The sequence below is a fragment of the Phyllobates terribilis genome, unplaced genomic scaffold (assembly GCF_046119375.1).
Source record: "Phyllobates terribilis strain yellow unplaced genomic scaffold, ASM4611937v1 Scaffold_280__1_contigs__length_2496652, whole genome shotgun sequence".
Taxonomy (NCBI): domain Eukaryota; kingdom Metazoa; phylum Chordata; class Amphibia; order Anura; family Dendrobatidae; genus Phyllobates; species Phyllobates terribilis.
The window spans coordinates 152,140-211,476 of NW_027363040.1; the positions used below are offsets into that span (position 1 = coordinate 152,140).

At 43.5% G+C, this 59,337-nt stretch overlaps 1 protein-coding gene and 1 pseudogene across 1 annotated transcript; one reads left to right on the top strand and one right to left on the bottom strand.

Annotated features, from left to right (window-relative positions):
• Positions 1-10,842: 10,842 nt before the first annotated feature.
• On the bottom strand, positions 10,843-32,237 carry LOC141220314 (uncharacterized; annotated as a pseudogene).
• A 12,146-nt stretch (positions 32,238-44,383) lies between these two features.
• LOC141220300 (uncharacterized) lies at positions 44,384-49,106 on the top strand. Its single transcript, XM_073666254.1, has 4 exons — positions 44,384-44,389; positions 44,594-44,713; positions 44,910-45,000; positions 47,363-49,106. Exons 1-4 carry the CDS (start codon positions 44,384-44,386, stop codon positions 48,385-48,387), a joined length of 1,242 nt encoding a protein of 413 aa, XP_073522355.1. The 3' UTR covers positions 48,388-49,106.
• The last annotated feature ends 10,231 nt before the right edge of the window (positions 49,107-59,337 follow it).

The following is a 59,337-nucleotide window of genomic DNA, read 5'->3' on the forward strand; positions in this document are numbered from 1 at the left end:
CAAGTGGACTCCTTCCCTTCTGAGCCCTGCCGTACATCCAAACAGTAGTTTCTCTACCACAAATGGGATATTGGCTTACTCAGGAAAAATTGCACAACATATTGTATTATGCACTTTCTCCTGTTACCCTTTTGAAAATGCAAAATTTTGGGGTAAAGTAACATTTTTGTGGGAAAAAGTAACATTTTAATTTTTTCCCTTTGCCATTGCTTTAATTCTTCACACACTGGTCAGAATTGAAAAAAGTGACCTGTAAGGAAGGTGAAACAGTCTCTGGGGTGAAAGGGTTAATAAGACTTACAAGTGGAACCGGTCCAGAAAGCAGAAGATCCAGCAAGTATCTGCCACATATTGCTGCAAATCCCCCGAATGTCATCACCAGTATCTACATTACTGTGCTGGAGCTAGGAGATGGATAATGGCGTTGCGTGAGGACTTCTCTGGGCTTCGGTCCTTCATCCTGCAGTCGTCTGAATGGATCTAATGTGGACGGGAACCAGCGAAGCCGCATTCTGTCCACAGCTGTTACCTCACTGTTCACACCACACAGAGACCCCAAAAGAGTCTCCGTGCTGAAGGGGTTAATGCCCCCTGCGCCTGGTAATGGGGGATCTCCACATACCTCCACCTGCAGAGCCGCCACAACATATATGGCTGCTCTGTGCGCACAGGACCTGTGATGAGGTCACAGGAGGGAGGAGTCAGGGGTCACATGATCAGGGGCCTCAGTGGATGCTCAGTGTGAACTGTGCAGCTCCTGTACAGTGATATCCGGAGTGAAGACGCTACATGGAGACGTCTCCGCAGTCAGTGACATTTCCGGCATTATTTGCCCCTCACTACGGGCACAATTACCCCGCGCCACCTTTTCTACAGTTTTATGTGCGGAATGTAACGTGGGATTTTCCTGCTTGGAGACAAATAGACGACACATGAGGTGATTATCACCAGTTACCCGACGTCTACTATATGGCGGCATATGATTGTGCTATCCACTTCATACCAGGAGCTAAAAGGCCGAAATATTGTATGTTTAACCCCTTCCAGGGAGGGAGGCCTTGAAAGACTATATTCAGAAGAGTCCGGCTGAGGGCAGAGACAGACGGCCGTACTTCTCCTGCGAGGATCACATCATAAATCTCGTACTGGCCGACACCTCTCCTGACCTGAGCTTGACAGCTACATAGAAATACATCACGCTGTCATGTTCAGGTCAGGAGAGGTGCGGGCCAGTCCATTCAGTGCGATGCGATCCTCGCACAAGTTATATGGCCTTGTGTGTCTCTGCCCTAAGTGTCATATACGTCCATCCACCTCGCCGTGAGGGTTTGTCTTGTTAAAAAAAGGATGGAGAGTTGCATCCGTACTTGGATTTTAGAGAGATTAATAAAATCACGGCTCACAATTCCTATCATTTACCCCTTATACCGGACCTGTTTAAGCAATTATCTGGAGCTAAATGGTTTTCCAAACTTGACTTGAGAGGGGCATATAACCTTATACACATACATCAGGGTGACGAATGGAAGACCGCATTCATTACGCCTCAGTGCCATTTTGAAAATTTGGTGATGCCATTTGGGTTAACCAATGCACCTTCAGTCTTTTAAAATATCATAATATTTTTTGCTCACTAGTGGGTAGACTTGTGGTGATTTACCTGTATGACATATTGATTTATTCACATACTCTGGAGGAGCATCACGAGCATGTCAGAGAGTTTCTTCAGGCTCTACGTGACAACCATTTATTTGCAAAACTGGAGAAATGTCAATTTGAGGTCCAGCAGATAAGGTGACTGTCTTGACCGATCATAAGAACCTGTTGTATGTTGACGATGCTAAGTGCTTAACCCCTTAACCCCCAAGGGTGGTTTGCACGTTAATGACCAGGCCAATTTTTACAATTCTGACCACTGTCACTTTATGAGGTAATTACTCTGGAACGCTTCAACGGATCCCCCTGATTCTAAGAATGTTTTTTCGTGACATATTGTACTTCATGATTGTGGTAAAATTTCTTCGATATCATTTGCGTTTATTTGTGAAAAAAACAGAAATTTGGCAAAAATTTTGAAGATTTTGCAATTTTCAAAATTGGAATTTTTATGCCCTTAAATCAGAGAGATATGTCACACAAAAGAGTTAATAAATAACATTTCCCACATGTCTATTTTACATCAGCACAATTTTGGAACCAAAATTTTCTTTTGTTAGGGAGCTATAAGGGTTAAAAGTTGACCAGCGATTTCTCATTTTTCCAACAAAATTTACAAAACCATTTTTTTAGGGACCACATCATATTTGAAGTCACTTTGAGAGGTCTTTATGACAGAAAATACCAAAAAGTGACACCATTCTAAAAACTGCACCCCTCAAGGTGCTCAAAACCACATTCAAGAACTTTATTAACCCTTTAGGTGCTTCACAGGAATTTTTGGAATGTGGAAGAAAAAAATGAACATTTAACTTTTTTCACAAAAATGTTACTTTAGACCCAATTTTTTTTATTTTCACTGGGGTAACAAGAAAAAATAGACCCCAAAATTTGTTGTGCAATTTCCCCTGGGCACGCAGATACCCCATATGTGGGGAAAAAACACTGTTTGGGCGCACGGCAGGGCTCGGAAGGAGCGCCATTTGACTTTTTGATTGTAAAATTTGCTTGAATAATTAGCGGACGCCATGTTGCGTTTGGAGAGACCCTGTGTGCCCAAACATTGGAGCTCCCCCACAAGTGACCCCATTTTGGAAACTAGACCCCCCAAGGCACCTATCTAGATGCATAGTGCGCACTTGGAACCCCCAGGTGCTTCACAAATTGATTTGTAAAAATGAAAAAGTGAAAAAAAAAACACTTTTTCATTTTTATGAATCAATTTGTGAAGCACCTGGGGGTTCCAAGTGCTCACTATGCATCTAGATAGGTGACTTGGGGGGTCTAGTTTCCAAAATGGGGTCACTTGTGGGGGAGCTCCAATGTTTGGGCACACAGGGACTCTCCAAATGCAACATGGTATCCGCTAACAAATTGTCGGCTCAATTTGTTAGCGGACACCATGTCGCGTTTGGAGAGCCCCTGTGCGCCTAAACATTGGAGCTCCCCCACAAGTGACCCCATTTTGGAAACTAGACCCCACAAGGCACCTATCTAGATGCACAGTGAGCACTTGGAGCCCCCAGGTGCTTCACAAATTAATCCGTAAAAATAAAAAAGTGTTTTTTTTTCCACTTTTTCATTTTTACGGATTAATTTGTGAAGCACCTGGGGGTTCCAAGTGCTCACTATGCATCTAGATAGGTGCCTTGGGGGGTCTAGTTTCCAAAATGTGGTCACTTGTGGGGGAGCTCCAATGTTTAGGCACACAGGGGCTCTCCAAACGCGACATGGTGTCCACTAACAAATTGAATGGAAAATCGGCTCAAATTGTTAGCGGACACCATGTTGCGTTTGGAGAGCCCCTGTATGCCCAAACATTGGAGCTCCCCCACAAGTGACCCCATTTTGGAAACTAGACCCCCCAATGCACCTATCTAGATGCATAGTGAGCACTTGGAACCCCCTGGTGCTTCACAAATTGATTTGTAAAAATGAAAAAGTGAAAAAAAAAAAAACACTTTTTCATTTTTATGAATCAATTTGTGAAGCACCTGGGGGTTCCACGTGCTCACTATGCATCTAAATAGGTGACTTGGGGGGTCTAGTTTCCAAAATGGGGTCACTTGTGGGGGAGCTCCAATGTTTGGGCACACAGGGACTCTTCAAATGCAACATGGTATCCGCTAACAAATTGTCAGCTCAAATTGTTAGCGGACACCATGTTGCGTTTGGAGAGCCCCTGTGTGCCCAAACATTGGAGCTCCACCACAAGTGACCCCATTTTGAAAACTAGACCCCACAAGGCACCTATCTAGATGCATAGTGAGCACTTGGAACCCTCAGGTGCTTCACAAATTGATTCATAAAAATGAAAAATGTTTTTTTTTTCACTTTTTCATTTTTACTAATCAATTTGTGAAGTACCTGGGGGTTCCAAGTGCTCACTATGCATCTAGATAGGTGCCTTGGGGGGTATAGTTTCCAAAATGGGGTCACTTGTGGGGGAGCTCCAATGTTTGGGCACACAGGGACTCTCCAAATGCAACATGGTATCCGCTAACAAATTGTCAGCTCAAATTGTTAGCGGACACCATGTCGCGTTTGGAGAGCCCCTGATGTGCCTAAACAGTGGAACTCCCCCACAAGTGACCCCATTTTGGAAACTATACCCCTCAAGGATTTTATTAAGGTGTATAGTGAACATTTTGAACCCAGAGGTACGACACAGAATTTTCTAACATTTGGTCATCATATTGAATAAGTTGTCATTAGTCTTGAGCGCAAGTGCTCGCTACTTGAGTTTCCATTGGGTACTCAGGTATGCACCATGTACAGCGTGTGCTCGATTGACATGCTCGAGTCCCTGCTCCGCATGTTTCATGGTTATTAGACACCCAAAAAAAAACATGCGGGGATCGCTCGTGCATGGCAGGCAATCCCCGCAAAGTTTTTTTGGCCGCGAAGCATATGGGGCGGAGACTCGTGCATGTCACTCAAATACCCACGATACTCAATGCATACCAGAGCACCCGATTCAAACTCAAGTAGCGAGCACTTGCGCTCAACACTAGTCGCCATATCGTCATCTTTTTTTCTTACTTTTGAAAAAAATCCCACCCCCATCACAACCCTAACCCCAAACCCAGCCCTAACTCTAGGCCAACCCTAGCACAACCCTAACCTGAGAGTTTATTTTTTACGCCGTTCCTCATGCGGTATAAGTGATTAGACGACTTTATTCTTCTGGTCGGTGTGATTACAGCAATACCAGAATCATATGGGGTTTTTATGACTGACAGCTGTCACACACTAAAAGACGCATTTTTTGTAAAATCTAGTTTTTGCATAGCCATATTTTGAGAGCTATAATTTTTCCAGATTTTGGCAGACAGTCATGTGACGGCTTGTTTTTTGCGGGATGAGTTGACGTTGTTATTGGTGCCATTTTCAGGCACGTGACATTTTTTGATCGCTTTCTATTCTGATTTCTGGAAGGCAGAATAAACAAAAAACAACAATTCAGGAATTGTTTTTTTTGTTTTTTTTTATTCTGTTCCGCGTATGGTAAAATTGATAAGGCAGGTTTATTCTTCGGGTCAGTACGTTTACAGCGGTACCACATTTATATAGTTTTTCTATGTTTTGCACTTTTACATAATAAAAGCAATTTTATAGAAAAAATTATTTTTTAGCATAGCTTTATTCTGAGAGCTATAACTTTTTTATTTTTCGGCTGATGGAGCTGTATGGCGGCTTGTTTTTTGTGGGACGAGATGACGTTTTCAGCGGTACCATTTTTATTTATATTTGTCTTTTTGATTGCGTGTTATTCCATTTTTTGTTTGGCAGTATGGTGATAAAGCATTGCTTTTTGCTTCATTTTTTATTTTTATTTTTACCGTGTTCACTGAAGGGGTTAACTAGAGGGACAGTTTTATAGGTCAGGTTGTTCCGGATGTGGCAACACCAAATATGTGTACTTTTATTGTTTTTTTTTTTTTTTAATAATAATATATATTGATGGGTACATTATATTTTTATTTTTGGTGGATTATTTTTTTTATATTTTTGCAATATTTTTTTATATTTTTTTTCTCACTTTCTGATAGTTTTTATACTTTATTACTTTGTCCCACTCTGGGACTTTTTTTTCTCTGATCGCCTGCATGGCACAGGAATGCAGCACCATCCCTGTGCCATGCAGGCTTTCAGCGCTGGACAGGGAGAAGATTGTTTGGAGGTTCACTGCGCATGTCCAAAAAATCTTCCTGCTGTCTGGTGACCCGGATGTTGTCATGACGACATCGGGTCGTCATGGCAACATCCTGGAAGCCACGGCAGACAGCGCTGGAAGCCGGAAGAGGAGGTGAGTATCTGCGATCACCTCCCCTGGCCTCCGCAATGCTGCGATCGACTTCGATCGCAGCATCGCGGGGGTTAATGTGCTGGGAGCGGTGCGTGACCGCTCCCTGCACATAGTACCGGGTGTCAGCTGTGACAATCAGCTGACACCCGGCGGCGATCGCGCCCGCACAGCCTGTGTGCGCGTGCGATCGCCATGACGTACTAATACGGGTCTGGCTCTTAAGTCCCAGGGCACAGACGCGTATTAGTATGTCAATTGTTGTTAAGGGCTTAAACACCAGACGGGCTTGGTGGGCCTTGTATTTTTTGCCCGGTTTGATTTTGCCATTACTTATCTTCCCGGCTCTACGAATGTCAACACGAAATTCAAGTCAAGATTCTTAGTGAAGGGGTGGGGAAGATCTCAGGCAGCACATTCAGGATGCTCAGGACAGTGCGCAGGAAGGTTTACCTATAAATAAGCTTTATGTACTGCCCTCTTTAGTCATAGATCTTCTTAATGAAGTACATGATTCCTTTTTCGCTGGCCATGTGGGTTCTTCTGCCTCTTCAAGATCACTTTCTGGGTCTTTTTAGTGGCAGAATGCTCTTAAGGATATTGAAGAGTATGTCTGAAAATGCAAAGTCTGAAAGTCTGTGCCAGGGCTAAAGCCTCTAGTTGTCTCTTCCCTAACGATGTTCCATTACAAACCTGGACCCACTTGTCTATGGACTTTGTCACTGATTCGCTTAACTGGTGGTATTACTGTCATGTGGGTGGTGGTAGACCGTTTTAGCAAAATTGTTCTTTTGGTCCCACTTCAAAACATGTCAACTGCTAGGATCTTAGCAACTTTGTTAATTTCTCAAATCGTTAAATTTCATGGTGTTCCCAAAAACATAATTTTCGTTTGAGGAGTTAAATTTCTGGCTAGTTTTTGGCTTAGTTTTTGCTCCAGATTGGGTATCAATCTGTTTTTTCTCTTAGTGTATCATCCCGAGACTAACAGTCAAACAGAAAAGGATGAACCAGGAAATAGAGCAGTATTAGGGATGTTTTGTCTCCTCTAATCAGGAAGACCGGGTGGAATTTCTGTCCCATACCAAGTGTGCTCTAAATAACCATTCCTCTAAGACTACCGGGACCTTGCTTTTTTTAGCTGCTGTAGTTTGTAGTGTTTGGGAATTTTTCAGAATTACAATCCTCCATGTCAGAGGAAGAGAGATTTTGTCCCCAATTAATTAAGGTCTGGAGGGAGGTCAAAAGGGATCTTTTGGTAGCTAGTGACCAGGCCAAAAGTGGTGCTAACCACAGAGGTAGGAAGGCTTCTATCTTTAGGGAGGGAGATTTTGTGTGGTTGTCTTCAAAATATCTGCACTTAAAGATCACATCTAGAAAGTTTGTGCCTAAATTTGTAGGTCCTTATAAAATTATAAAAATTTTAAATCCTGCAAGTTAAGTTGCAACTTCCTATTGCCTGGAAAATCATAATTCTTTCTATTCTTCTCTTTTAAAAAAAAAATTGATGGGGCCTCAAGACATAATTGAGGTGGATTTGGAAGGGTGTAAGTAGTATGAGGTAGGGCGAGTGCTTTGTTCCATGTGGGTCAGGTGCCGTCCACATTGTCTCGTTAAGTGGAAAGATTATGGTCCTTAAGATAGCTCTTAAGTTAATTTGGGGATCTTCATGTGATCAGATAGACAGATTATTGGGTGGGGCTGGGGAAAATCCAGCAGTCATGGTACGCATGGGTACCAATGACAAAGTTAGAGGGAGGTGGAGGGTCTTTGAAAATGATTACAGGGAATTAGGAGAGAAGCTGAAGTACAGGGCCTCCAAGGAAGTATCTTCAGAAATACTTCAGATTCCACTATCATCACTAGAAAGTTAACTGGATCTTAAAGAGTTAAATAAGTGTCAGGAAGAAAGGGTTTGGATTCATGGAAAACTGGGCCAGCTTCTCTGTCAGCTACAGGCGCTACGATAGGGACAGGCTGCACCTTAACGGGGAGGGTGCAGCTGTGCTGCGGGAAAAAATGGTCAGATGGATGAAGGAGCTTTTAAACTAGGATCTGGGGGGAGGGAGGGTGCTTGTGCAAATAAGGGGATACAGTAGACAGAGAGACAGTAGGGGTCAATGAGGATTTTTGGGGGCTAGGACATTCAAGTAAATTAAGTAGGCGAGTAGGAGTAATAAATGTCTGCTGGCAAATGCAAGAGGTCTTGCAAACAAAATGAATGAATTAGAGGCTCTTGTGTCAGTCACAGATTACAATGTGGTGGGCATTAGGGAAACCTGGCTAGAAAGCCATGACTGGGTGACAAACAGAGGGTTACACTACACTTAAAAAGTTAGGAAAGAAACAAAAGATAGAGGGATGGGTATTTTCGTTAAATCCAATTTATAACCTGTGCTCAATGACGACAATGTAGAGCCAGTATGGGTAAATCTACATGGAAATGGCAATAATGGAAAGCTGCTAATTTGCGATTGCTACAAGCCTCCTAATATAGCTGAACATGAAAAGGATGATATGCTGCAACACATTTAAAAGGCAACAAAAACAAGTCATGGCCATAGTGTTGGCTCCCTTGAAATTGTTCCAGAAAATTATTACAATTACACATGTTTTGTTATACCCGTATATTTCCTTTGTGTGTATTGGAACAACACAATAAAAAAGAGAAAAAAAGGCAAATTGAACATAATTTCACATAAAACCACCAAAAATGCGCCGGACAAAATTGTTGTCACCTTGTCAAAATTGTGGGGTGTGGGTAAACAACTTTATTTCAAGCACGTGAAGCTCGTTCAAACTCAATTGTGGCAACATGAAAATCACACCTGAAATCAGATAAAAAAGGGAGAAGTTCATTCAATCTTTGCATTGTGTGCATGTGTGTGCCACACTAAGTATGGAGAACGAAAGAGAAGAAGAGAACTGTTTGAGGACTTGAGAACCAAAATTGTTGTAACCTTGAAATTGTTGATATTTTTCAAGTCCATCTCCAGAGATCTGGATGTTCCTTTGTCCATGGTGCGCAACATAATCAACACATTTACAACCCATGGAACTGTAGCTAATCTCTCTGGATGTGGACAGAAGAGAGAAACTGACGAAAGGTTGCAACGCAGGATAGTCCAGATGGTGGATAAGCAGCCCCACTAAAGTTCCAAATAAATTCAAGCCATCTTGCATGCTCAGGGTGCATCAGTGCCAGTGTGAACTATCAGTCAACATTTGAATTAAATGAAACGCTATGGCAGGAGACCCAGGAGGACCTCACTGCTGACACAGAGGCATAAAGAAGCTACACTGCAGTTGGCCAAAATGTACATGAATAAGCCAAAATCCTTCTGGGGAAGCGTCTTGTGGACAGATGAGACCAATATAGAGTTTTTGGTAAAGCACATCATTCTACTGTTTAAACAAAATGAAGCCTACAAAGAAAAGAACAGAACACAGTAACTACAGTCAAATATGGTGGAGGTTCAAATATGTTTTTGAGTTCTTTTGCTGCCTCTGGCACTGGGTGCCTTGACTGTGTGCAAGGCATCCTGAAATCTGAAGATTAAGAAAGGATTTTGTGTGGCAATGTAGTGCCTAGTGTCAAAAAGCTGGGTTTATGTTCTAGGTAATGAGTCTTCCAGAATGACAATGACCCCAAGCATACATCAAGAAGCACCCAGAAATGGATGGAAACAAAGTGCTGTAGAGTTGTGAAGTGACCAGCAATGAGTCCGGATCTAAATCCCATTGAACACCTGTGTATAGATCTTAAAATTGCTGTTTGGAAAAAAATATTAAAATTTGAGAGTCTTCAGTGGTTGATACCTTTGTTTAACTGAAAAGATGGTAACAAATTACAAGCTTTCGAGACTACTCAGATCTCTTCAGTAGACATAGTATAACACAAAATCTGAAGAGTCACATATTTATACACAACAGGGCACAGGAATAATGCAATAGATAAGACAAGTGACGTGAAACAGAACTATCAGTATGGGAGAGGGAGAAGCAGTTGTGGCTGTGAATATTGGAACAGTTCATTGAGAAGGAGTATAAAAGTTTTATTGCCCTGTGATTGAGGTCTGGTCCATGATTGTGATGCCCCCAAACAGTCTGAGGAGCACATTCCTTAGTTGATGTAGAAAGACATATATCCATGCGACACATTCATTCCTGCTCTGTGAGTGTGTCAAAGATTGTCATAAGTTTGTAATTCCACATTTTTCCGTCTGAGATTTGAAGTTACCTTTTAAAACAAGTAATTTCATGTCCATGATGCTGTGATCAGGGATAAAAAAATGTCTGGCCACAGGTAGATCTAATCTTTTTTCTTTTATTGTGTGGCGATAAGAATTCATCCTTGTTCTAAGTTTTTGCCCTGTCTCCCCTACATACAGACCCCTATCTGGACATTTGGTACATATAATTAAGCACGCTACATTAGATGTGATGCAGCTGAAAGTACTTGGGATCTTGTGGTTGTCTCCTGATTTGAGTTGGGAATCTTTATCTTGTCTGTGTTCATTATAAATACACAGATTTTACATTTGTTTCTGGTTGCAGGGAAAAGTTCCTGTAGCTGTTGGTGAGGACATGGAGCTTCTGAAATGATGCTTTTTAGTTTTGGGGGCTGCCTAAAACACAGAAGTGGGGGATCTGGAAATATAGATTGTAAGCGGGCATCTTTTTGTAATAATGGTTGTAATTTCCATGTAGCTCTACTTAGCACCCCCAGAATTGGATTTTAGGGGACTATTAGAGGCACCAGATTGCTTTCTTGTTTAGTTTTGTAATGTAGGAGATGATTCCTTGATATTCTGGTGGCTCTTGCAATCTGGTTTTCAATTCTTCTTGTATGGTATCCCTCGTTCAAAAAAGTCCTTCTGAGGCCACCAAGGTGTTGTCTCTGTCCATAGGGTTGGAACATATCTGATTGTATCTTGTCACGGGGTCCTTCTCCAACATCACACAATCAACAGAGCAAGAGAAGATTGAACAATTCCAAGACCTTTATTATAGGCAATACTGAAAGATCCATATACAATCCACCACACAGAGGATAAAAATAGTCCAGAAACATGAATGCAGTCCGGTAATGGTACTAACGCCCTGGGAGATGAGAGTCCAACAATCCAGCAGACAGAGGATAAAATAGTCCATATGTTTCTCCATATATATTCCTTCAAGAAATATTTCCAAAGTCATCCAGGCTTCTCCCATTCTCTCTGGCATGCTGTCCTCACATCCTCGTCCCATACAGAATCCCACCAGTGTCTCTCCTGGCTGTGATATTTAAAAGTCCCTTCTCCTCATTCACAGGTCAGGGGGGGAGGTCCCATTGCTGGTATTTCCATTACATTGCAAAATCAACAAGCTAGCCTGGTTCAATATGTCATTAGCATTTTAGCAAACAGCATTATTCACTGACCCTGGGCAAAGATAACAGTATAATAAACTGTGGGAGCTGATATCAGATGATAAATACCAGCTATTCATCAATTAACAAATATCAACTCATCCTACAAGAGAAGTCAACATTAGAGGGACACAGAGCAACAAGAGAACACTATGAAAATCAGTAAAATATAACTATACACAAAAAGATACCCACATATCATATCACACCATCACATATCTAATGGGTTGGTTGTAGACAATAGAGTTTTATTATGTGTTTTGGATGGAGACTGACCCATGTAGAGGGACAGGGCCATCTCTATTTCATTGTTCAATAGCTTGAAGGTGTCTAAAAAGTTAAATTCAGTACAGGAGTGAATAGTTGCGTGATGAGTTGATGGTGGGATGAAATATATTAAAGTGTTGTGAGGAGTCTGCTCTGTGGTAGGCGCTGGTTCATACAGGGATGCAGTGCGCAGGTTCAAACAAACTGGTGGTTTATTAAATGTCCATAAACCAGGCAGGAAACAAAACATAACAGCCTATTTCAGGTTCCAAAAAGGTATAACAGAACAAAACACAAAATATCTAGTCCATACAGCGCGGCCTCAGTCGTTTAAATGCAGATGCCTTTCTCTGCCTTCAGCAAGGTCTGAGCAGCACATGCAAGGTCTGCTCACTTTGCACAACACACACACACAGACTGAGACAAGCTCAGCTGTCTTAAATCAGGCCTTCCAAGACCTGGACTGGAGGTAAGTGAGCAGCTGATCACCCCAGCTCTTTTAGATGCCCGTAAAACACGGCCCTATAATCCGAGCCCATTAAATACCTCTCAGCACTATGTGTGCTGCAGCCTACTTTTCCGAGTCCTACATTATTATTATTATTTATTATTATAGCTCTATTTATTCCATGGCGCTTTACATGTGAAAAAGGGGTATACATACATGAACTATTACAAAGATCTTTAACAAAACGTGACAACAACTGGTACAGGAGGAACGAGGACCCTGCCCGCGAGGGCTCACAATCTACAAGGGATATCAACAAAAAGCAAGGATCCAACAACAAACATCCAAATAGGAATCTGAATGTGTGTTAAAACTTCATGTTTATTAGAATTCCTTTAAAATCATGCTGTTAAAATTATAAATCCAGGGGATATCTACAAAGGATAGTTCAGCATACAGTAAGTGAGGGTAGAGCTAGTCGTGCACCAGTATGGTGGAGCAATGGTTACTGCAGATTGTAGGCTTGTCGGAAGAGGTGAGTCTTCAGGTTCCTTTTGAAGGTTTCCATGGTAGGTGAGAGTCTGATATGTTGGGGTAGAGAATTCCAGAGTAGGGGGGATGCACGGGAGAAATCTTGTACGCGATTGTGGGAAGAGGAGATAAGAGGGGAGTAGAGAAGGAGATCTTGTGAGGATCGGAGGTTGCGTGCGGGTATGTACCAGGAGACTAGGTCAGAGATATAAGGAGACAGGTTGTGGATGGCTTTGTAGGCCAGGGTTAGGGTTTTGAACTGGATTCTCTGGGCAACGGGGAGCCAGTGAAGGGATTGACAGAGGGGAGAGGCCGGGGAATAGCGTGGGGACAGGTGGATTAATCGGGCAGTGAGCTTGAGGGACTGGGTAGAGTGGGCAGCCATTGACGTTGATAGATAGGTCAGGCGGGGGGATGAATGAGATGGCGGAAAGACCATGAATTCTGTTTTATCCATGTTAAGTTTTAGAAATCTGTCAGAGAAGAAGGATGAGATGGCGGACAGACATTGTGGGATTTTGGTTAGTAGGGAGGAGATATCGGGTCCAGAGAGGTAGATCTGTGTGCCGTCAGCATAGAGGTGGTACTGAAAGCCATGAGACTCTATGAGTTGTCCTAGCCAATGGTGTAGATGGAGAAGAGCAGGGGTCTTAGGACTGAACCTTGGGGGACATCGACAGATAGGGGGTGAGATGAGGAGGTGGTGTGTTAGTGGGAGACACTGAATGTCCTGTCTGTTAAGTATGAGGAGATCCAAGATACGGCCAAGTCTTTGATGCCAAGAGATGAGAGAATTTGTAGTAAGAGGGTATGGTTCACTGTGTCGAAGGCAGATGACAGGTCTAGGAGGAGGAAGACAGAGTAGTGTCGCTTGGATTTGGTGGTTAGTTGGTTGTTGGTGACTTTAGTCAGGGCAGTCTCAGTAGAATGGTGCGGTCGAAAGCCAGATTGGAGGCGGTCAAAGAGAGAGCAGGAGAAGAGGTGGGAAGACAGTTCAGAATGGATGTGTTGTTCCAGTAGTTTTGAGACGTAAGGGAGAAGTGATATGGGGCAATAGCTAGTCAGAGAGGATGGGTCAAGGGAGGGCTTTTTGAGGATGGGTGTGATCGAGGCATGTTTGAAGTATGAGGGGAAAATACCAGTTGTTATTGACAGGTTGAAAAGGTGGGTAAGGGTTGGGATGAAGACTGTGGTAAGGTTGGGGATGAGATGGGACGGGATTGGGTCAAGTTCACAGGTGGTGAGGTGTGATTTGGAGAGTAAAGAGGAAAATTGGTCTTCCGTACATCACCAAGGCTTGGCACCTTGAGGACACTTACCTCCCGTCCACGACATGTCCAGCTGCAACCTTACAATCCCTCCCCCATCTGCCCACCTTTGGCACCTTCTGCCACCATACAAAGACCCTTGATAAGGTATCATCATTCCCATGTTTTTTCCCAGGCCTATGCTCCACCTGGAAACTAAAAATAAATAAAAAGGGAGCGCAAATTGCGCTGTTACCAGATTAAGTTGTGAGAAAACAGAAATTTCTCACCTTTCTGGGTTGTGAAATGCATAACACATGTGGTATGTATAATGGAGGGCTGCAGGCAGCACTGAATCCACAGAGGGATAAACAACAGAAAGCCAGAAAAAGATTTGCGCACTGTGGAGCCATTTTACTTCCCATTGCTGTACCAGTCTCCTGTAGATAAATGTTGTTATGAAATTCAAATAATTGTGAGTGAGGATGAATTTTGTAAGTTTCACCACAAAGGTGAAACAATCCTCCTTCTCTGTTTGCTTTCCCTCCCAGTACCTTTTCTTTCTACCAAGGTTAGGTTTCTGGAAAGTTATACTTATTCCTTTTATTTTTGGTTCTCATTAGCTTGTCTTCTTTGCCCTATATGAATGGGTTTCTCACTCAGGGTTTTTCATATCTTACTTCACACTTTTCTTTCCCTTTATTGACAGTGTGTTGCGGCCTCCTCTCTGGTATGAGAAACTCCTCAAATGCCTATTTAAGGGTTAGGTCCTAGGTTGTGTTTTTAGTTGTGCAGCTATGGCCTTTCTAATCTGTACAGAGACCAGTAGGGTGCAGTCGCGGCATTCTCCTCTGTGTGGGTTCTCCCGTGGCTATCAAGATGCACTTTCTAGTTAAAACATTTCCCACATTTTGAACATGAAAAAAGCTTCTCCTCTGTGTGACTTTTCTGATGTTTCTTAAGAGATGATTCCCATGTAAAATATTTCCCACACTCTGAACATGAAAAAGTTTCACCCCTGTGTGACTTTTCTGATGTGTATTAAGAGTTGATTTCCGTGTAAAATAATGTGAGTCACAACACTGCTGGAACAGCACCAACACGGGACCCGAGTATGAGTTTTTTTATTTTATCAAGGCCAAACATGAAAAAAGGGTTGTCCTAGTAGTGAACAACCCCTTTAAGAAGATCCAATTTTCGGTTAAAACGTTTTCAACATTCTGAACATGAAAAAGGCTTCTCCTCTGTGTGATTTCTTTGAAGTTTATTAAGAATTGATTTCCAAGTAAAACATTTCCCACATTAAGAACAGGAAAAAAGCTTCTCACCTGTGTGACTGCTCAGTCTGGTGCTTAACAAAATTTGATTTCTGTATGAAATATTTCCTACATTCTGAACAATAACGGACGGACGGGCTTCAGCACATAACATTGATTCAGGTAATGCCATTCATTAGCTTTTATCCCTTTGTCCACGTGACATAGTGATTGCGCTTCATACTTTTTGACAGCTGTTTCTGTTCCCTATGGCCACCTTTCTACACTATTAACAATATTGGTTGTAGTTTTAAGTTCTCCATAAGGTGGCAGCATGGTCATTACACAGCACCATACAAATTAATAGTGACAATTGCTTCACAGACATAGGTATTTTTCAATGCTATTATTATTCATTTTTACTTTTACATGTCATGAGATAGCAATATAGTCACATTTGTGAATAACATATTGTAAACTAGTGATTCATGATTTTTGGTGACATTGGGATATAAAAAGTTTACACATATACTGTTTAGATTGCATATTTATTAGCCCGTCCATATTTGTGAAGCACTGTGATTAGTTTTATCATGTTTTAAATAATGATTTTTTTCCAATAAAATTTGATTTTATGGTTCAAATACTCGTTTAAAGACTTTTCTTAAGGGGCTTACGTCCCGTCTGAGAAGAGGAAATGTATTCTGAACAATAAGAATATAATTTAAGAAAATAAAAAAGGCTTTTACCCTGTGTGACTTCTCTGGTGACTAAGAAGAGATGATTTATCTACAAAACATTTCCCACATTCTGAACATGAAAAAGACTTCTCCCCTGTGTGACGTCTCTGATGTTTCTTAAGAGATGATTTCCGTGTAAAATATATCCCACATTCTGAACATGAAAAAGGCTTCTCCCCTGTGTGAGTTCTCTGATGTATATTAAGATGTGATTTCTGTACAAAACTTTTCCCACAATCTGAACATGAAAAAGGCTTCTCCCCTGTGTGGGTTCTCTGGTGCTTAACAAAATCTGATTTCTGGCGAAAACATTTCCCACATTCTGAACATGAAAAAGGCTTCTCCCCTGTGTGGATTCTCTGGTGCTTAACAAAATCTGATTTCTGGTTAAAACATTTCCCACATTCTGAACATGAAAAAGGCTTCTCCCCTGTGTGAGTTCTTTGATGTGTAAAAAGAGTTGATTTATCTAGAAAACATTTTCCACATTCTGAACATGAAAAAGGCATCTTCCCCTGTGTGAGTTATCTGATGTCTGATAAGCTTTGATTTCTCTATAAAACATTTTCCACATTCTGAACATGAAAATGGCTTCTCCCCTGTGTGAGTTCTCTGATGTGTATTAAGAGTTGATTTCTTTGCAAAACATTTCCCACATTCTGAACATGAAAAAGGCTTCTCCCCTGTGTGAGTTCTCTGATGTGTGATGAGATGTGTTTTCTCTGTAAAAGATTTCTCACATTCTGAACATGAAAATGGTTTCTCGCTTCTGTGGATTCTCTGGTGGCTATCAAGATTTGTTTTCCATTTAAAACATTTCCCACATTCTGAACATGAAAAAGGCTTTTCCCCTGTGTGGACTCTCTGGTGATTGAGAAGAGATATATTCTTCACAAAACATTTCCCACATTCTGAACATGAAAATGGCTTCTCCCCTGTGTGAACTCTCTGGTGACTAACAAGATCTGATTTCTGGTTAAAACAACTCCCACACGAAAATCTATTATCTGCTGTGTGAATTTTTTGATGTTTAAGAAAAGACGTTTCAAGCGGAAAATGATTTCCATATTCTGAATGTGAAAATGGCTTTTTTGCTTTAGAAGCAATTCGTTTTTTAATGCTTATTTTGTGACTTTGATTTTCCTTAGTAGTCGGTAATGAATCAGAAGATAGAACCTGTTTCAAAGGATCAGATGACAGATCTTTGCTGTGAAGGGATGATGGTATATCTGGAATAATGGCATTCACTTCAATTGTATCCTGTGAGATCTCAAAATTATTTGATTTGAAAATTGAAGACGTCAGCTGTTCCTCTGATCTCCTGGTACAGACATCTGCCAAGAAGAAAGCAAATTATTATTTTTTTTAATAAAGTATCCTTGAATTTTATATTTTTGAACATTTCTACTTAAACTGTCAGTAAAAATGGCAAGTTATGCAAAAAAATTGAATTATTCACCAAGACACTGATAGTTCACAGTCTAATAGAAAACCTCATAGCATGAAGCAGTAGACCGTGGTGTTCAACTGATTGTTCATTCTGCCTCCCAAATATGGAATAAAAAGCCACAAAAGAATATTATGCAGTCAAAAATAATACCAATAAAAACTTCTATTCATCCCACAAAAAACAAGTCCCCACTCAGGTCCATCATATGTCAATGGAAAACCAGAGGTTTCCACATTATTAGTGGCTCAAAGGCTTTTGAAAAGCAACATGGCTTCCATAAACCAATCCAGCAATATCCACTCCCCCAAAGTCAGATCTCCCCCTCACTTCTGAGCCTTGCAGTGCCCCCAAGCCACATTTAGCCTCCATGTATTTGACATTACTATAGTGAGAAGAACCCACTTAATTGATGTTGTGTGTCTCCTTTAGCACAATATGGGCACTATGTGTTGGGTAATGAAATAATATATTTGCAATTTTCAATCTACAACATCCAGTGTGTGTTAATTTCAGGAAAGTGCTGTGGAGTCAAAATACTCACTACTCCTATAGATTATTTCACTGAGAATTATAATTTCCAAAATTGAGTCACTTTATGGGGATTTCTACTGCTCTGGTTTTCTGCCATTTTGTTATATTAGGGCTTCTGTAATTGTGTCCCATCTCCTCCGGGATCTGCTCCTGTGACGTCACTAGGAGCCGCCTTATTCATCCTGCAGGTGGCGCTGGTGATGGAGGAGACGTCAGAACCAGAAGTTCTGGGTGGTGCAGGCTCTGTCCAGCCAGTAAGATTAGGGTGCCTGGGACCAGTAGTACCATCCAGTCTAGCAGTATGGGGGTGTGTGCTGTCCAGCTGGAGTAATCTGCTCCCTGCTTCAGCCAACTGGAAAGCACCACACCCTACTAAAGCTGGAAGCATATTGCTGGAAGCTGCCAGATACAGCCTTGTTCTCCTCTGGTTCAGTCCTCTGTGCTCAGCTAACGGCTTGTGTATTTGTTTCTGTTGTGACCTCGGCCCGTTTACTGACTACTGGTGTCTTCTGATTTTGTATTTTCTCGGCCCTGCTGGTTCTGACCCGGCAACCTGACTATTCTTCTTGCCGTCTCACTCCACAGAACTGCAGGTAAGGCCACAGCCCCACTATCAGTATTTGTTCAGGATTCGGTCAGTATTTTCTCTCCGGAGTGGGAGCCAAAACCAGGTGAGGAACAATCAGAGAAAAGGTATAATAGAAACAAGTCACCAATTCTGCATTTATCACCCACTCCTGGTTTTGGCTACCATTCCTGAGAAAATACTGACCAAATACTGATAGTGGGGCCGTGGCCTTACACCGTGGCCCAAGCCTTGAGGTCTCTGTGTAAGTCCAGATATATGTGTAGGGGTTAACTCCTTTACCCCCCCAAAGCCTGTTTTCACCTTCATGACCAGTCCAAATTTTACAATTCTGACAAGTATCATTTTATGAGGTAATAACTGTGGAACTGACAAATAAAAACTGGAAAATGCCACTGCTCCTTCACACGCGGCAAGTTCAGCCGCAGGCAAGCCACCGGCCGGGGCTCCCTGCGTGCTCATGCCGCCAGCTCCACATCCAAGTAATCAGCACTGACAGCTTCAAGCATCGGACATCAAAACGCCGACGCAACGAGTTATTGCGGACCTTCTCACATAGGTCCCGCTGCTCGTCTCTCGTGGACTGTCAGTCAGGAATGTTAATGGACAGTAATTAACTTCTAACTTGCATACAAGCATCGGGCAATAAAACGCTGACACAGTGAGTTATTGCGGACCTTCTTACATAGGTCCCGCTGCTCGTCTCTCGTGGACTGTCAGTCAGGAATGTTAATGGACGGTAAGTAACTTCTAACTTGCATACAAGCTCTAAACACATGGTGTGTATGGTGTATATGCAAAATCGTGCAGGTCCATGTAAACCTCATTGGTTGTATATATATATATATATATATATATATATATATATATATATATTTTTATCGGTTTATATGCAAATTTTTCTTCATTTGTGCGGTCATTGGATTGATTATATATGATATAGCATAACCAGTGAGGTATTGTTTTTTGATATACAGATTGCTATTATATGGCTATTAAACTGCATTGATGTCATTTATACAGTCTAGATTGACCAATAAGGATCAGACTGCAGGATCCTCCACAACATATACAGTACAGACCAAAAGTTTGGACACACCTTCTCATTTAAAGATTTTTCTGTATTTTCATGATTATGAAAATTGTACATTCACACTGAAGGCATCAAAACTATGAATTAACACATGTGGAATTATATACTTAACAAAAAAGTGTGAAACAACTGAAAATATGTCTTATATTCTAGGTTCTTCTAAGTAGCCACCTTTTGCTTTGATGACTGCTTTGCACACTCTTGGCATTCTCTTGATGAGCTTCAAGAGGTAGTCACCGGAAATGGTCTTCCAACAATCTTGGAGGAGTTCCCAGAGCTGCTTAGCACTTGTTGGCCCTTTTGCCTTCACTCTGCGGTCCAGCTCACACCAAACCATTCAGGTCTGGTGACTGTGGAGGCCAGGTCATCTGGCGTAGCACCCCATCACTCTCCTCCTTGGTCAAATAGCCCTTACACAGCCTGGAGGTGTGTTTGGGGTCATTGTCCTGTTGAAAAATAAATGATGGTCCAACTAAACGCAAACCGGATGGAATAGCATGTTGCTGCAAGATGCTGTGGTAGCCATGCTGGTTCAGTATGCCTTCAATTTTGAATAAATTCCCAACAGTGTCACCAGCAAAGCACCCCCACACCATCACACCTCCTCCTCCATGCTTCACGGTGGGAACCAGGCATGTAGAGTCCATCCGTTCACCTTTTCTGCGTCGCACAAAGACACGGTGGTTGGAACTAAAGATCTCAAATTTGGACTCATCAGACCAAAGCACAGATTTCCACTGGTCTAATGTCCATTCCTTGTGTTCTTTAGCCCAAACAAATCTCTTCTGCTTGTTGCCTGTCCTTAGCAGTGGTTTCCTAGCAGCTATTTTACCATGAAGGCCTGCTGCACAAAGTCTCCTCTTAACAGTTGTTGTAGAGATGTGTCTGCTGCTAGAACTCTGTGTGGCATTGACCTGGTCTCTAATCTGAGCTGCTGTTGACCTGCGATTTCTGAGGCTGGTGACTCGGATAAACTTATCCTCAGAAGCAGAGGTGACTCTTGGTCTTCCTTTCCTGGGGTGGTCCTCATGTGAGCCAGTTTCTTTGTAGCGCTTGATGATTTTTGCAACTGCACTTGGGGACACATTCAAAGTTTTCCCAATTTTTCGCACTGACTGACCTTCATTTCTTAAAGTAATGATGGCCACTCGTTTTTCTTTACTTAGAATTTGTATTATGGCAAGAAAAAAGCAGCTAACAGTCTATTCAGTAGGACTATCAGCTGTGTATCCACCTGACTTCTGCACAACACAACTGATGGTCCCAACCCCATTTATAAGGCAAGAAATCCCACTTATTAAACCTGACAGGGCACACCTGTGAAGTGAAAACCATTTCCGGTGACTACCTATTGAAGCTCATCAAGAGAATGCCAAGAGCGTGCAAAGCAGTCATCAAAGCAAAAGGTGGCTACTTTGAAGAACCTAGAATATAAGACATATTTTCAGTTGTTTCACACTTTTTTGTTAAGTATATAATTCCACATGTGTTAATTCATAGTTTTGATGCCTTCAGTGTGAATGTACAATTTTCATAGTCATGAAAATACAGAAAAATCTTTAAATGAGGTGTGTCCAAACTTTTGGTTTGTACAAACTTTTGGTCTGTACTGTATATAGTGCCTACAAGTAGTATTCAACCCCCTGCAGATTTAGCTGGTTGACACATGCAGAATTAACTTGGCATTGTGACATTTGTACTGTAGATCAGCCTGGAAGTGGGAAATGCACTGCAGCAACTTTTTTTTTTTTTTTTTTAAATGTTAAAAGTTAATTCAGAGTGTCATTTATTATTCAACCCCTCAAACCACAAGAATTCTGTTTGGTCCCCCTAAAGTATTAAGAAGTAGTTCAGGCACCAAGAATAATGAGCTTCACATGTGTGGATTAAAGATATCTTTTGCCAGCCTTTTCTGACTATTTAAGACCCTCCCCAAACTTGTGAACAGCACTCAGACATGGTCAACATGGGAAAGACAAAGGAGCATTCCAAGGCCATCAGAGACAAGATCGTGGAGGGTCACAAGGCAGGCAAGGGGTACAAAACCCTTTCCAAGGAGTTGGGCCTACCTGTCTCCACTGTTGGGAGCATCAGCCGTAAGTGGAAGGCTTATGAAACTACTGTTAGCCTTCCACGGCCTGGACAGCCTTTGAAAGTGTTCTCCCGTGCCGAGGCCAGGCTTGTCCGAAGAGTCAAGGCTAACCCAAGGACAACAAGGAAGGAGCTCCGGGAAGATCTCATGGCAGTGGGGACAATGGTTTCAGTCAATACCATAAGTAACGTACTCCACCGCAATGGTCTCCGTTCCAGACGAGCCCGTAAGGTACCTTTACTTTCAAAACGTCATGTCAAGGCTCGTTTACAGTTTGCTCATGATCACTTGGAGGACTCTGAGACAGACTGGTTCAAGGTTCTATGGTCTGCATACGACCCCAAGAATACCATCCCTACAGTCAAGCATGGTGGTGGCAGCATCATGCTGTGGGGCTGTTTCTCTGCCAAGGGGCCTGGCCATCTGGTCCGCATCCATGGGAAGATGGATAGCACGGCCTACCTGGAGATTTTGGCCAAGAACCTCCGCTCCTCCATCAAGGATCTTAAGATGGGTCGTAATTTCATCTTCCAACAAGACAACGACCCAAAGCACACAGCCAAGAAAACCAAGGCCTGGTTCAAGAGGGAAAAAGTCAAGGTGTTGGAGTGGCCTAGTCAGTCTCCTGACCTTAACCCAATTGAAAACTTGTGGAAGGAGCTCAAGAATAAAGTCCACATGAGACACCCAAAGAACCTAGATAACTTGGAGAAGATCTGCTTGGAGGAGTGGGCCAAGATAACTCCACAGACCTGTGCCGGCCTGATCAGGTCTTATAAAAGACGATTATTAGCTGTAATTGCAAACAAGGGTTATTCCACAAAATATTAAACATAGGGGTTGTATAATAATTGACCCACACTTTTATGTTTAAAATTTAATAAAATTCAACTGAGCAACATAACTTTTTGGTTTGTAAGATTTATGCTTCTGTTCATAAAACCTACTCTCGTTTGCAGTTTGAAGGCTCTAACTTATTTGCATCTTATCAAACCAGCTAAATCTGCAGGGGGTTGAATACTACTTGTAGGCACTGTATATAGTGCATGTGGTTTACTTTGTTTTTTCATAACAATATTTACGGGTACATATATATATATATATATATATATATATATATATATATATATACACACACACACACACACACACACACACACACACACACACACAATGGGTGCAGAAAGTGTTCAGACCCTTTGCTCAGTATTGAGTAGAAGCCCCCTTTTGATGTAGTACAGCAATGAGTCTTCTCAGGAATGACGCAACAAGTTTTTCACACTTGGATTTGGGGATCCTCTGCCATTCTTCCTTGCAGATCTTCTCCAGTTCCGTCAGGTTGGATGGTGTACATTGGTGGACAGCCATTTTCAGGTCTCTCCAGGGATGCTCAATTGGATTTAGGTCAGGGCTCTGGCTGAGCCAGTCAAGAATGGTCACAGAGTTGTTCTGAAGCCACTCCTTTGTTATTTTAGCTGTGTACTTAGGGTAATTGTCTTGTTGGAAGGGGAACCTTCGGCCAAGTCTGGAAGAGGTTTTCATCCAGGATATCTCTGTACTTGGCCGCATTCATGTTTCCTTCAATTGCAACCAGTCGTCCTGTCCCTGCAGCTGGAAAAACACCCCCATAACATGATGCTGCGACCACCATGTTTCACTGTTGGGATTGTATTGGGCAGGTGATGAGCAGTGCCTGGTTTTCTCCACACATACCGCTTAGAATTATCACCAAAAAGTTCTACCTTCGCCTCATCAGACCATAGAATCTTATTTCTCATAGTCTGGGATTCCTTCATGTGTTTTTGAGCAAACTCTATGCAGGATTTCATGTCTTGCACTGAGGAGAGACTTACAGTGCCTACAAGTAGTATTCAACCCCCTGCAGATTTAGCTGGTTGACACATGCAGAATTAACTTGGCATTGTGACATTTGTACTGTAGATCAGCCTGGAAGTGGGAAATGCACTGCAGCAAATATTGCTTTTTTTTTTTAACGTTAAAAGTTAATTCAGAGTGTCATTTATTATTCAACCCCTCAAACCACAAGAATTCTGTTTGGTCCCCCTAAAGTATTAAGAAGTAGTTCAGGCACCAAGAATAATGAGCTTCACATGTGTGGATTAAAGATCTCTTTTGCCAGCCTTTTGTGACTATTTAAGACCCTCCCCAAACTTGTGAACAGCACTCAGACATGGTCAACATGGGAAAGACAAAGGAGCATTCCAAGGCCATCAGAGACAAGATCGTGGAGGGTCACAAGGCTGGCAAGGGGTACAAAACCCTTTCCAAGGAGTTGGGCCTACCTGTTTCCACTGTTGGGAGCATCATCCGTAAGTGGAAGGCTTATGGTACTACTGTTAGCCTTCCACGGCCTGGACAGCCTTTGAAAGTGTCCTCCCGTGCCGAGGCCAGGCTTGTCCAAAGAGTCAAGGCTAACCCAAGGACAACAAGGAAGGAGCTCCGGGAAGATCTCATGGCAGTGGGGACATTGGTTTCAGTCAATACCATAAGTAACGTACTCCACCGCAATGGTCTCCGTTCCAGACGAGCCCGTAAGGTACCTTTACTTTCAAAGCGTCATGTCAAGGCTCGTCTACAGTTTGCTCATGATCACTTGGAGGACTCTGAGACAGACTGGTTCAAGGTTCTATGGTCAGATGAGACCAAGATCGAGATCTTTGGTGCCAACCACACACGTGACGTTTGGAGACTGGATGGCACTGCATACGACCCCAAGAATACCATCCCTACAGTCAAGCATGGTGGTGGCAGCATCATGCTGTGGGGCTGTTTCTCAGCCAAGGGGCCTGGCCATCTGGTCCGCATCCATGGGAAGATGGATAGCACGGCCTACCTGGAGATTTTGGCCAAGAACCTCCGCTCCTCCATCAAGGATCTTAAGATGGGTCGTAATTTCATCTTCCAACAAGACAACGACCCAAAGCACACAACCAAGAAAACCAAATCCTGGTTCAAGAGGGAAAAAGTCAAGGTGTTGGAGTGGCCTAGTCAGTCTCCTGACCTTAACCCAATTGAAAACTTGTGGAAGGAGCTCAAGAATAAAGTCCACATGAGACACCCAAAGAACCTAGATAACTTGGAGAAGATCTGCATGGAGGAGTGGGCCAAGATAACTCCACAGACCTGTGCCGGCCTGATCAGGTCTTATAAAAGACGATTATTAGCTGTAAATGCAAACAAGGGTTATTCCACAAAATATTAAACATAGGGGTTGTATAATAATTGACCCACACTTTTATGTTTAAAATTTAATAAAATTCAACTGAGCAACATAACTTTTTGGTTTGTAAGATTTATGCTTCTGTTCATAAATCCTACTCTCGTTTGCAGTTTGAAGGCTCTAACTTATTTGCATCTTATCAAACCAGCTAAATCTGCAGGGGGTTGAATACTACTTGTAGGCACTGTATGTCGGTCCACTGGTGGAGGACTGCAGTGACTTTGTGAAACTTTCTCCCATCTCCCTGCTGCATCTCTGGATCTCAGACACAGTGATCTTGGGGTTTTTCTTTACCTCTCTCACCAAGGTTCTTCTCCCACGATTGCTCAGTTTGGCTGGACGGCCAGGTCTAGGAAGGCTTCTGGTGGTCCCAAACTTCTTCCATTTAAGGATTATGGAGGACATTGTGCTCTTAAGAACCTTGAGTAATGCAGAAATTCTTTCGTAACCTTGGCCAGATCTGTGCCTGCCTTGCCACGCTTCAGTATAAACAACCAAAGGTTTAGCTTTGCTTAACATGAACATCACAGCTCCAGAGCTCGTGCCTCCAGGCCCTCTCCACACTAAATGCTCTGAAAGGCCGGGAGCCCACTAGCATAAGGTATCTGATCCGATATGCTAATGACATTCAGCTCATGCTCGCTGCGAGCGGGAGTCGAATGTCAGTGCTCTGATCCTCTAGCACAGAGAGGATCGCAGCCCAGCTGCGGAGGGAATGGAGAAATCAATTTCTCCAACTCCTCTGTTGCTGGTGTCGGAGGGAATCGAACTGTGCTCGGGTGATATCCGAGTGCAGTGCGATGTTTCACACGCACCCAAAGTCTTATATATGTGTGTGTGATCCGAATCCAGCATGCTGCGATTTTTTTTCAGCGCGATCGTAATCTAATCGGTGCTGGAAAAAAAAACGCCACTGAGCCCACCACCGATTTTTGCAATCCGATCGGATGGCAGAGGGGGCTCTGTCCCTCTGCCTGTCTTCTAAATGCTGCGATGGATGTCAATCACAGTAATTCGGGGGTTAAAGTGCTGGGAGCGGTGCCCTGAGTGTTGGGTGTCAGCTATCAGATCAGCTGACAGCCAGTGGCGATTGTGTGTGCATAGCTCCTGGGCACACAAAATCGCCTGGACGTATACATAAGTCAAGGTCATGAAGGTGTTAAAGGGTGATGAGCAAGACAATCCCTGGGATTTGGAAAACGGAATAGATAGAGCCAAGCCTGTTTGTGGTGGCCATTTTTTGAGCTGCCAGGTGACCACGAACAGTGACCCCAATACATTGTGTCTGCAAACTATTCCAGCAAGATCTGCATTCAAATAGCTAAATGGCGCTCCTTCCCTTCTTAACCTGCCATGTGCCAGACAGTAGGGTACAACCGTATATAAGGTATTGTCAGATTCAAGAGAAGTTGGAAAATAATTTGTAAGGTCCATTTGTTTCCTATTATCCTTTGTGAAGAATTCCAAAGTTATCACCAGATAAAGTGACACACGTCAGATTTGAAAAATGGGGCCTAATTAGGAAAACAAAACTGGCTGCAGGAAGGGGTTAAATCAGAGTATTTTGGACACTAACTACTATAGTCAAAACTGTGAGTATAGACAACAACACATCTACTGAAATGATCAAACTCAACAGTCTTCATCAGTAATAAATAAGTAACTAGTGGTGAAACCTCTCTGGGGTAATTGGAGTATGGGGCTCAATGGCTCTTGGCAATCTAAAATTTCTATTTATTTTTCAAGTGATTTTCTCACTTGTCAGCACGTTCTACGTACGCTGTCATTTGGCTTTGTAGTTTACAGATCTGGGCAGGTAATGGTCAGCGTCTTCTAATCCCAGGGGGTCAGTGGACCTCCCAGGTTGCAAGTTCTCTAGAAAAGGGCTTTCACTGCCCTAAGCCAAACCTGGGCAAAGTGCGGCCCGCACATCCGGCCCTCTGGCTGCTCGAGTCCAGCCCACGGACTGAAATGGCCGAGGGGCTGGAAAACAGTGGCCTACGGGACGCACCACGCCCTCCCCCACCGCCTGCTCGCCGGCCGTCTGCTGTCTCCAAACTCTCCATCCGCGCCGACTACATTGGTGGAGGAGGGGCCTTTGGCCCCTTCCTCCACAAATCAGTATGTGAAGCAGCGGAGAGGGCAACAGAGGCAGAGCGTCGGGTGAAGCGAGGTGAGCATGGGCTCTCATGCCGAGCATGGGGCAGGCCATTGGGCTCTCATGCCGAGCATGGGGAAGGCCATGGGGCTCTCATGCTGAGCATGGGGCAGGACATGGGGCTCTCATGCCGAGCATGGGGCAGGCCATGGGGCTCTCATGCCGAGCATGGGGCTCATGCTGCATATGGGCAGGCTGTGTGGAGCTCATGCTGTATATGGGGAGGCTGTGTGGGGCTCATGCTGAATATGGGCTGTGTGGGGGCTCATGCTGTATATGGGGAGGCTGTGTGGGGGCTCATGCTGTATATGGGGAGGCTGTGAGGGGGCTCATGCTGTATATGGGGAGGCTGTGAGGGGGCTCATGCTGTATATGGGGAGGCTGTGTGGGGGCTCATGTTGTATATGGGGAGGCTGTGTGGGGGCTCATGCTGTATATGGGGAGGCTGTGTGGGGGCTCATGCTGTATATGGGGAGGCTGTGTGGGGGCTCATGCTGTATATGGGGAGGCTGTGTGGGGCTCATGCCGTATATGGGGAGGTTGGGTGGGGGCTCATGCTGTATATGGGGAAGCTGTGCGGGGGCTCATGTTGTATATGGGGAGGCTGTGTTGAACTCATGCTGTGTATGGGGAGGCTGGGTGGGGGCTCATGCTGTATATGGGGAAGCTGTGTTGAACTCATGCTGTATATGGGGAGGCTGTGTGGGGCTCATACTGCATATGAGCAGGCTGTGTGGGGCTCATACTGCATATGAGCAGGCTGTGTGGGGCTCATGCTGTATATGGGGTGGCTGTGTGGGGCACATACTGCATATGAGCAGGCTGTGTGGGGCTCATGCTTTATTTGAGGAGGCTGTGTGGGGGCTCATGCTGTATATGGGGAGGCTGTGTGGGGGCTCATGCTGTATATGGGGAGGCTGTGTGGGGGCTCATGCTGTATATGGGGAGGCTGTGTGGGGGCTCATACGATATATAGAAGGGGCTGTATTCAGGTTTAAGTGGTATATAGTTAGAGGTCAGCATGCTTAATTCAGCTCCATATTAATGTAATTAATTGATGCAATTAATTATTAATTATATTAATATTATCATTAATATATTGATATTAATATTGAGCAGAATTAATTTCAGCCAATTGGTTCGGCCCTTCACAACAGTCACGATCTCTAATGTGGCCCCTCGGGAAAATGAATTGCCCACCCTTGCCCTAACAGTTTTTGGGTGGAGGAGAATGTTGTGGTCTAGCGGCAAAATGGTGATCACACGATTGTGATACGTCCGGACTACACCACCGATAAAGCAGCCACAGCCGCTGACTGAGAAGAATCTGTGACTTCTCTGCATTTAGTGGTTACTACTCACCTGGGTAGTCATATGTAGGAATCTCCTCTTTACACCGCTCATCACCCCTCACATATGTCTCTGTAGTATTAATATGGGTCAGATCTTCACCCTGAAACAAATATTGTAAAAGTCACAGACAGATGGAGAAGTCACATCTATGATCGGCTCTAATCCTGCCATCTCCACCGTTCTCATTACACAAGTATAAAACATATAATACTGGTGGATAAAACAAGATTGAACACAAGACCTTCACAGCTGTCTACATATCATAGGGGAGATCTCATGACACCTTCTCTCCATCTACCTGATGATCCTGAGGAATATTGGGATCTTCTTGTTTACAGTCCTGTGGAAGAAGAGGACGGGGACATCTCTCTGGTGTTGTCCTCTTACTGGATAGATCTGGAGGAAACACATACAGGGACTGAATTCATTCTTTACATACAGATAATTATAGGCCGTGTGTATTTAGTCCTGTCTATTACCTGGAGATGTGAGGGGCTGAGGAACCGCCATCATGACGTCCTTGTACAGATCTTTGTGTCCTTCTAAATACTCCCACTCCTCCATGGAGAAATAGACAGCGACATCCTGACACCTTATAGGAACCTGACACATACAATGATACTGTCATCCCCCTGATACCTTCATAGCGTTACTGTATAATGTGCCAGCATTCCCAGCAGTGTCACCTCTCCAGTCAGCAGCTCAATCATCTTGTAGGTGAGTTCTAGGATCTTCTGGTCATTGATGTCTTCATGTATCAGGGGGTGAGGTGGAGGTCCCGTGATTGGGCTCAGGGGTCTTCCCCATCCCTCAGACACAGGGTCCTGACAGCGCTCACTAGAGGTCTTCTTCACTATTCTGTAATCCTGGTTATAGAGAGACACATTAATAAATCTCCCTCCAGACTTTTCCAGAGTCCTCACCTCTCAAGTTCTGTCCATCTGTTATTCCCATAGATAAGAATGATGCAATGTGACGTCATCAGAATCTCTCACCTCTCCAGTAACCCGGAAGAGGATCTCTAGGGTGAGGTGTAATATCCTCTCCGTCATCTTGTCTCTATCCATATCCATCCTTGATGAGTAAATCAGGAAATTCTCTTATATAGATCTTCACTGAGAGGATCTGATATTGTAGAGACCTGAATGAGAAGATGATGAGCCGATGTAACATCATAAAAATCCTGTGTAATAATACAATTACTGGAGATAATAAGGGAAACATATGAGGAGATTTATTATTTTACAGTATTTAGTTTTCTTCTTTACATCTACTAATAAAACCTATATATTTTAGGCCACAGACAACAAGCAGTTTCTTCCTTGGAGTTTGCATCTGAATACGTTTCTCATAGACTCATCTTCCATAAAGCTAAATGAAAAATAATTACTTCATGATGAGGACGACATCTTCATCTTCTACTATGTCTCTAGAGACATATTTAGCCAGAGTCGGTCACTGACTACATCACCACCGGCCGTCTATATGTTTCCCGTCTTCACTGGACTGTAATTTTCTATCACGTTAGATCTCAGGTTTGATTCACACTCAGAAGTTTGAGGCTTTTATAAAAGTTTGTTTGAAAAAGCATGGAGACAAGAGATATTTAATGCCAAATTCTCCATATGTATTTTTCTTTCTCTGGATATGATGGGATATTTTTTAACATTTTCATGCAGGTTTCCCTACATTGCATGAAAAACACCCCAAAAAAATAAAATTGGGGATGGAGGTACTGAGGGAACATTATACTGTGTGTGGGAACCAAGAAAGGGGCACTGTACTATGGGAGCAATACATGATTCCTGCACAAAAAATCACCTCACAATTTGTCTATCTTCAGGGTAAATCACTATCTAACCATTTGATTAGAGCTGATACTATTAAGCTAAAGTTTCTAAACAGACTTTCTTCAAATCCATAAAGGGGCACTTTTCCGTGTTTTTCATGCCAGAACTGTTGGAGGATTATTAAAGGTGATAGTTTTCCCACCAATTAGTCCCCAGCGCGACTTTTGATCACCCAGGGCAGCGCGCCGTCATCTGTGCGTCCTGCTCATCTCTTGTTGGGACCTGTAGATTATTTTTTTGCTCCTTCATTCACAGTCGGAGCCGGCAGAACTTTCTCATTTCTTTGTAGCTTCACTATACGACATCCGGCTTTTCTGTAAGGCCGTGTTCATACAGTGCAGAAATACTGTGTTTTTGGCTTTCTGCAAGATTCGCACCAAACTACAGAATAACAATCTTCTCTAATTATTGCCGCATTTTTTAGGCCTTTTCCTCCTTATTTATCACAAGGGGGCACAATTCTCATGAAATCACATCCACTTTGCTTGGACAGTTAGGCCGGTTTCACACGTCCGGATATTTCCGGTACAGGAAAAACCAGTACCGGAGATATCCGCAGCCGTGTGTGGCACACGTGTGGCAACCATGTGCTGCCCGTGTGCCGCATCAGGAGCACACATATCGGCGCTTAGGAATCAGTGTACAGTTAGCGCTGTTCCTCATCATTGTTTCCTGCTGGCGCTGTGATCAGCACCAGCAGGGACAATGATGAGAGTAGTAGCTGTAATCCATGGGACAGATCACTCGTGCAGCAAGCGGGCCCCAGAGCTGCCCTCAGCAAGTGACAGGAAACCGCTCATGAGCTCAGCGCAGCTCTGGGGCCCGCTCGCTGCAGGAGTCATTCTCTTCAGTTCCTCGGTGTGATCGGTCGCATGGATTACAGCAGGTGACACTTAGGTGAGAATATGGATTTTTTTTTTTCTATTTTTACAGGTGTAGAAACCGGGAGCAGACTACTACTCTCATCATTGTCCCTGCTGGTGTTGATCGCAGCGCCAGCAGGGACCAATGATGAGGGCAACGTCCAGCACCCCCTGGCGCTTGGGAACAGCGCTAACTGTACACTAATTCCCAACTGCCGGTATGTGTCACATGGATGGCATCCGGGTGCGGTATGTGTTTATATGGATCCTTTGACTTGAATGGAGCTGTGTGATCCGTGCTGACGGCCAAAAACGGATATGTCTACACGTGGATCACACGGACACACGCTCCGGAATGTGATTCCATGAAATATCAGCCCTCTGTGGTCTGAAGACGCTGCAGAAATCTGCGGTTTTGGTGTATTTTTTCTCTATAGGCTTCTTCTGAAAAAAAAAGCATGAAGAAAAAAACACTGTAGCATTTTTAAGTGCAGAATCAAAGCTTTTCTGTACTAATAAAAAAGCATTAAAAACGCATCTTCACATCTGCACCAAAATTGCATCAAATAAGCAGGAAAACGCATAAAAGAAACGCAGCAAATACCAATAGTCAGAGAAGATTGTTACTGCGTCGTGTGCTGCAGACATCTACAGAAAACGTGCAGAAAAGAAGCATTAAAGAAAACGCCGCACTTAATCTACATGTGAACACGGCCACAGCGTTACGCTGTTAATACATTTCTTATAAGTTTAATAGAGAAAAAATATCAATCACGCCATTTACTGATTCCCATAAAGTGAAGTGAATATTATAAGTGTAATTTATGCGCTTCACAGGGAGGAGCTACGAAGATGTCCGAGAGGGGAGTATGAGCCGGAGAACAGCGGAGACGGGACGGGACAGTCCCACAGAATACGGGACGGGACAGTCCCATAGAGTACGGGACGCTGGGAGCTGTGCCACAGAAACCGCTGAGAAATAATCATCTAATGCTGCGATTCCAGGATTATTCTAGAGGGAATCGGCTGCGATATCCCCTGTGCAATATATATCTAGTATTAATGCTCCAGTAATGGGGGATCTCCACATACCTCCACCTGCAGAGCCGCCACCACATATATGGCTGCTCTGTGCGCACAGGAGCTGTGATGAGGTCACAGGAGGGGAGGAGTCAGGGGTCACATGATCAGGGGCCTCAGTGGATGCAGGACTCTGCTGTGCTGGTTGTCATGGTGCTGGATGAGCTGAAGTTTATGTGTGGGGTCAGGAGGGGTTTACAGTGTGGATGTAGCAGAGCCGCGTGTGTACGAGGTGTATGGAGCAGAGCCGCGTGTGTACGAGGTGTACGGAGCGGAGCCGCGTGTGTACGAGGTGTACGGAGCGGAGCCGCGCGTGTACAAGGCGTACGGAGCGGAGCCGCGCGTGTACGAGGCGTACGGAGCGGAACCGCGCGTGTACGAGGCGTACGGAGCGGAGCCGCGCGTGTACGAGGCGTACGGAGCGGAGCCGCGCGTGTACGAGGCGTACGGAGCGGAGCCGCGCGTGTACGAGGCGTACGGAGCGGAGCCGCGTGTGTACGAGGCGTACGGAGCGGAACCGCGTGTGTACGATGCTTACGGAGCGGAACCGTGCGTATACGAGGAGTACGGAGCGGAACCGTGCGTGTACGAGGCGCACGGAGCGGAACCGTGTGTGTACGAGGCATACGGAGCAGAACCGTGTGTGTACGAGGTGTTCAGAGCGGAACCGTGTGTGTACGAGGTGTACGGAGCGGAACCGTGTGTGTACGAGGTGTACTGAGCGGAACCGTGTGTGTACGAGGTGTACTGAGCGGAACCGTGTGTGTACGAGGTGTACTGAGCGAAGCCGGGCCTGTACGAGGTGTACTGAGCGGAGCAGCGCGTGTACGAGGTGTACTGAGCGGAGCCGCGCGTTTACGAGGTGTACTGAGCGGAGCCGCGCGTGTACGAGGCGTACGGAGAGGAGCCGAGTGTTCGAGGCATTCGGAGCGGAGCCGCGTGTGTACGAGGTGTACGGAGAGAAACTGCGTGTGTACGAGGCGTGCGGAGCGGAACCGTGTGCGTATGAGGTGTACGGAGCGGAGCCACGCGTGTCCCCGCTTTCCCCCACATTTCCCAGAATAATGCAAAGTCACGTCCAATTATTATGGGATTCAATAGGTCCTTAACGACCGCCACTTCATGAGATGTGGTGCCACAGTCCGTGTTTACATCCACCGGGGCCATTGGCCCAGGAATCAGTCCATGAGGGAGTGTGGCCCTTATCAGGGTCTCCAAACTTCCTGAGTCCAATAGTCCAGAGACTTGTGCCCCCTTTACTGACACTGAGCATGCCTGAGGGCCCTTGCCATGTTGAGAAAACGCGTCGCAGGCAGGGTAGGCAAAATAAGAGCAACGTCGGCCCATGTTGCAGTCCATTGGCTCAGAGTTTACGGAACACCGGGCGGCAGTATGGCCAGGGGTATGACATCTCCAACACACTATATTATGAGGTGGGACGTTGGGCAGCAACTCAGACCCCTCCTGAACTCTATGACGCCCCCCAGGTGTGGCGCTAGCTACCTTCTTTTGGTTGTCCGCTGCCTTTTGAGAACACCAGTATTGAGAGACTACGACCCCTTGTTTTTCCAACGGACTCTCAACCGCCTGGTATCTTTCCACCAACCCCACCAAGTCATCGGCATTATGGGGATCTCCCTGAGCAACCCAGGATTTCACCAACTTCGGAAGAGAGTGTATAAAACTGTCTATAATGACCTTCTCCACCATCTGTGCTGGGGAAGAAGATTCAGGTTGCAACCACTTTTGGACCAGGTGTAGGAGGTCGAACATCTGGGACCGGGGAGGTTTGTCACTGCAATAGGCCCAGTAGTGCACCCATTGCGCCCTGACAGTCAGAGTCACTGCTAAGCGTGCCAAAATCTCAGTTTTCAACTTAGCGTACTCTTTCGCGTCCTGCAAGGCCAAGTCATAGGCCTTCTGCGGCTCACCTGTCAAATGTGGCGCCAGCACCTCCGCCTACTGCTCCGGAGACAATTTTTCCCGCTCTGCCACCCTCTCAAAGACAGTCAAGAACGCCTCAACGTCATCACCCGGGGTCTTCTTTTGTAATGCTCTTCTTACCGTCTTCCTGACGTATGAGTCATCACCTGGATCTGAGGATGTGGCGGTCGTCCTGCCATGGATCTGCTCTGCCAAGATTTTCATTTGTCTTTGCTGCTGTTGGATCTGCTGCATCAGAAGTTTATTTGTTTCCTGCTGCAGCATGCTCTGCTGGTACTGCTGCTGGTGTTGCGCTTGTTGCGCCTGCTGTGCCTGCAACAAATGTTTAAGCAGGTACTCCATTTTGTCTGGCGACACTTGCTGGCTTATGGCGGACTTCACCCAGGACATATACGTCTTCTTGCAGCAGTCACACTGCTGCTTGGGATCTGTGCCCGTGCTTCTAGCACCAATTGTAGGGATTTGTACTCACTGAGCCACGTTGGAGGTAGGCACAGATTCACACAGTGATGCAGTCCGCGGGTTCAAACAAACTGGTGGTTTATTTAGTGTCCATACAACAGTGAGGAAACAAAAGTAACAGCCTTTTCCTGGCACAAAAAGGAATAACAGAACAAAGCTCAAAATAACAAGTCCATGCAGCACGGCTTCAGCCGTTTAAACAAAGTGCCTTCCTCTGCCTCCTGCAGAGTCTAAGGAGCACATGCAAGGTCTGCTCACCTTGCCCAACACACACACACTGATAGAGACAGGCGCCGTTGTCTTAAATCAGCCTTCCAAGACCTGGACTGGAGGTAAGTGAGCAGCTGTTTCCCCACCCCCCAGCTCTTTCAGCTGCTCGTAAAACCGGCCCTGTAATCCGGGCCAATTAAATTCCTCTCAGTACTATGTGTGCTGGAGCCGGCTTCTCCCAGTCCTATATCACCGAAGCTTGGTACTTCGGGGACACATACCTCCCGTCCACGACCTGTCCGGCAGCCACCTTACAATATATATATATATATATATATATATATATATATATATATATATACAGTACAGACCAAAAGTTTGAACACACCTTCTCTCTTAAAGATTATTCTGTATTTTCATGACTATGAAAATTATACATTCACCCTAAAGGCATCAAAACTATAAATTAACACATGTGGAATTATATACTTAACAAAAAAGTGTGAAACAACTGGTGCGGGGGTGCTTTGCTGGTGACACTGTTGGGGATTTATTCAAAATTGAAGGCATACTGAACCAGCATGGCTACCACAGCATCTTGCAGCGGCATGCTATTCCATACGGTTTGCGTTTAGCTGGATCATCATTTATTTTTCAACAGGACAATGACCCCAAACACACCTCCAGGCTGTTTAAGGGCTATTTGACCAAGAAGGAGAGTGATGGGGTGCTACGCCAGATGACCTGGCCTCCACAGTCACCAGACCTGAACCCAATCGAGATGGTTTGGGGTGAGCTGGACCGCAGAGTGAAGGCAAAAGGGCCAACAAGTGCTAAGCATCTCTGGGAACTCCTTCAAGATTGTTGGAAGGCAAGAAGTCCCACTTATTAAACCTGACAGGGCACACCTGTGAAGTGAAAACCATTTCTGGTGACTACCTCTTGAAGCTCATCAAGAGAATGCCAAGAGTTTTGCAAAGCAGTCATCAAAGCAAAAGGTGGCTCCTTTGAAGAACCTAGAATATAAGACATATTTTCAGTTGTTTCACACTTTTTTGTTAAGTATATAATTCCACATGTGTTAATTCATAGTTTTGATGCCTTCAGTGTGAATGTACAATTTTCATAGTCATGAAAATACAGAAAAATCTTTAAATGAGAAGGTGTGTCCAAACTTTTGGTCTGTACTGTATGTGTATAGGGTCAGTATGTATATATTCTGTACTGTATGTGTATAGGGTCAGTATGTATATATTCTGTACTGCATGTGTAGATTTATAAAGATAAGTGATATAGTGATCGTACACCTCGTACACACACCGCTCTGCTCCGTACACCTTGTACACGCGTGGCTCCGCTCCGTACACCTCGTACAAACGCGGATCCGCTCCATACATCTCGTACACACGCGGCTCCGCTCCGTACACCTCGTACATGTGCGGCTCCGCTCCGTACACCTCGTACATGCACGGCTCCGCTCCGTGCACCTAGTACATGTGCGGCTCCGCTCCGTACACCTCGTACACTCGTGCCTCCGCTCCGTACATCTCGTACACACGCGGCTCTGCTCCGTACACCTCGTAAACACACGGCTCCGCTCCGTACACCTCGTACACACGCGGCTCCGCTCCGTACACCTCGTACACACACGGCTCCGCTTCGTACACCTCGTACACACGCGGCTCTGCTCCGTACACCTCGTACACACGCGGCTCTGCTACATCCACACTGTAAACCCCTCCTGACCCCACACATAAACTTCAGCTCATCCAGCACCATGACAACCAGCACAGCAGAGTCCTGCATCCACTGAGGCCCCTGATCATGTGACCCCTGACTCCTCCCCTCCTGTGACCTCATCACAGCTCCTGTGCGCACAGAGCAGCCATATATGTGGTGGCGGCTCTGCAGGTGGAGGTATGTGGAGACCCCATTACTGGGCGCAGGGGGTATTAACCCCTTCAGCACCGAGACTCTTTTGGGGTCTTGTGTTGCCCCTTTATAAGAATCATAAGGTCTTTGTTCTGTTTCCTGTAATAGATACATACGACCCAACTATGGAGACAGGAAGGGAGGAAACGTATTGTTCTCATAGTACAGGACCCCTTTACTGGCCCCACAGTGTAATGCCCCCATTATGCCCCTTATGCAGGATGTTGATGCCCCCACACAGTGTAATGCCCCCATTATGCCCCTTATGCAGGATGTATGATGCCCCCACACAGTGTAATGCCCCCATTATGCCCCTTATACAGGATGTATGATGCCCCCACACAGTATAATGCCCCCATTATGCCCGTTATGCAGTTTGTATGATGCCCCCACACAGTGTAATGCCCCCATTATGCCCCTTATGCAGGATGTATGATGCCCCCACACAGTGTAATGCCCCTTATGCAGGATGTATGATGCCCCCACACAGTGTAATGTCCCCGTTATGTCCCTTATGCAGTATGTATGATGCCCCCCACACAGTGTAATGCCCCCATTATGCCCCTTATGCAGTGTGTATGATGCCCCCCACACAGTATAATGTTCCCATAGTACCACCTGAGGTTTTACAGTTGGAATAATCCCTCTGGAGTTGGTTTTCCCTTTGCCTGCTCCCCTACATGTAGACCCTCGAGCATGTATACATGCATGTAGGGGAGCAGGCCTTACTAGATATCGAGGCTTTGTACAGTAATATACCGCATGAGGATGGTATCAGAGGAGTAAGACGTTTCTTGAAATCGAGATCAATAGAGTGTAGCAGACATAATGACTTCATGGAGGATCTTCTAAAATTCACTCTTACTCATAACTCCTTTGTTTTTGACAGGAAGTACTTCCACCAGCTCAGGGGTACTGCGATGGGTAGCCTCTGTGCCCCCTCATATGCTAACTTATCCCTGGACTGGTGGGAGGAATCCACAATATTCAGGGATGATGATAAGTGATGGCATCCATATATTGGGGTATGGTACAAATATCTTGATGACATTTTTATCACCTGGTCAGGGACGAGTGAACAATCTTTTGAATTTGTCGGGGAACTCAACATCAATAGAGTGGGCCTTAGATTTACATCTGAATTTATTATAATAATAATTTTTATTTTTATAGCGACAACATATTCCACAGCACTTTACAATTTTAGGGGGGACTTATACAGACAATACAGACTTTACAGAATAAGCATAACTCAGAAATTAAAAGGAGTGAGGGCCCTGCTCGCAAGCTTACAGTCTGTAAGGAAATAGGGGAGACACAAAAGGTAAAATGTACATATATTGTATAATACAGCCTTAATATACTAAATAGGGTAAGTACATAACACCACATGAACTGGTCGCCAGCCAGTATGTGCCAGTATTTTTGAAGAAAATTTTAATATGGGCCAAACTGGGACAGTTAGATAAGTGTGTTGAGGTGATAGGCCAATCTAAAGAAATGGGTTTTTACGGCACGCTTAAAACTGTGAGTATTGGGAATTAATCAAATTGTCCTGGGTAATGCATTCCAAAGAATTGGTGCAGCATGCGAGAAAACTTGGAGACGGGAGTGAGAGGTTCAGATTATGGAAGATTTTAGTTTTAAGTCATTAGCAGAACGGAGGGCACGGGTAGGGTGATAGACTGACACGAGGGAGGTGATGTAGGGCGGTGCAGAATCGTCAAGAGCTTTGTGGGTAAGAGCAATAAGTTTATATTGAACTCTGTATTGGATGGGCAATCAGTGCAATGACTGGCACAGGGAAGAGGCATTGTTGTATCGGTTGGTGAGGAATATGACCCTGACTGCTGCGTTCAGGACGGATTGGAGAGGGGAATGTTTAGAAAGAGGGAGACCGATAAGTAAAGAGTTGCAATAGTCCAGACGAGAATGAATAAGAGCTACAGTAAGAGTTTTTACAGAGTCAAAGGTAAGAAAATTTCTGATTCTAGAGATGTTTTGGAGGTGTAGATGACACGAGCGAGCGATTTGATGTGAGGAGTGAAGGAAAGATCTGAATCAAGTATGACCCCAAGACAGCGGGCATTTTGCTGGCGAGTAATGATGGAGCCACAAACGGAGATGGCAATATTGGGCATAGGTAGGTTAGTGGAGGGAGGAAATACGAGTAGTTCAGTTTTTGACAGATTCAATTTTAGATAGAGGGAGGACATAGTGTTAGAGACAGCGGAAAGACAATCACTGGTATTTTGTAATAATGCAGGGGTGATGTCCGAAGAAGAGGTGTATAATTGGGTGTCATCAGCATAGAGATGGTACTAAAAACCGAATCTGCTGATTGTTTGTCCAATAGGAGCGGAATATAAGGAGAAAAGAAGGGGGCCTAAGACTGATCATTGAGGAACCACGACAATAAGGGGAAGGGGAGAGGAAGAGGAGCCAGCAAAAGACACAGTGAAGGAGCAGGCAGAGAGGTAGATCCACAGTGTCGAATGCTGCAGAGAGATCCAGGAGAATCAGCAGGGAGTAGTGACCATTAGATTTGGCTGTTAGTAGATCATTAGACATTTTAGTGAGTGCAGTTTCAGTAGAATGTAAAGAGCGGAAACCAGATTGTAAAGGGTCAAGAAGGGAGTTATCTGAGAGATAGCAGATTAGACAGCAGTGGACCAGTCATTCCAGGAGTTTAGAGATAAAGGGAAGATTGGAAATAGGTCTGTAGTTAGCAGCACAGTTCTGGTCGAGGGATGTTTATTTAAGTAATGGATGTATGCTGGCGTGTTTAACCCCTTTATGACCCAGGGCATATTAGTACGTATCTGTGCCCTGGGCCTGATGCGTATTAATACACCCTGGCGATTTCGCCCACACACAAGCGGTGCGGGCGAGATCGCCACCGGGTGTCAGCTGATTGTTACAGCTGACACCCAGTGCTATGTGCAGGGAGCAGCCCCGCACCGCTCCCGGCACATTAACCTCCGAAATGCGATCGAAATCAATCGCAGCATTCCGGTGGCAAGAGGAGGTAAGCTCGATACTTACCTTGTCTGCCGGCGTCCAGCAGCATCGGAGTCCGGTCCCGGATGTTGCCATGGTGACCCGACGTCATCATGACAACATCTGGGACACCAGGAGGCAGGAAGTTGCTTTGGTCATGCACAGTGCACGACCAAAGTAACTTCTCCCTGTGCAGCGCTGACAGACTGCATGGCATAGGGAGCTGCTGCTCTCTATGCCATGCAGCCGATCAGGCTGCAAAAAGTGAAAATCCCATAGTGGGACAATGTGTAAAAGTAATAAAAATGTCAGAAAAAATTAAATTAAAAATATATATATATATATATTGTACCCATAAAAAAATAATCTTATGAAAAAAAAAATAAACCAATAAAAGTACACATATTTGGTATCGCCGCGTCCGGAACGACCTGACCTATAAAACTGTCCTGCTAGTTAACCCTTTTAGTGAACACGATAAAAAAAAAGCAAAAAAACGAAACATAAAACCATGCTTTATCATCATACCGCCAAACAAAAAATGGAATAAAACGCGATCAAAAAGACAAATGTAAATGACTGTCGGCCGAAATATGGAAAAATTATAGCTCTCAAAATATGGCGATGTAAAAACTAGTCTGCAAAAAAATGTGTCTTTTAAGTGTGTGACAGCTGTCAATCATAAAAACCCGTTATGAATCTGGCATCACTGTAATTGCACCGACCCGAATAATAAAGTCGTCTAATCACTTATACCGCACGAGGAACGGTGTAAAAAATAAACTTTAGGGTTAGGGTTGTGCTAGGGTTAGGGTTGGGGTTGGGCTAGGGTTGGGGTTGGGCTAGGGTTAGGCTAGAGTTAGGGTTGGGCTAAGGTTAGGGTTAGGGTTGGGGCTGGGATTTTTTCAGAAGTAGAAAAAAAAAATGACGATAAGGTGACTAATGTTGAACGCAAGTGCTCGCTACTTGAGTTTGCATCGGGTGCTCGGGTGACATGCTCGAGTCTCCGTCCCAAATGTTTTGCAGCTGTTATACAGCCAAAAAAACCTTGCGGGGATTGCCATGCACCAGCGATCCCCGCATGTTTTTTTTTTGGTGTCTAATAACCGTGAAGCATGCGGGGCGGGGACACGAGCATGTCACTCGAGCACCCGCGATACATGGTGCATATCTGAGCACCCGATGCAAACTCAAATAGCGAGCACTTGCACTCAAGACTAATGACAACTTATTAATATGATGACCTAATGTTATCAAATTCTGTGTCGTACCTCTGGGTTCAAAATGTTCACTATACCCCTTGATAAAATCCTTGAGGTGTGTAGTTTCCAAAATGGGGTCACTTGTGGGGGGTTTCCACTACTTAGGCACATCAGGGGCTCTCCAAACGCAACATGGCATCCGCTCTCGATTCCAGACAATTTTGCATTCAAAAAGTCACACAGTGCTCCTTCCCTTCTGAACTCTGCCGTGCGCCCAAACACTGTATTTTCCCCACATATGGGGTATTGGCTTACTCAGGAAAAATTGCACAACAGTTTTTGGGGTCCATTTTCCCCTCTTACCCTTGTGAAAATAAAAAAATTGGGGCTAAAACATAATTTTTGTGGTAAAAGTTAGATTTTTTTATTTTCACGGCTCCATGTTATAAACTTCTGTAAAACACTTTGGGGTTCAGGATGCTCACCACACATCTAGATAAGTTCCCTGAGGGGTCTAGTTTCCAAAATGGTGTCACTTGTGGGGGGTTTCCACTGTTTAGGCACATCAGGGGCTCTCCAAACACAACATGGTGTCTGCTAATTATTCAAGCAAATTTTACATTCAAAAAGTCAAATAGCGCTCCTTCCCTTCTGAACCCTGCCGCGCGCCCAAACAGTGGTTTTCCCGCACATATGGAGTATCGGCTTACTCATGAGAAATTGCACAACAAATTGCATAGTGCAATTTCTCCTGTTACCCTTATGAAAATGCAAAATTGGGAGCTGAAAAACATTTTTGCTGAAAAAATGTGAACATTTTATTTTTACGGTTCAATGTTATAAACTTCTGTGAAGCACCTGGGTGTTCAAGTTGCTCACCACACATCTAGATAGGTTCCCTAAGGGGTATAGTTTCCAAAATGGGTTCACTTGTGAGGTTTCCACTGTTTAGGCACATCAGGAGCTCTCCAAACGTAACATGGTGTCCGCTAATTATTCAAGCAAATTTTACATTCAAAAAGTCAAATGGTGCTCCTTCCCTTCCGAGCCCTGCTGTGTTCTCAAACAGTGTTTTTTCCTCACTTATGGGGTATCTGCGTGCTCAGAGGAAATTTCACCACAAATTTTGGGGTCCATTTTTTTCTGTTACCCCTGCGAAAACAAAAAAATTTGGGTCTAAAGTAACATTTTTGTGAAAAAAGTTAAATGTTAATTTTTTTCTTCCACATTCCAAAAATTCCTGTGAAGAACCTGAAGGGTTTTTAAACTTCTTGAATGTGGTTTTGAGCACCTTGAGGGGTGCAGTTTTTAGAATGGTGTCACTCTTGGGTATTTTCTGTCATAAAAGCCCTTCAAAGTCACTTCAAATGTGATGTGGTCCCTAAAAAAAATGGTTTTGTAAATTTTGTTGTAAAAATGAGAAATCGCTGGTCAACTTTTAACCCTTATAGCTCCTTACTAGAAAAAAAATTTGGTTCCAAAATTGCGCTGATGTAAAGTAGACATGTGGGAAATTTTATTTATTAACTATTTGTTAGGTGAGTGGTGGCAGCTGGAGAAAGGGACTGAAGGAGATGTGAAGGAATAGGGTCACTGGTGCAGGTGGTAGAGCGAGAGGAAGCAAGGAGCCTTGTCACTTCTTCTTCCGTTACTGTTTCGAAGTCAGAAAATGAGCAAGATACAATGTGGGAGGGAGGAGCATGCATAACATGTGGGGATTGAGAAAAAAATTTCCTGTCGGATATGGTCAATTTTTTCTTTGAAATAATTGGCGAGATCGTCAGTGCTGAGGTCGGTGGTTGGGGCCTGTGCTTATTGATTAAGGAGAGAGTGAAAAGTGTCAAACAGGTGTTTAGGATTATTGGACCATGAGATGATTAGGTTGTCAAAGTAGGTTTGTTTGGATAGGTGAAGGGCGGCTTTATAGGTTTTAAGCATAAATTTATAATGGAGGAAATCTTCGGCCAGACAAGATTTTGTCCACAGCCGTTCGGCACACCTGGAGCACCACTGGAAAAAATGTGCTTGCAGCGTGTTCCAGGGTTGTCGCCGTCTGTGCCGAGTTGTTCTCTGTGTAGGAGGTGTGCCTTCATCCAGGGCGCATTGCAATGTTTCGTTATAATGCTTCAGTGCAGAGTCAGGGCATGAGAGGGAGGAGATTGGGGCCAATGATCATTGCAACGTTTTCATAAATTTCTGGGTGTTAATGGCATGTATATTTCTATAAGTGTGGAAAGTAGGGGTGTCTTGAGCAGGGTGACAGTTCTTGACAGAGAATGAGAGAAGGTTGTGATCAGAGAGTGGAAGAGGAGAGTTAGTAATGTCATGTATTGAACAGAGCTGGGCGAAGATCAGGTCAAAGAGTATTTCCATCTTTATGTGTAGGAGAATTAGTAAGCTGTGAAAGGCCGAAGGAGGAAGTTAGCGATAAAAGATGAGCGGCAGATAGGGAGAGGGAATCGCTAATTGGGATGTTAAAGTCTCCCATGATGGGGGTGGGGATGTCATAGGATAGAAAGTTTGGAAGTTAAGTGGCAAAGTGATCCACAAACTGACGGGAGGGGGCCGGAGGGCGATACACAACCGCCACTGGCAGGGAGAAGGGGCGGTAGAGTCTGACTGTGTGGACCTCAAAAGAAGGGATGAAAAGTGAGGGTACTCGGGGATAACCTGAAAAGTACATTTTGTTTAAAGGAGCAGACCAACACCAATTATTACCAGTTGCCTTTCCTGTATGTACTGATCAAGAAGGATTGTAATGGGACCATAGGGACACTCATCTACCATAAACCTTCAAGCACTAATAAACTATTGAAGTGGGATAACCACCACCCCCACCCCCATCCCCATAAAAAGAGGAAAACCCAAGGGCCAAATTTTACGGTTGAGAAGGTACTGCTAGAATGTCACAGATTTTAATATACAGGCAATAGACCTGAACACCAGATTAAGGGATGAAGGGTACTCATGGTACAGTTTAGATTCCGCATCATCGTTTGCAGAAAAATGGTCTTATCCATCAGCTTATCTTTTTCTCATTCAGATCTCTAAAATACCTGATCCTCTCAGTGAAAGTCGTCTATATAAGAACATTTTCCTGATTTATCCAGGAAAATGATGGACAAGATGGTGGAGAGGATATTACACCTCACCCTAGAGATCCTTTTCCGGCTTACTGGAGAGGTGAGAGATTCTGATGACATCACATTACATCATTCTTATCTATGGGAATAACAGATGGACAGAACTGGAGAGGTGAGGACTCTGGAAATGTCTGTAGTGAGATTTATTAATGTGTCTCTCCATAACCAGAGATTAATCACGAGGCCTCCACCTCACCCCCTGATACATGAGGACATCAATGACCAGAAGATCCTAGAACTCGCCTACAAGATGATTGAGCTGCTGACTGGAGAGGTGACACTGCTGGGAATGCTGGGAAATTATACAGTAATGATATGAAGGGATTGGCGGGATGACGGTATCATTGTATGTGTCAGGTTCCTATAAGGTGTCAGGATGTCGCTGTCTATTTCTCCATGGAGGAGTGGGAGTATTTAGAAGGACACAAAGATCTGTACAAGGACGTCATGATGGAGGTTCCCCAGCCCCTCACATCACCAGGTAATAGACAGGACTAAATGCACACGTCCTATAATAATCTGTATGTAAAGAATGAATTCAGTCCCTGTATGTGTTTCCTCCAGATCTATCCAGTAAGAGGACAACACCAGAGAGATGTCCCCGTCCTCTTCTTCCACAGGACTGTAAAGAAGAAGATCCCAATGTTCCTCAGGATCATCAGGTAGATGGAGAGAAGGTGTCATGAGATTTCCCCTATGATGTGTGGACGGCTGTAAAGGTCATGTCTTCAGTTCTGTTTTATCCACCATTATTATGTTTTATACTTGTGTAATGAGAACGGTGGAGATGACAGGATTAGAGCTGATCATAGATGGGACTTCTCCATCTGTCTGTTACTTTTACAATATTTGTTTCAGGGTGAAGATCTGACCCATATTAATACTACAGAGACATATGTGAGGGGTGATGAGCGGTGTAAAGAGGAGATTCCTACATATGACCACCCAGGTGAGTAGTAACCACTAAATGCAGAGAAGTCACAGATTCTTCTCAGTCCCCATCTGTGGCTGCTTTATCGGTTGTGTAGTCCGGCCATATCACAATCGTGTGATCACCATTTTGCCGCTAGACCACAACATTCTCCTCCGTCTGAAAATATTCAAATTTCTTTGTGTAATTGTGAAAGCCCTTTTCTATAGACCTTACAACCTGGAGGATCCACCAACCCCCTGGGATTAGGAGATGCTGACCGTTACCTGCTCAGATCTGCAAACTATAAAGACAAATGACAGCGTATGTAGAATGTGCTGACAAGTTAGAAAATCACTTGAAGAAAAATATTATGATGGGTCTGTAAGAGAAAGCGGAGGGTAATGATGCTGTTGGCTTCCTAGATCCCTGATATCTTATTGGATGAATCTACCTTCTCTCCCTTCTGTGCTGCTGAATGTGCCCATATGGTCCCTACAAGACCAGGTCCAGTCTTTCTGACCAAAGATCACTTTTATTATCGACATTAAATGTGCGGTGAGGGCCAAGTGTGAATTTCTGTACAATAACAGCAGAGTTTCCCTTTATCCTGACTTTTCAATTTCTTTTAAAACCAACTAACTTCAAACAGGATTGTGATAAACTATACAGAAAACATTACACCTGTGCCATGATATATCTCTAAGCTGTGCGTGGCTGATGGCTGTAATATACATTTATTCACGCCTGCAGGAGATGTGTTGGCATGGCTCGAGCCCTGGTTTCATGGATTCACTCCACGTCATAAATTCCATTATGTTTTCAATCCTAAGGAATTCAGATCACTGCACAATCTCTCCTGAAATGGGGGCACTAATACTTTCTCTACTCTTCTGGTCAGGACTCATAGTTGCTCCAATGGTCCACCATAAATGAGTGCAAGTCCAGTTTAGTGTTGGATTTCTCCCTTCATACATACGTTGTTGTTGGGGATGTTACATGTTTTTATATTCTTTCTTTTTTGTACAAGTTCATTCTGTATGATAGTTTCATTGTGGTTGGATCAGCCGGCCTCACTTATGTGACTCTATAACTCCCTGGTCGTCTTTCAAAAAGATCTCCATTATCTCTTCCAAATGCCCGAGATCTAAATTTAAGACGCCTCATCTCTGCAGTATTATATAAAAGTTCACTTTAAATGTCTAATATTTCTTCTTGACACTCATCTGACAGAAAATATTGTCCCTTACGATAGTTTAGATTGTAGTTACTCATTTTTCCCTGATGGAGACTGTTCAGTTTGATCATTTCAGTAGATGTTTTATTGTCTGTAGTCACAGTTTTTGACTTCAGTAATCCTCTGATTTAACCCCTTCCTGCAGCCAGTATTATGTTTCTAATCAGACCCATTTTTCAAATCTGACGTGTGTCACTTTATATGGTGATAACTTTGGAATTCTTCACAAAGGATAATAGAAAACAAATGGACCTTACAAATTATTTTCCAACTTCTCTTGAATCTGACAATCCCCTATATACGGTTGTACACTACTATCTGGGCACATGGCAGGTTAAGAAGGGAAGAAGCGCCATTAAGCTATTAGGAATGCAGATTTTGCTGGAATAGTTTGCAGACACAATGTATTGGGGGAGCTGGTCTTGGTCACCTGGAAGCTCAAAAGATGGTTACCACAAACAGGCTTGTCACTATCTACCTTTTTTACAGATTTCACAAATTACTTTGCTCATCACCGTTTAACCCCTCTACATGGATCTGAACTTACACAGAGACCCCTAGGCTTGGGCCACGGTGTTACCTGCTATTCTGTGGAGTGAGATGGGAAGAAGAACAGTCAGGTAGCCGGGTCAGAGCCAGGAGAGCAGAGAAAGTACAAAATCAGAAGACATAAGAGTAGTCAGTAAACGGGCCGGGGCCACAACAGGAAACAAATACACAAGCCGGGAGCTGAGCACAGATGACTGAACCAGAGGAGAACAAGGCTGGATCTGGCAGCTTCCGGCAATATGCTTCCAGCTTTAGTAGGGTGCGGTGCTCTCCAAATGGCTGAAGCAGGGAGCAGATTACTCCAGCTGGACAGCACGCACACCCATACTGACACCCTGGATGGTACTACTGGTCCCAGGCTCCCTAATCTTAGTGGCTGGACAGAACCTGCGCCTTTTACTCCATATTTGGGAGGCAGAATGAACAAACAGTTGAACACCACGCTCCACTGGTTCATCCTATGAGATTTTCTATTAGATGGTCATTGTCCTGGTGAATAAGTGAATTGTTTAATATAACTTGCCTTTTTTACAGTCAGTTTAAGTAGAAATGTTCAAATATATAAAATTCAAGGATTTTTTATTAAAAAATAATAATTGGTTTTCTTCTTGGCAGATGTCCGTACCAGGAGATCAGAGGGACAGCTGACACCTTCAATTTTCAAATCAGATAATTTTGAGATCTCACAGGATACAATTGAAATGAATGACATTACTCCAGATATACCATCATCCCTTCACAGCAGACCTCAATCATCTGATCCTATGAAACAGGTCCTGTCTTCTCATTCATTACCGACTACTAAGGAAAATCAAAGTCACAAAATAAGCATTAAAAAACAAACTGCTCCTAATGCAAAGAAGCCATTTTCACATTCAGGATATGGAAATAGTTTTCCTCTCAAAAAGTCTTTTCTTAAAAATCAAAAAATTCACACAGCAGAGAAAAGATTTTCTTGCTCCAAGTGTGGGAGATGTTTTAATCAGAAATCAAGTCTTGTTAGGCACCAGATAACTCACACAGGAGAGAAGCCATTTTCCTGTTCAGAATGTGGGAAATGTTTTACAGAGAAATCAACTCTTATCAAACATCAGAGAACTCACACAGGGGAGAAGCCTTTTCCATGTTCAGAATGTAGAAAATGTTTTAACCAAAAATCATATCTTAATATACATCAGAGAACTCACACAGTGGAGAAGCCATTTTCATGTGCAGAATCTGGGAAATGTTTTGCAAAGAAATCAAATCTTTTCCAACATCAGAGAACTCACACAGGGGAGAAGCCTTTTCCATGTTCAGAATGTGGAAAATGTTTTACAGAGAAATCAACTCTTATCAACCATCAGAGAACTCACACAGGAGAGAAGCCATTTTCATGTTCAGAATGTGGGAAATATTTTACTGTGAAATTAAATCTTATCAAACATCAGAAAACTCACACAGGGGAGAAGCCTTTTCCATGTTCAGAATGTGGAAAATGTTTTAACCAGAAATCTAGTTTTCTTAAGCACCAGAGAACCCACACGGGGGCAAAGGCTTTTTCATGTTCAGATTGTGGGAAATGTTTTGTACAGAAAGCGCATTTTGATAACCACCAGAGAACCCACACAGGGAAGAATGCCGCAGCTACGCCCAACTAGTCTCTGTACAGACAAGAAAGACCCTAGCTGCACAACTAGAAACGCCACCACAGACCTAACTCCCTAATAAGTCGTTGAGGAGTTTCTCATACCTCCTTAGGAATCAGAGGGGAGGCTGCAACACATTGTCAACAAGGGGAAAGGAAAGTATGAAGTAAAATACGAAGACCCTGAATGAGAAACAAAAACTCATTAATATAGGGCAAAGAAGGCAAGCTAAGGAGAACCAAAAATAAAAGGAACGAGTATAATCTCCCAGAAACCTAACATTGTTTGAATGAAAAGGTACTGGGAGGGAAAGCAAACTGACCGGGAGGATAGTTTCACCTTTGTGGTGAAACTTACAAAATTCATCCTCACCAACTGTATATGTAAAACCCGTCCATTTATAATGACCACGGACAAGATAAAGATTCCCAACTCACATCAGGACCACAAGATCCCAGGTACTTTCAGCTGCATCACAATGAACTTAATTATATGTTCCAAATGTCCAACTGGGGGTCTGTATGTAGGGGAGACAGGGCAAAAACTAAAAACAAGGATGAATTCTTATCGCCACACAAAAAAAGAAAAGAAAGAATAGACCTACTTGTGTCCACACATATTTACGGCCACAACTGCTTATCCCTTTCCCATACTGATAGTTCTGCTTCACGTCACTTGTCTTATTTATTGCACTATTCCTGTGCCCTGTTGTGTATAAATATGTGACTCTTCAGATTTTTGTGTTATACTATATCTGATGAAGGACCTGAGTAGTCTCGAAAGCTTACTGACTAATGGCTAACTGAAAAGATGGTATCAACCACTGAGGACTTGCAAATTTTAATATTTTTCTCCACACAGCAATTTTAAGATCTCTCCACAGGTGTTCAATGGGATTTAGATACGGATTCATTGCTGGTCAGAACTGTCCAGAACTTTGTTTCCATCCATTTTCTGGGTGCTTCTTGAATTATGTTTGGGGTCATTGTCATGCTGAAAGACCCATGACCTAGGACGCAAACCCAGCTTTCTGACACTAGGCACTACATTGTGCCCCAAAATCCTTTGCTAATCTTCAGATTTCATGATGCCTTGCACACAGTTAAGGTACCTAGTGCCAGAGGCAGCAAAACAACCCAAAACATCTTTGAAGGGCCACCATATTTGACTGTATGTGTTGTAAATTTATTGATTATGTTGCGCACCTTGGACAGAGGAACATCCGGATCTCTAAAGATGGACTTATAACCTTGAAATTATTGATATTTTTCAACAATTTTGGTTTTCAAGTCCTCAGACTCATGCGAAGATTGAATCAACTTCTCCCTTTTTTATCTGGTTTTAGTTGTGATTTTCATATTGCCCACACCTACTATTTGCGACAATTGTGTTTGAACAAGCTTCACATGATTGAAACAAAGTTGTTTACCCACAATTTTGGCAAGGTGTCAACAATTTTGTCCGACCTATTTTATGTGGTTTTGTGTGAAATTATGTTCAAGTTGCCTTTTTTTTCTGTGTTTTCTTGTGTTGTTCCAATACACACAAAGGAAATAAGCGTGTATAACAAAACATGTAATTGCAATAATTTTCTGGGAGAATTACTTCATTTTCTGGAACAATTTCAAGGGATCCAACACTTTTCACCATGACTTGTTTTTGTTGCCTTTTTAATTTGTTGCAGCATATCATCCTTTTCATGTTCAGCTACAGTGGTGGCCAAAAGTATTGGCACCCCTGCAATTCTGTCAGATAATACTCAGTTTCTTCCTGAAAATGATTGCAATCACATTCTTTGGTCTTATTATCTTCATTTAATTTGCTTGCAAGGAAAAAACACAAAAAGAGAATGAAGCAAAAATGAAATCATTGATCATTTCACGCAAAACTCCAAAAATGGGCCAGACAAAAGTATTGGCACCCTCAGCCTAATACTTGGTTGCACAACCTTTAGCTAAAATAACTGCGAACAACCGCTTCCGGTAACCATCAATGAGTTTCTTACAATGCTCTGCTGGAATTGTAGACCATTCTTCTTTGGCAAACTGCTCCAGGTCCCTGATATTTGAAGGGTGCCTTCTCCAAACTGCCATTTTGAGATCTCTCCACAGGTGTTCTATGGGATTCAGGTCTGGACTCATTGCTGGCCACCTTAGAAGTCTCCAGTGCTTTCTCTCAAACCATTTTATAGTGCTTTTGGAAGTGTGCTTTGGGTCATTGTCCTGCTAGAAGACCCATGACCTCTGAGGGAGACCCAGCTTTCTCACACTGGCCCCTACATTATGCTGCAAAATTTGTTGGTAGTCTTCAGACTTCATAATGCCATGCACATGGTCAAGCAGTCCAGTGCCAGAGGCAGCAAAGCAACCCCAAAACATCAGGGAACCTCCGCCATGTTTGACTGTAGGGACCGTGTTCTTTTCTTTGAATGCCTCTTTTTTTTTCCTTTACACTCTATGTTGATGCTTTTTCCCAAAAAGCTCGACTTTTGTCTCATCTGACCATAGAACATTCTTCCAAAACGTTTTAGGCTTTCTCAGGTAAGTTTTGGCAAACTCCAGCCTGGCTTTCTTATGTCTCGGGGTAAGAAGTGGGGTCTTCCTGGGTATCCTACCATACAGTCTCCCTTTTCATTCAGACGCCGACGGATAGTACGGGTTGACACTGTTGTACCCTCGGACTGCAGGGCAGCTTGAACTTGTTTGGATGTTAGTCGAGGTTCTTTATCCACCATCCGCACAATCTTGCGTTGAAATCTCTCGTCAATTTTTCTTTTCCATCCACATCTAGGGAGGTTAAATACTTGAAGAAAGAAATACGACCATATCAACCCAAAATAATAATTAAATTTAACTTTTATTCATAAATAGTATAAAAAGTTACTTCATAATCAATATAGGGCACAGTACAAGAATACATAAAAACACATATCATGTATGATGACCATCTCATTGAAGGGACGATCCAGTCCACATGTAATAGGCTCCGAGGCACCACAGCAAAAAAGCATATATATAGTCCTTCATATAACAGACCAATAAAGAGGATTATCAAATGACCACAGTTCATAACCTATACTGTCAGGGTGCCATATACCTAGGCTAAGATATACCTTCATCATATCAAATGCCACATAAGGGACACTAGTAATAGCCACTATAGCACCATTATAATCGAGGTATAACAGCTAGAATGGTTCAGTTAATAGAGTTATGTTGACAGGGTGTATACCAAGCGAGTATAAAGATAGGTGAGTAAAAAACAAGTGCTGCGTTATGTAGGGGAGAATTACCTGGGCCACAAGCTGTGATGTCAGGGCACCCTCACGTGGACCGCTCGTCCACCCCAACGCACGTTTCGGCGTTTGCCTTCTTCAGGGGGTGTCAACTTCCTCTAGGGGCGTGTATATTTAAATGTTGTGTTGGCCAATCGAGTGAAGGGGGTGGACCCGCAGTAATGCGCGCAGCGTCCCCGCTACCAAGCAACCGGTGGCGCGGGCGTCATGCAAGGGATCACGTGATGGTCACATGGACCCAAGCGATACAGGTCCTTGCATAGAGATGTCAGGCGGCACGGGGTACTCAGAAAGCGGCGACGCTCGCGCGTAAGGTCCTTAAACCTCCCATAGTCAGGAACCATAGCAAGAGGTATAAGCTCAATTAAATGACATATATACTTCCACTACCACCACATAGATATATAGGTAGATCGTATAATAGAGACAGTATCCCAACCAAATGAATTAACAATATGGCAATCTGCATACAATATATCATCACATCAAGTAGTATATATAACAATATGACAAAATGCCTATACAGATCATGTTCAATCCCATATATATATAGAGAGAGGAATGTGGAAAAATCATATTGTCCTAGCATTAATATATAGTAGGTGGAATATCAAAAGATAACATCCTATATATCACCATGATTAAATCAAGGGGGACAATATCTAATGTAGGGGTAGCGAACTTCTCAGATATAACTTCCATTTAAACCAATTAACATATAAGGATCTTCAAACGCGAAAGGAAGATCCACAATATATATACACTGCAGTAGTCGTTCACGGATGAAATAGATTATTCAGTATATTCTTATTCACATATTCATCCATATGATATCAGCCATAATGAAGAGACAACACGCCAGAGGAAGTAAACTGCAAACGGATGATGAAGAATACTAAAAATAATAATAAAAAAATGTTAAAATCATAAAAACCACAACAAAATATGTGACAGGGGAGAGATTAAAGAAAGGGAGCGAAGCTGAGATTCTCATTCAGTCCATTGGGATGTACAGTATTTAATCGCCAAATCCATCTAGATTCGAGCTGAGCCAAGCGTTGGCTCAGTTTACCTCCACGAATACCAACTCTTAACGCATCTATCCCACGAACCCTCAGGAGGGAGCTATCGCAGTCATGATGGAGTTTAAAATGTTTAGGTATAGTCCTGAGTGTGGAGGGATCCGCGCAGTCGATCGCCGCCAATATCCCCAATACATGTTCTCTTATTCTCACTTTGAGTTGGCGCGTTGTTAGGCCAACATAAATAAGCCCACAGGGGCAAGTAGCATAATAAATAACAAAGCGTGAGATACATGTAATGCGGCTCCTTATTTCATAGGTTTTCGTGCCAGCTGCATTGGAGAAAATATTGGTTCTATCCATATTGGGGCAAGCGACGCATCGACCGCACGGAAAACTACCACATTCAGGACCCGATGCACCAAAAATTGTAGACATGCCAGACACAGTTTGGTAGTGACTATGTACAAGATAGTCACGGAGATTCTTGGAGCGGCGTACAGTAATGGGTGAGCGATCAGGAAGGATTTTTGACAATACCGGATCTATCAGGAGGATGGGCCAAGCTTGAGTCAAGCATTTCCTCATCCGTCCGAATTGTCCATGGTAGTTTGTTATAAATCTAGGTTTGTCATTGATCTTAGGATTTCTTTGCAAATAAAGCAAATCGTACCTATTCGAATATTTAGCGCGATGGTACGCTCTTTTAACCACCCGTTTACTGTAGCCCCTCTCATAGAATCTCTTCTTCATGTCCTTGGACTGTCTAACAAAATCTTCATCACTGGAACAAAGTCTGCGGAGACCCAGAAATTGCCCAGTGGGTACAGATCGAACCATCCACGGGGGATGGGAGGACGATGCGTGGAGCAACATATTCTTGGAGGTATACTTTCTATAGATGTTTGTTTGTATCAAATTATTATGATCCCTTGTAAGGGTAACATCAAGAAAGTTCACTGTGTCAATATCCCAATTGAAAGTAATATAGATATTCATCTCATTAGTGTTGAGGAGTTGCACAAATGTTTGCAAGTCCTCAACCGAACCCTGCCAGATCAGCAGGATATCGTCAATGTAGCGCGTCCAAAAAGGGACGCGATCCATTGACGCCCGCCGATCCGGCAGGGAGAGGCCCCTCTCCCACAGCCCCAGGAACAAATTAGCATAGGCCGGCGCAAAAGATGCACCCATTGCAGTACCCTGGAGCTGTAGGTAGAAGGACCCCTTAAAAGTGAAAAAGTTGTGGGTAAGGGAAAATTCCAAGAGGCACATCACCAAGTCGACAATATCTCTCGGTAGATTAGAGGTATTGAGGAAAAAAGCGCAAGCTCTTAGACCATCCACATGCTTGATATTAGTATAAAGTGATTCCACATCACCCGTCACAAGAATCATTTCTGGGTCCAAATACAATCCATCAACTTTCTTAAGTAGATCACATGTATCTAAAAGAAATTCTTTATTGGTCTGTTATATGAAGGACTATATATATGCTTTTTTGCTGTGGTGCCTCGGACCCTATTACATGTGGACTGGATCGTCCCTTCAGTGAGATGGTCATCATACATGATATGTGTTTTTCTGTATTCTTGTACTGTGCCCTATATTGATTATGAAGTAACTTTTTATACTATTTATGAATATAAGTTAAATTTTATTATTATTTTGGGTTGATATGGTCGTATTTATTTCTTCAAGTATTTATCTATGTCGAACGACTTAACCTATATTCCTACCATTAGGTGCTAGCCATTGAGCAGTATATATATTATCTTTAATATTCACCAATTGAGAAACTTATATTGGATCTAGGGAGGTTAGCCACAGTGCCATGGGCTTTAAACTTCTTGATGACACTGCGCTTGGAAGACACAGGAACATTCAGGTCTTTGGAGATGGACTTGTAGCGTTGAGATTGCTCATGCTTCCTCACAATTTGGTTTCTCAAGTCCTCAGACAGTTCTTTGGTCTTCTTTCTTTTCTCCATGCTCAATGTGGTACACACAAGGACACAGGACAGACGTTGAGTCAACTTTAATCCATGTTAACTGGCTGCAAGTGTGATTTAGTTATTGCCAACACCTGTTAGGTGCCACAGGTAAGTTACAGGTGCTGTTAATTACACGAATTAGAGAAGCATCACATGATTTTTCAAACAGTGCCAATACTTTTGTCCACCCCCTTTTTTAGGTTTGGTGTGGAATTATATCCAATTTGGCTTTAGGACAATTCTTTTTGTGTTTTTTCATTGAAGACAAATTAAATGAAGATAATAATACCAAAGAATTTGTGATTTCAATCATTTTCAGGAAGAAACTGAGTATTATCTGACAGAATTGCAGGGGTGCCAATACTTTTGGCCACCACTGTATATTAGGAAGCTTGTAGCAAAGTCCAATTAGCAGCTTTCCATTATTGCCATTTCCATGTACATCTACCCATACTGGTTTTAAAATGCAGAGGGCCAAAATGAAAAACTTGGACAAAGCTGTGGACCAACCAGTATACAGAATAATGGGCCCCACATAGTCCTCCATACAGAATAATGGGCCCCACATAGTCCTGCATACAGTATGATTGGCCTCACATAACTTTCCATACAGTATAATGGGCCCCACATAACTTTCCATACAGTATAATGGGCCCAACATAACTTTCCATACAGTACAATGAGCCCCACATAGCTTTCCATACAGTATAATGGGCCTCACATAGTCCTCCATGCAAAATAATGGCCCCACATAGGTGTGGTGGTTCTGGTGTCGTGGGTCAAATATAATCACCAAGAGTTGGGCATGTGTGCAGTACATTGTCGAAGCTCCCCCCCATATCGTCATTGAGCTTGAGGTCTTAAGTTGGTTTTAACGAAAATACCCCTCTACCTATTTTTCTTTCCTATCCATTTCAATGTAGTCTAACCCTCTGTTTGTCACCCAGTCATGGCTTTCACCCAGCCAGCTTTCTGTAATGCCCACCACGTCGTAATCTGTGGCTGACCTAAGAGACTCTGATTCATTCATTTTGTTTTCAAGACTTCTTGCATTTGCCTGCAGACATTTAATACTATTAACACATTTATTACTGCTACTCGCCTCCTTACTTTCCTTGAATGTCTCACTCTCTGTCTACTCTACCCCCTTATTTGCACAGCTACCTTCCCTCCCCCCAGATCCTAGGTTGAAAGCTCCTCCATCCATCTGACCATTTTTTCCCCCAGCACATCTGCATTCTCCCCATTGAGGTGCAGCCTGTCCCTATCGTAAAGCCTGTAGCCGACAGAGAAGTCAGCTCAGTTCTCCATGAACCTAAGCTCTTTCTTCCTGACAATTATCTCAAGTTCCCGCTGACTTTTTAGTGACGTAGTGGAATCAGCAGTATTTCTGAAGACACCACCTGTACTTCAGCTTCTCTCCTAATTCCCTGTAATCATTTTTAAAGACCTTTCACCTCCCTCTAACTTTGTCATTGGTACCAATGTGTACAATGACTGCTAGGTTTTCCCCAGCCCCACCCAATAATCTGTCTATCTGATCGCCTGAAGATCCCCCTGTTAGGGGCACACAAAATGTGTGTGTTCTCGTCTTAAGTTGTCTGCCGCCAAACTGTATATAGGATCTATACGGTTGGAGAAATCACAAAAGAAAACTGAGTAGTGTCTCAAATAGGCTTTTTATAGGAAATATCAAGGACCTTTCCACACATTACCTCATTGCCTTATCTCATAATTATGGCTGACATCTGTCGCTAATGGGTCATTATTTTAATATGTAAACAATTAAGTCAAGCTGACTCTCAATTAAATCAGTTAAGTCTGTCTTGCAAGTAAGGTTCAAAGGTCAATCAGTATAGTCACTTATCTTTTATTATTCTGTAATTTCCCTAAAAGAAATAAAGATCATTAGCAAGCTCTTATTATCAGATTAATATGTTAGTCAATAATCATTAGGGATTTTCCATAATTCCATGTTCCACGTAGTATGTGGATGTTTGATCATTATGAGGTTATTGGTGCAATGTGGTACGGGCAGGAGGAGGGCATTTTGGATTGTCTGCAATTCTTAATACATAAAAGTATGGAGTTCCATTTTCATATAACTTCCATAATCATACATATATTTATCTATAACACCCCAAATTAACTTAGGAATTATCTTAAGGACCATAATCTTTCCACTTGACGAGATAATGCAGACGATACCTGACCCACCTGGAACCAAGAATTCGCCTTACTTCATACTCCCAATACCCTTCCAAATCCACCTCAATTATGTCTTGAGGTCCCCTCAAATTTTTTTAACCGCTTCCTGACCGCCCACTGTACATAAACGTCGGCGATGCCTGGGCTCTGTGCAGCGCCGACGTTTATGAACGGTCGGCGGTCCCGCAGCCCTCAGGACCCCCAGGGTCCTGCAAGTGCTGCGGTTGCGGTTCAGAGCGACAGCTCTGACAGGGGACATCTTTGGGACCTGATTGGATCAGGTCCCAATGGTGTTAATTAACCCTTTGCTATCTTCTACAGTACAGACCAAAAGTTTGGACACACCTTCTCATTTAAAGATTTTTCTGTATTTTCATGACTTTGAAAATTGTACATTCACACTGAAGGCATCAAAACTATGAATTAACACATGTGGAATTATATACTTAACAAAAAAGTGTGAAACAACTGAAAATATGTCTTATATTCTAGGTTCTTCAAAGTAGCCACCTTTTGCTTTGATGACTGCTTTGCACACTCTTGGCATTCTCTTGATGAGCTTCAAGAGGTAGTCACCGGAAATGGTTTTCACTTCACAGGTGTGCACTGTCAGGTTTCATAAGTGGGATTTCTTGCCTTATAAATGAGGTTGGGACCATCAGTTGTGTTGTGCAGAAGTCTGGTGGATACACAGCTGATAGTCCTACTGAATAGACTTAGCTGCTTTTTTCTTCCCATAATACAAATTCTAAGTAAATAAAAACGAGTGGCCATCATTACTTTAAGAAATGAAGGTCAGTCAGTGCGAAAAATTGGGCAAACTTTGAAAGTATCCCCAAGTGCAGTTGCAAAAATCATCAAGCACTACAAAGAAACTGGCTCACATGAGGACCGCCCCAGGAAAGGAAGACCAAGAGTCACCTCTGCTTCTGAGGATAAGTTTATCCAAGTCACTAGCCTCAGAAATAGCAGGTTAACAGCAGCTCAGATTGGAGACCAGGTCAATGCCACACAGAGTTCTAGCAGCAGACACATCTCTACAACAACTGTTAAGAGGAGACTTTGTGCAGCAGGCCTTCATGGTAAAATAGCTGCTAGGAAACCACTGCTAAGGACAGGCAACAAGCAGAAGAGACTTGTTTGGGCTAAAGAACACAAGGAATGGACATTAGACCAGTGAAAATCTGTGCTTTGGTCTGATGAGTCCAAATTTGAGATCTTTGGTTCCAACCACCGTGTCTTTGTGCGACGCAGAAAAGGTGAACGGATGGACTCTACATGCCTGGTTCCCACTGTGAAGCATGGAGGAGGAGGTGTGGTGGTGTTGGGGGTGCTTTGCTGGTGACACTGTTGGGGATTTATGCAAAATTGAAGGTATACTGAACCAGCATGGCTACCACAGCATCTTGCAGCGGCATGCTATTCCATCCGGTTTGCGTTTAGTTGGACCATCATTTATTTTTCAACAGGACAATGACCCAAACACACCTCCAGGTTGTGTAAGGGCTATTTGACCAAGAGGGAGAGTGATGGGGGGCTACGCCAGATGACCTGGCCTCCACAGTCACCAGACCTGAACCCAATTGAGATGGTTTGGGGTGAGCTGGATCGCAGAGTGAAGGCAAAAGGGCCAACAAGTGCTAAGCATCTCTGGGAACTCCTTCAAGATTGTTGGAAGACCATTTCCGGTGACTACCACTTGAAGCTCATCAAGAGAATGCCAAGTGTGTGCAAAGCAGTCATCAAAGCAAAAGGTGGCTACTTTGAAGAACCTAGAATATAAGACATATTTTCAGTTGTTTCACACTTTTTTGTTAAGTATATAATTCCACATGTGTTAATTCATAGTTTTGATGCCTTCAGTGTGAATTTACAATTTTCATAGTCATAAAAATACAGAAAAATCTTTAAATGAGAAGGTGTGTCCAAACTTTTGGTCTGTACTGTATATGCCGCGATTTTTAGTGATCGCGGCATATAGAAGATAGTGAGCGGAGAGGGAGTCGTCAACTTACCTCTCCGACGGCCCCCTGATGTCTTCCAGGACCTGCCGTTGTTATGGCAGCCGGAGGTCACATGACCACCTCCGGATCTGCCATATATGGTGTCCTGCTAGGCTCAGCCTGCAGCTGAACTCTAGCAGGAGACACTGACTGTGAAACAGTCAGCAAAGATCTCATGCAATGCAATACATGTCTATTGCATTGCATGAGATCAGTGATTAGAAAAATAAAAATTAATGTCCCATACAGTAAGTAAAAATGTAAAAAAAAGAGTCAAAAAATGTTTTCAAACTGTTAAAAATAAATCACAAAATAAATAAAAATAAATAAATAAAATATTAAACCAATAAATCCGTATATTTATGTAAAAACAAAAAAAGTACACATATTTGGTATCGCCGCGTCCGAAACAACCCGATCTATAAAATTGTCACACTAATT

Bases quoted from the DNA above. Each gene is read 5' to 3' on its own strand.
- LOC141220300 (XM_073666254.1), top strand. The intron at 44,714-44,909 runs GTAGATGGAGAG...TATTTGTTTCAG, and splicing joins ATGTTCCTCAGGATCATCAG to GGTGAAGATCTGACCCATAT. The intron at 45,001-47,362 runs GTGAGTAGTAAC...TCTTCTTGGCAG, and splicing joins TCCTACATATGACCACCCAG to ATGTCCGTACCAGGAGATCA.